Here is a 71,198-nt window from a genome sequence, read left to right as displayed (position 1 = left end):
ACGAAACAGATGACATGGCATAAAGAAGGTGTACAGTACAAGCCATGGACGATGGTGCATCCGTCCGATGCCAAAGCATGGACGTACTTTAATGACAAACATCCTAACAAAGTAGCTGAGGCTCGTAATGTACATGTCGCGCTGGCAACAGATGGGTTCAATCCTTATGGACAGATGTCTGCCCTATACACATGTTGGCCCATGTTTGTTATCCCCCTGAATCTCCCCCCCCCCCCCCCGCATCTCCTTTCAACAGCATAACGTCTTCTTGTCGTTGATAATTTCTGGACGCCCGGAGAGTAATATGGGTGTGTACATGGAGCCTATGATTGATGAATTGATCAATGCTTAGGAGAAGGGGGTATGGACATACGACCGAGCTACAAAATCATCCTTCAAGATGCATGTTTGGTACCACTACTCCCTGCATGACTTCCTAGCGTATGGGTTATTCGCTGCCTGGTGTGTCCATAGGAAGTTCCCGTGCCCAATATGCAAGGAAGTTGTGAGGTTCATTTGGTTGAAGAAGGGTGGCAAGTATTCGTCGTTCGACAGGCATCGTCAATTCCTCCCTTCTAACCATCCATTCAGACAAGACATCAAGAACTTTACGAAAGGTGTTGCAGTGATAGACCCTAAACCACGCATGAAGAGTGGTGTTGAGGTGCATGCTTAGATAGATGCTCTCGTGCCCAATGAAGGAGGTGGTTTTGTGGGATATGGTGAGGAACATATGTGGACTCATAAGTCCGGCTTGATGAGGCTCCCCTATTTCGATGACCTTCTTCTGCCACATAATATTGATGTAATGCACATCGAAAAGAATATCGCCGAGGCACTTTGGGGAACTCTCATGAACACTGACAAGTCTAAGGTCAACGTTAAGGCTAGAGTGGACCTAGCGACGTTGTGTGATAGATTGAAGCAAGAGATGCGGCCTCCTAGTGGCCGAAACAAACAATGGAAAAGACCTAAGGTTGATTTCGTCTTGGAACCCAATCAAAGGAGGGAAGTACTAAAATGGATCAAGACGTTAATGTTCCCAGATGGATATACAGTGAATCTGAGCAGGGGAGTGAACTTAGGCACTTTACGAGTCAACGGGATGAAGAGTCATGACTACCACATATGGATTGAGCGGCTTCTTCCGGCGATGGTCCGAGGCTATGTCCCTGACCATATCTGGCAAGTGCTGGCAGAGTTAAGCTTTTTCTTCCATTAGCTTTGTGCTAAGGAGATATCTTGGACCGTCGCTCAGGACTTAGAAAAAGCGGCACCTGTGTTGCTCTGTAAGCTGGAGAAGATCTTTCCACCCGGCTTCTTCTTGCCCATGCAGCATCTGATTGTGCACCTCCCGTCCGAGGCACGTTTGGGGGGGGCCTGCAAGCCCGGTGGTGCTATCTAATCGAGAGATGTCTAAAGACTCTTCGCAAGAAATGTACAAATAAAGCCAGAATTGAGGCTTCCATTGCAGAGGCAAGTCTACGGGAGGAGGTGGCAAACTTCACAACACTATACTACAAGCCGAAATGAAGGAGGTGCTATCCAATTGAAGTTTGTATTGCAGGCCGAGCTGCAGGCCTAGAAGCTCGTGGTCGAGGCTCAGAGCGTGCAGCTACAGGCCCAGAGGGAAGTGTTCGCGGCCTAGGAGAGGAGGATGCAAGAAATGGAGGCCTTCATGCGGAGTGTCCAGCAAGGGGGTGTACCTTTACCGTTGGCAGCTCCTCAACCGCCTACTCCTACAGCCACTCCTGTAAGTATGAAAGTTCACTCTTACTAGATGCTTCCTTGACATACAACCATGGTTGACATACAAACTTACTAGATGCTTGACATAGAAACTTACTAGATGCATGACATAGAAACTTACTACATGCTTGCACTAGCTATGACATACAACCATGCTTGACATTCTCAATTTACTAGATGCTTGACATAGAAACTTACTAGATGCTTGCACTAGCTATGACATACACCAATGCTTCACATAGAAACTTACTAGATGAATCTCACACATGCAACCTCTTATCCTTTTTGCAGCTTCCGTTGGTGGGTTTGAATAACCGCGCTCATGCGTCACCGAATGATGGTGCCTTTGCTTCACCATCATGTCATAGGCCGCCTTTTTGAGGAGTTGTGCTTCATCATGTGCTTGGACTTGAGCTTCACTTGTGGTTGTGAATTTGTGACTTGTGGTTGTGATATTTGACTTGTGGTTGCGATATGTTGTTATTTGAGTTGTGATTGTGATATAATGTGTGAAAATGGTTTCATTGTGATATATATGTGATTATTGTGATGTTTGTGATATATATATATGACATGTGATATATATTTGAACTGTTTGTGTTAGTAGAATGCAAAAAACAAAAAAAAAATGCAATTTCGGTTGATTTGCCGACTGCAATGGTCATGGCACTCGGCAAAGCTGGGAAACTTTGCCGAGTGCCAGGACATTGCACTCGACAAAGATTTTTTTTAAAAAAAGCAAAAAATCTTTGCCGAGTGCCAAGCTGGGGAGGCACTCGGCAAAGAGCTTTTTTAAAAAATTAAAAAATGGTTTTGCCGAGTGCGCGCCACCGTGGCACTCGGGAAAGAGTTTTTTTTTAAAAAAAATAAAAGATATCTTTGCCGAGTGCCTTGCCGCCGCGGCACTCGGCAAAGAGTTTTTGAAAAAAAATGTCTTTTCCGAGTGCCCTAACTATCGGCACTCGGCAAAGGCGCCGTCAATGGAGCAGCGCCGTTGACGGCTGCTTTTCTTTGCCGAGTGCCGCCGTTGGCACTCGAAAAAGGCTTTGCCGAGTGCCTGACAAATGACCTTCGGCAAAGAGCCTCTTTGCCGTTAATTTTTTTTTCGAGGGCTCTTTGCCGAGGGCGGCACTCGACAAAGCCTTTGCCGAGGGCTTTTGGGCCTTTGCCGAGTGCCCTGGGCCCTCGACAAAGAGGGTGCCTCCAGTAGTGTCTTATAAAGTTAATCATCAGTACGAGTTCTATCTTAACATGTAAACCATCTTCGGACCAATCACTAACTATCCACATCACAAGTTGAATGAAAAAGCTTTCACATGTACCTCAAGCATGCAAAAATTGAATTTTTGTGTCGGGTTCATAAATCTGGGGTCCCTAATGGGCCCGCTTCCCAGCAAAAGCTTGGCCCAGCAGATGACATTACAAACAACGCGCAACTCTTGGGCCGGCCGAGATACCTAACGACAGGCCGGAAGAGCGATCCAGTCTCCGACCGGAAGGCCTGGCCGAGGAGGGGGCGATGCTCGCTTCCTACTCCGACCCACTTTTCTGACTGGAAGGCCTGGCCAAGCGACGTTCGCTTCCGACTTCGACCCGCTTCTCCGATCGGAAGGCCTGTCCAAGGAGGGGACGACGCTCGCTTCCGACTTCGACCCGCTTTTCCGACCGGGAATACACCGAACCTCTGCTTATGGCTCTTCTCCGACAGGCGCGGTCGAAGCCGACTGGGAACGACCGGCCGGGGACGCCCGCTCGGTGAGGACCCAAGAAATCAGGCGGAGCAAATAAGGTAAAGTGCTTAAGTCAACCGCAATACCGAGGACTGTCAGGCCATGTCAGAAGGGTACTTTGCAGCCTTCGAGACATGTCAGAACACAAACAGTGTTGTAGGCGTCGATATTTGTCCTACAGTATGGTAGGCGTCGACATTTGCCATACTAGAAGAACACGATAGAGCCTGCCACATGCACTTGGGCATCAACAGTATTGTGGGCACCGACAAATTGTCTTGTACCCGACGCCATGGGTAATAATACTAGGGCACACACACTCTCTCTCTCTTGAACTTGTAAGACCGTCCCCTTCATCTATAAAAATAGATGTGCTCTCTCCCAACAAGGACGATCATTTCGACTCTCTCTCTCTCTGCTAGCTTTAGACATTCTAAGCACTAGAACAGTTTCACTGCTCTAGAACTCTAAAAGCTACACAGAGCATATGTTTCAATACTTAGCGCACGTAGGAGTTCCCGTCACTCTTGGCCATTCGGTCCAGAGTCCGACCGGACCTCTAATACCCCCATCTTATTCCCACTCGTTTGTAACCCCACAACAAACTTCGAGCACCTAGGTTCAGGAATAAAGTCACCGACCGACTCAAACTGGACGTAGGGCACGTTGCCTGATCCAGTATAAACACTGTGTCATTAAGTGCTAGGCCACATCCGATCACAACGTACGGTAAAACGATAAATATTTACTTGTTGGTCAGTCTTCGCACCAACATTTTGACTTGGGAAATTAACTATTCAAGGTTTGCTTTCAGAGAATAGTTTCCCAAGTCAAGACAAGATTAAATGAAAAGTCTTGCTTTTTTATGTGGCTGATAAGCTGAACCATGCAAAAGCAAAAGCGTATATAGGTAGGACGTCAGTTTAATTGTACATACACGTCACGTGTGTACAGTGTAGTTATCCCTGCACTGCTGAGTGCTAGTGCACCTACGGCAACGACGACAGATACTGGTGCAGTGCACTGCAGGCCACTTTAATTAGTTGTCTCTTTTGACCTGCCGATCGAGCTATGCGATAGTGGTTTATGCGTAGTCCTAGCACTTTGGACTTAGTCATTTCGCTTTTCGAATGAAAATAGAGATATTTTTTATTGCAGGTAAAAGGAGAAAAAGAAAAAAAAATATTAGTCATTGAAGAAGGAAAAAGAAAAAGAGAAGGGGAAAGGGAAAGGGAAAGGGAAAAGCTCACACCTATCGTTTTTTTTTACAACAACACACCTATCGTTGTTGTGAAGAAGAAGTAGAAAAAGGAGGAGGAGGATATGCATGCTTGCATGGAGTGCTTAGCAGCTCAAAGAAACTAAAATTGCACTAGTCCTGAGTAATTCCATTTACTCCAGTAGTACATGCGCAGTATATCTTCCTCCTATCCATTTTATAATAAGACGATATGTTTAATATGACAGTCTCTATATACTTTGACCATTCATTTATTCTATATTATATTTTGTAAGACTATAAACTTATATGATAATTGTTAGACACTACATTTGGACTACGTAGCTGATATCGCTAAAGAAATCACTAGACCAGCGAGCGCTCATGGTCATGGGTTGGTATTTGGGTGGGTGCGCAACTAGCTAGGGAGGACAAAATGATGGAAAACCCAAATATGAAAAATGTATGCAGAGATTGCGAGAAATCGCTGTGACGGCGACGCACAACCTCAGCTGAGGCAGCAGCGGCAGGGCACGAGAATGAGTGAGAACAATTACTGGCTGGCTGGCTGCCGCCTGAGACTGACTGACAGCAACGTGTGCCGACCCATATACTGGTATGCGACATCGATGCAGCCTGCTGCATATGCTGCCTTCTGGAAGCTAGCTAAGCCTGCATCAGGATGTGAAATTAGCCCTGTAGTGTGTACCTGGTCAAAGGGGTACATACCAGTACTTGTACACGTACGAGTGGTGTCGGTGTATACAGGATTGAGACCGGCCGAGTACGTACTTGTCTAGAAGAAGAAGAATTTTGGGCGTAGTACGTCTGGCAGTGCAGCCAGCCACCGATGCTGCGCTGTGACACTGACACCGTGAGTGATGCCAATCGAGTGCGTGTGACTGACAGACAGGTGTAGTAGAGTCTCCGAGCGCGGAAAGAAACTGCCAAGGAAGGGAATCGGAAGATGCTGTGGTCAGTGTACGCACGTGTGGCATAGGAGTGTGTCTACTGGTACACTGTTTTGGCTGCGCTCTCTTGGATTGGATATGCTGACCGTGCTGAGCTTTCCTGGCCACACAGCTGATCCTGTCTGTCCTGTGGACACAACACGGGGTGAAATGAAAAGAGAAGGGTCCGCGAATCCAGCGAGCGAGGCCAAAGATACTGCTATATTGCCAAGGACACACACGGAAGTATCAGTTTGCTTGTCTTCAAGTCCCGTTTGGATCCTAATAATGGATTTTAAGAAACCAGATTAAAAAATCTGATGAGTTTCATTGAATTCTATGCATGTATGTTAAAATCTACTAGTATTCTAGCCTGTTTGAACGAGATTTTAAGATTCTGAGTTTTTTTATCTGGATTCTTGAAATCCCGTGGTAACCAAATGGTACCTAAATTTCAGTTTTAGGGCCTGTTTTGGAGCGTATGAATTTTACATGAATGATGCAGAAATTTCAAACAAGTTAGTTCAATTTCACAAGAAAAACGTAGGAATATAAATTTTTGCAACGTTCCAAACATGCCCTTAGAGAGGATTGTTCCTACTGCCATTTTTTTATACGGCTTCAACCGTTTCTAGCTCCTTGTCGCCATACGTGGGAGGAGCTCCCTTGAAGCCTAAGGTCCTCCTTGGCAAGGCTTCTCTAGAGGCTTCAGCTCTGGCTTTTTAGATGAAGTTCTACTAAACATTATCTCATGAAAACGGCTCTGTAAAAGAAGCTGCAAAGGGTAGAAGCCCTTTTTCCTACTAAAAGGGGTGAAGCCACCAAACATGGTTTCTTTGTCGTCTTCTTAGTTGAACTCATTTGCAAAGAATCCATGCCAAAGAGGGCCTAAAATACTAGTTTCACCGAGGTTTAGCTCATTTTAAGATGAGAGATGAAAATGGTTCATCACTATGGTGTAATTACAGTACACCGAGTAGCCTAAGCCGTAGCTAGACGGAGCACTACCAACCGAGGCCTACTAATAACAAGAGTAAAAAGTTCGATTTAATCTATGGACTTCGGGACTGGTCGTTGAATTTGGGAAAAGCACCCTCTAACTGCCAGCCTCCCTTCACGTACAAAAACGGGATAAATTACCGCCGATGAAATAGTTCCAATATGGTCGTTTTGGCTCATGTAGCATGTGGGCCCAACATGTATTCGGTTTTCTCAGTCATGTCTTTGGTCTTTTCAGTCATGTGATCTCGTATTGAATATTTATGCTCCTAAATAGTTAGAAGGAAAAAAATCAACTAGAAAGATGTAGACGGCATTGAGAGTTATTATAGTTGGTATATATAGATCATGTGAACTTTCGAGTTAGTTCATTTTTTCGTTAGAAAGGAAAGAATTTTCAATATTTGATACCTCAAAACGAGTTTTTGAGCCTCCATGGGATCTCCCATGAAAAAAAATTATCAACTGTAAAGTGTGTATCATTTGAGACATAAATGCTGACGTCATTTTTTTCTAAAAACTTAGACGGTTTTGCTTGCAAATAATCTGGATTTTTTTTTTCGATGGAGGAAGCAACGGTGGTATGCTCCTGCCTCCTGGCTACTATTCCCTTCATTGTAGATGTTCTGGCTTTTATAAATACATGTTATGTATGATGTACATAAATATAATATGCTTATATATATATATATATATATATATATATATATATATATATATATATATATATAGCCAGCTACAAAATAAGTTATTCTGTAGCCACCTCCATTTACTATAATTTTATATACTAATTTACCATAATGTCAATACATATTTACGATAGTTGGGTTACTATAACACATGGGGATATTTACCATAACGTTATATTAAACCACTTAGTAAGGAGTTACTATAATCTCGTAAATTAACATAGTAATTATCGTAACTCAAAGTGGCTACAGAATAAGTTATTCTGTAGCCGGCTACAGGACAGTAGTTCTATATATATATATATATATATATATATATATATATATATATATATATATATATATATATATATATAGGAAAATAACATATTTAGAAGGAAAAAAACTAAAACACCTTATAATTAGGAACGTATCGAGGACATAAGCACACATGAATCATGATGATGGCTTTGAGTTGGCACCTACCCCACCCCCACCTCGATGGAAGCGAAGCAAATAAGGGCAAAAAGGATAGATGAATCCTAGAAGTAGTAGCAGTATCATTATCATAATAAGATGAGATCAGAGGCTGGCGGTGGCGTTGCCTGTTGGCGCGTGGAAGCGCAGGCGACGAACGGAGACGCGGCAAGTCAAATACGGCGGCCGCTGGATGGATGCACCGATCGATCGGTGACAGGTGCATGCCTTTCTTTGTTCTCATTCTGCCGCCGCTGCTGTCACCGATCGATCGGCATCGATGCCGCCGGTCTACTGCGGTGCGACGTCGTCCGATCGCCACCCGCCACTGCTGCGGCCGAGCCGAGAGACAGCTGTCCTGGCCATATACGTTTTAGAAATCGATTTTGGATCTATCTAGTTCTAATTTAGAAATCGAATTTTGGAGCTGGGGCCACTTCTCACCGTCTTTAAAACCATTTTTTTTAAATTTCTAGAGACGGTTGGTATATCCAGTCCACCTCTGAAAGTTCATTTTACGAGATAGATCAAATTCCACGCTTTTAGAAATTTTATAAAAAGTAGAGGCGTTATTATTACAAATCGTTTGTGAAGTGGTAGTGCACCCATCCACCAAAACGGACGAGCGAGTGCGGTGGATCGTGGATCAAGTTCGAGAGTGACCAAAGCAAGCTAATGGAGACCTGCGGGCGGGCAGCAGCAGAGTCACCTTTGGTTTGGTTGTTTTGCTCGTGTGCACGCGCGGCCGCATCGATGGCTACCGTTATCATTACTTTTTTTTTTCTTTTTGTCTCCACTAGTTTGTGGCAAATCACGCACTCATCAGTACTCCTGCCTCTTTCCTTCCTTCCCCATCGACCGTGCGTCATCACCTTTCTTTTATATATCTTTATTTATTTATATTACATTAATTGATTTCCATCACAAAGGATATTATATTATATTATTATATAGTACATACTAGAACACGACTAGCAATCAATTATTAGGACACATGCTTGATAAATACACAGAATTGTATTATATTATTACTATTACTACTTCCTCCACCCCTTAGATAATAATGCAATTCTCACCTTTCTATAAGTCAATCAATTTTAGGCCCCGTTCGGCTGACCTTAAAAGTCGGCTTGTTCGGCTTTTTTTTTAAGTCGGAACAGTGTTTTTCTCTCACAACAATTCAGCCGGAACAGTGTTTTCCAGCCAAATTCAGCCAAGCGAACGGGTATATATTAGGGTTTGTTTGGATGATATTAAATAAACTAATATTTATGATATTAAATCTATACATGAATACACTAATATTTATACATGAATACACTAGTATTTATGATATTGAATAAATACCATTAAATTAATATAGCTATTTAAAGTCGATCAAAACTTAAAAAAGTCTGATCAAATCTATTCATAGATCGAACAGTGGGGATTGAGATACTACTAGCTACAACGATGAGGCAATGCGTATATATTAGGGTTTGTTTGGATGAAGAGACAGTGCCTAGCTAGCGCTGGATCTACATACCCGCCTGCATGAGCCTTCGGAGGCTAGGCCACAAAACAAACAGACCCTTATTGTTAGCTCCTTAACACAAGTCCATGCATGCATGGTTTTATTTTCTTCATCACTCTCCCCATCTGCAAGTAACAACCCTGTATCATCACCTATACTTGTGCTAAATCATTAATTCAGCACGTGTTAATTTGTATATAATAGCAGCCAGCACAGGGACTAATTCGCCAGGCGGCCCTGCGTTCGATCGGCTCCTCCTTTGCTAGCCACACTCTCCTCCAGTGCAGTCCAAGCCACCCCACTTTGCATATATAATTGCGAAATGGATGATCGAGCTACTGCTTGCTAGTCAAGTATCAGTCCAAGGTCCAAGTGACCAACAGCCCAATATATTTGCAGGCATGTCGTCGAGCGTTGCTTCTTCATTCTCACCCATCTTTTGACCGCACCACCATCCTCATCATCACACGCGACGACCGCTCAGCATGCAGCTAGTGCCAAATGACATTACTTACACCCACACTCCACTGCTCATCTTCCAATTAAGCAGATAAATGCCTTGTTTCATCCTCTACCTTGTTTCCATGCACCTCCAGTCAGTGGCGGAGCCGGCAAAAATCCATGCCTAGAGCCACTATCTAAATGCCTTAGTAGTCTATAGTGAGCCAACGAATTTTTTCAAATCCACAGCCCGGTACTGAACGAAAACGTAGAATTCCAGTAAAATGGCAACTCTTCGCGTTCAACCGCTGCTTTCTCATTTGGCCACGCGTGGCCTCCTCGATTCCAGGAACGGCCTCTTGCCTTCCATTAACTGCTCTTTATTTTGACACGGCTCAATGAACCTACCCCATGCCATTTTCTGTTATAAATATACTTCAGGGGATAATTGGGAGGTCATATCTACGGTCGCCTTCGCTCTCGCCATTGCACAACTTGTCTTCTTCCATCCTTAGATCAACAAAACCAAGTTCTTTCGCTCTCGCCATTGCACAACTTGTCTTCTTCCATCCTTAGATCAACAAAACCAAGTTCTTAGTAGAAAGTAATGGTGGATGGGAAGCACCCAGCTGACGACGTCCTAGAGGAGGATCTTCCTCCGCGCCAGCGCCTCCGCATCCTAGGGTATGCTAGAACTGTGTTCCTAATTTTCTGATGACCATCTAATCTTGTTAATTTCGTCTTGCAGGAACGTCACTTGGGCTAGCGTCCAGAATCTGCTGGCACGGTTCGAGGCCCAACCGGCGGCGTCTGCGGCCTCCTCCACCGACTCCTCCGATAAGTACAACGGAGATGATGCCCGGCGTTATCTTCATGAACGGGACGAGACGTTGGGTTGTCACTAGGGGGCGACCTAGGAAACTGAGCGCTTGGAGGCTACTTTGGTCGCCTCCCAAACCGCTCTCACTGCCGTGGAGGAGGAGAGCAGCATCGCCTGGGCACGACTGGTAGATTCCGATGCTAGGGTCGCAGGTAGGATTCATAAGAGAAATCATGTCTCTCTATCATTTTTTCTGTTGTGCTTATCTTGATGATTCTTTCCTTCCCCTATCTCAGCCCTGATAGAGGAATTGGAAGTCCTCCAACCAGCGGCGAATGATGCCACCGAGGCTCTGAATGCCTAGGGCGATCAGCTAGAGAACCACCTCCAGGACGTCTTGTTGGCGGTCCTTGATGACCATATTCGATCGCTAGTTAAGACACAAATAAAGGATAAACTAGCATGATTACTCACATATGTTATTTATATTGACCTATTTCATCATGTATTGGAGAATCATTTTTTTACCGGGCATATACATGAAACCCATGGAAATGGAGTCAAATGTGCAACCTAGAAAGCGTAAAAGCATAATCCACGCAAAAGAATGAAGAGGAGGCCCATGTACCTTGCAAATCCGGGCCAACCACCGATGTAGTAGTGGCCCAGACCAACTAAGGAACCGACTGAACGAAGACGGCGGCGAGAGGAGCTAGCCCTGGTGCGGCCATACTAGGGTGCACCCCTGCTGCACCGCCTTGCCTCCCCATCCACGTGGCGCTTCCCAATGGTCTGCCCTACGACGGTTGCATGGGCACATGCAGAGAAACCGACCATAGCTTTGCTATAAATAGAGGGGAGGAGCTCTCACATAAACACACACCACACAAGAGCCTCTCTCCCACACTTGTATCTTTTTACTATTCTTAGTAGTTCTATTTAGAGCAAGGCAAGAAGCTTTATTGGAGAGCTTGTACTTTGGAGAATTCTTGGTATGAATAATATGAAGATTTCTCTTATGTTCTTGCTCTTATCATATCATTATAGCTATGTTATGAAATTAGAGCTAAGTTCTTGTGTTATTCATTTAGCATATAGAACTTTATGCTTAATCTTTCATACATACATGTTTAGACCAAGACCTAAATTGAGGTAGTAGGTTCTACTTTAAGATTAGTTTTGGTCATTATATTCTTGCGGGATCGTCATCCGTCCCCATGGCGGATGCTCTAGTAGAGGACTCCTGATAAAAATGGATGCTCCTGGCCAACGCTAGAGTAGTAGTTGATAGCATAGACTTGGTGTCTAGGCTAGAGGCTACATTCGTTTGCCTCATTTCCCATGGTTGAGAGGTAGGCGGCAGGTGGTGACATCCCTGTCCGTCCATCGTAATCCATCATGTTCGGATACGGCGTAGAGCTGTAGGCCGGCGACGCTTGGCAGACCAGTGTTGACCGGTGCCTGAAGTATGTTTATAGTGACCAAAGCTCTTAACTTAGGATCTCTACCATTAGAAATTCATGTATTCATATGATATGTTAATATTAGCATAGCTATACAAGATAAGCCTGCTCTAGTTTAGGTTTATTCTTTATTCTTTCTTTTATCTTTATCCTTGAGATTATCTTGAGTGTGTGTGTCACACAATCCAACATTTATCATGGTTTACCCCTGCTATGAACTTTGGTCTATTATACAATCATGTTATCTTGACCATGTCCCTACTAGAGACTTTTATACCATGCCTTCCTTTAGGAAAATATAAATGAACGATACCCCAATACTTTCGGGTGAAATGCTACAATGATATATCCGTGCGCTTGCAGAATATTTCTGCATATGTTCAGAAATATCGTCATGGTGTTTTTTGGTGCCATTGCTAGGAAACACCAATCCTAGTGGTGACGCTAAGAAACGCCAACATGTCCCCGCGCGCACTGGGGAGATCGCCCTCCATGGTGTTCGCCAAGGGGCCACTGTTGCGTTGATGATCGCCTAGGTGAACTCTGGGCATGAACTCCGGGGGCTCTAGCCTAGCTTTGCCAGTGGTGATGACCACCATGAGCTGGTGGAGGCCTTCGCTGGGCACGCAGATGCCGCCGCAGATGCTTCTTCGGCCGAAGGAATTGTAAACAAAGTTTTCTTCGGTCAGTAGTTTGTATCTAGGGATCCAACTATGAATAAAACAGTTGACTTCCCTTATGTTGATCTCCTATTTGTCTCTGTGAATGTCATCGATGTTTTTCCATATGACTTGTATTTTTCTTCTTCATTTTTTGCACTATAGGCGATGTGTACTGCACCGGCTTTTGCCTTCTTAGGCTAAATTAGGATTTTCATTTTTTGTTCTAAAGACGATACTCTATTAGTACTGACTATCAATCCTGGTGGTAACCCGAATTCTGAGCAATACTCTTAATCACCAGGGCTCAAATTTTATAACAAAAAATAACTTTCAAAAATAGTTGACGATGATTCAAGCATCAAATCACTTATGAAACCCCAAAATCGTCGGCTGTCAAGCTCTTCCAAAGTGCTATGCAATTAAATCTGAATCCGACTCTCTAAAATAGAACAGCTATATTCTGGCAAATTAATTTACTAGAGCAATTTTTAGCTGTTCCATAGCAACCAACTAGGGGAGTCGTCAAAATAAACTCTCAGAGCAGATTGCTTGGATCGGCTGTCAACGTTCACCATTGATCTTGATGATACCTCCTTCCCGGATTCTGCTAGAGAAGCATTCATAGTCTTCGAATTCCCAATAGGATGGGTCAGCTATTGCCACGCTTACAGACATGTTAGCCAGAGCCACTTCGATGTTATCTCCTTGCCACTGGATGAGATATTGGTGCATTGTCGAAGTGATGCAACAATTAGCGTGGATCTAGTCATGACCAAGGAGCAGACTGTATGTTCCCTTGCCATCGATGACGAAAAAAGTAGTAGGTAGAGTCTTGCTCCCAATCGTCAATTCGACGTTGACTGCCTCCGGTGTCTTAGATGCATTACCACTGAAGTCTTTCAACATCATATCGATCTCAAGCAAATCTCCATGGCCCTTTCCAAGTTTGTGTAATGTAGTATAGGGCATCAGATTAACAGCAGCACCTCCATCGACTAACATCTTAGTTATCGGCTTCCCATCGATAAATCATTTCATGTATAAGGCTTTTAAGTGCCGATGCTGAGATGGTTTGTCAAATATAGCTTGTTGGGACTGGAGGGTTAGCTAAGCCACTGCTTCTCCTAATTCTTCTCCATCACTCCCTTCTTCATCGGATTCTTCTTGCTCATACTTGGAAGAAGCTCTAAATTCTACAGGTAGGATGAAGACCATATCAATATTAGTCGATGGCTTACCCTTGTTAGCATTTGCTTGATGCGCCATGTCTAAGATCTATTATACTTCTGAGCTTCTAGTTCCCTGTTCCTTAAGCGTTGAACCCTTCTCTTTTGGCTCCTTGTCAGACCTCTTGGACATCATTGGTCTTCTTGCCAAACATACTCTTCCTCTCCATCATGACCGGCCCAACTCTGATCATATGCACACTTACCTAGCCGATCATGAACTCCTTTATTTTTTATGCATCGATCCATGTCGTTGGATTGATAAATCAAACGTTCATAGATGGACCGGCGGTTGGCTTGAGATTACCTGAACTCTACATATTGATTACTGCACTCTGGGCAGTTATGTCTTGTAGGCAATTTCAAACCTTCATTCTAGCAGTGTCTGAAAAAAGGATAGCTCCAATGTAGCTTAGCTTGCTCTCTCTCATACCTTTCTTCTTCCCACCGACGATCATATTCTTCTTCTTCAAGCCGGCACTGGTAGTCCTTCTTCTATCATTGCCACTTGTTCAACAAGATCCTAGATGTCACTCGAGGATGCATAGCACCAGCTCTAGAGGTTTCACCTTGATCATACCGACTCTTTTGTTGATTATGCTGCTTCTTAGCTTCTTCATACTCATTAGCCATTATTTGAACTTTGGGGTCAATCAACCCATCTTCTTTGGCCGTAGCCGACATCAAGACCTTTGTCTTTCTCTTAGCCAACTAGAACTCTACCATATGCACCCCTAGGAGAGGATGCTTATCTATGTCCATCATCGGTTTCTTAGCTGGCTCAAACTTGATCTTTCCTTGCTCGATGGCCTTCTGAATGTGAAAGTGGAAGATTTTGCATTCATTGGTACTGTGGTTGGTAACATTATGGAACTTGTAGTATTTCTTCCCTTTGAGTTCTTTAGCCAAAGGGATCACATGATTTGCAGGTAATCTCAACTGCTTTTTTTCCAACAGCAAGTCGAAGATCCTGTCGGCTTTCTTAACATCGAAGTCATAGGTATTCTCTATTTCCTTAACCCATGGACAAGATACAGGAGCCTTGCCCCATGTCCATTTGGCGATCGTGACTTCTAGATCATCTCCATCAGAGTCCGCATCATAGGGATCGGTCATAACAGCAGTACCCTTCAAATACTTCTCTTTGCACAGGGCTCAATGCTGATTCTCAAAGGCAGACACTCTTTGAACTAAATTGTCCAAGCTTTAAAATTCCTGGCCATCAAACTTCTCTTTAATTAATGGAGATATCCCTTGAAGGGTCAATTCAGCTAATTGGCCATCAGACAGATTCAGCGAGTAGCAACGGCTCCTTACTTCTCTAAATCTTTGAATGAATTCAGAGCCTAACTCATTGTTCCTCTGCCCCATGCTTGTCAAGTCTATAATCCTCTTCTCTCTTGTCCCACTATAGAAATATGCATGGAGCTTGTTCTCTAGATCAGCCCACCCAGTGATTGAGTTTGGTTCTAGCGATGAAAACCAGCTGAAGGCCGGTCCAGACAGAAACAAGGGGAAGAATGTAACTTTATGTGCCTCCTCAACAGATGCTTCTCCAAGCTAGATGAGATAGCGGCTGATATGTTCCATGGTTGTCATCTCAACTACCCTCGGTGAATTTGAAAAAAATCTAGGACTATAGCGTGGTGGGAGTTGCACAATATCATACCAGGCTGGGTATGGGCGCTGGTAAGAGCCAACCTGTCCTTTAGGTTTAGACCAAACTAGCTTTGCATCATGACAGTTATTCGATTGACAAACTCATCAGCATCCATGCCGACAACTTCCTATCTCGGTTGCCCTTAAGCCTAAGTTTGAGATCTTTGTACTTGAACTTGTTTATTCTGAGCCAAAGACATCTGCCCTTGGGCTTGAAGCTGCTGAAGTTGCTGAGCATTATAACTGCAAGGATTCTAATACCCCGGATGCGGCATGAGCTCATATGTGCTTGCATTAGAAACCAGGTGATATCCCTCTGGATAATCGATCTGAGCATTATGAGATGCATATCCTTGCAATCGACTATTGAAGTAATTAGAATCAACATTCTTAATGATCCTCTGCACTGATGGAGCAATTTTATGGGCCGATTGAGGCGTTTGATAGGAAGTATTGAATCTTCCCTGAGCTGGCCATTGCACAACTTGCTGAGCGGCTGGAGAGGTTGGCTGTTGGACTGAATAAACTTGATTTTGTCCAGTAGGCTGCTGAACTGCCTGTGTGACGGGGGCACTTGATGATTGCTGTGCTGGTGGTTGCCCCCCTGTCATCTGAGCTTGCCCCCTGCCATCGGTAGGACTTGACCTTGTCCCCCTACGGCTGGTAGAACTTGATTTTGCCCCCCTGCTATTTCCAGGGTCTTATCTTGAGTCTGTTCTCCTGGAAGCTATTGTATTGGTGGGTGTTGGAAATGCCCATCATTCAGCTGCTGACTAAAGCCAGGCATGTTTCTTCCCACAGCCGAAGGATTAAAGTCATTAGAGTATGCTGGCCTAACTTGATCAGTTGGTGCTCCAAAGAAGACTTCTTTCAAAACATTATCAATCGTGTTGGCCAACACCTTATTGTGGTTTGTAAAGGCTTCATAAACAGTCTTGTTGACCAAATGAGCAATAGTCCTTACTTCAACATCTTCACTTTGTCCATGCAGGAGGATGCTTGGCAGGGGAGTCTTCAGAATGACTGAATCGCATGTCCTGTTGTAAGACAACAGGCACTTCTCTCTGAATTCTTCCATCGCCTGCTCAATGAGTGCCTTCTGGTCATCAGGTAGGTCTTTAAGGTTGACCTTGAGGATCGTCTGATTATCCATGTCGATGATTATGGTCCCACTGGGCGTGCCAAGATCGTGTGGACGGCGAAAAAGCGATGGGTGCCGCACATACGAAGCAAGCCAAGAGAAATCACGCGGAGCAGATCCCGAGCTCTCCGGACTTAGGAGTGGACTCTAGACCGGATGGTCGTAACAGAGGGCGTGCCAGTCAATTTAACCTTGTAATTTATGACAATGAGAGAAAGTTGATCAGTAATTTATGGCGGAACATACCGGTGTTTGTCTAGACAATTCCAATTGTACGGCCAAGTGGCTAGCAAGATAAGGCTATCGACTAAAGAGTCGATATACATCATGTTCATGAGGTAATGTAAACAAAATAAGCATATTGACAATTATTATTTACTCGGTTACATGGATCTAACATAGCCGATGATGATGAAAACATGCAAGAGGTGTAAGGGTAGACGTGTAAGCATACATGTAAGAAACATACTAGCTTTAAACTAGGATAAGAACAAGTAAAAGCATGTAAATAGCTAGTACATCCTCGACATACATGGCTATTGGCTAAAACAGCCGGTTCTGGTGATCTTATCGTATAGCATACGATCACTCATCTGTTGAATGCAAACAAATCTACAAACATCTAGGCTCAATCTATGGTACCGTCAATAGGTCGAGTCGTCGGATACATCATTGACAGTAGGACCCTAGATCAGAGACCAACAATCGATAGATCTACTTACATAGCAAAGAAATCAAGAAGGCATGTTATGTGCGTGGAAAGTCAGGCCATCGGCTAAATTAGCCGATGGAGACATAGCGGGTGGCTAACGCCATGCTCTTCTTAATAGATAGATCTATTAACCGACAATGTCTAATCTGACATGCTATCAACAGATCAAGTCAGCTAATACAACATTGATAGCGGAGTCATACCTAATACTGGCGATCAATGAATATGTCTCTTAACAAAACATGACTTCAAGCACCCGCCATGTACGATCAAGATCAAGATAGATTAGTCATCAAACATGATCTAACATCAAGAATTGAATTTAGTTGTGATAATAATCAGCAGACGATAGATCAAAATAATAAGACCAATAAATCTTAATCTAGATCGGCCAATTGGTGATATTATATTAAACAGTAAACTATTTAACACAATATCGATAACTTTGACCAATACCAATGTTTACAAGGGATCAGTCGTCTGTTGCAGCCTTGTAAAGGTTGATACGAATCGATAACTAATCTATACCGTGATTTGTAAGAGATCAGTCATCTGTTGCAGTCTTACAAATAATAATATAGATCGATAACTAACTTATACCGCGACTTGCAAGAGATCAGTCGTCTGTTGCAGTCTCACAAGTAACAATATAAGTCGTGACAGATACTCACAAACAAGCCGGAGGTCAGGTCGTCCAATGCAGCCCTGCTTGCCCAAAGAACTCATCGAAATCTACTCTACTCCTACTCCTAAGAGGTGGCATGAGCCGAAAAGTAAATGTACTTGTTTGATTGATTGATGAGAGATGTCTATTACAACTGCGGGGGTTCACTATTTATACCAGAGGCTTGACTACGAGTCCAGGTCGAACAAGACCGGTTACGAAAACTTAGAAAAGAAAACAAAACTTCCTAATTTAAGATAACTTAGACTCCAATCTTTTCTTTCTATGGAGCCCGACACGTCTTCTTGCTTCATATCTTGCTGATCCTTGCGATAGGGCCCATTCCTTTGGAATGATGATGCCATCTTATTTATTTGATGGCGACCTGGTCAGCCGATCCTTGTTGAGTATCTCGGCCTTTTTTTGACGAATTTAGACCTCGGAGTCCTTTCTTCTTGAACCAAATTTTGGTGTCAACAAATGTCACATGCATCATTTTTTTTAGAATTACACAATATAGCGCAGACACTCACAACGCACGCACACACCCCTATGAATACACGTACGTAAATCCTACACCAACTATGAGCACCTCCGAAAAATTGAGCCGGCACATCACGAGATTCATAAAGTCACCACAGGCGTCTCGCTGTCGACGGGGACGTCGCCTACCACTACCTAAAATATATTCTAAAATTTCTAACATACACACTGTTTGTGGATGGATTGAGTATCCTTCCAAAACATGTGCACTTTTGTGTTGCTCCTACATATGGCACCAGATTAAGCAAAGCACGTGTTGATTACAATTCGCAGAGTATCATGCTTCCTTTTCAGCAGTGGCTTTCTCTCCCCACTAATTAACCCCATATAATCCAAACCATTGCTGCCTACTCCTAATCCGGTCCAGAACATCTATCATTAACACTTTGCCTTGCCTAGTAGCTGCATCTGCAGAGACCAGAGAGAGGGCCCCTAGTGAGGACGTCGAGTACTGCCACCTTAAAACCAGTCAAACATCCGCACACTGACACCGAGGAACCAACGAACCACGCGTCATCCTTCGCTCCCCGACGCCCGGCGCCATGCCGCCCGCCTCCCCCCTCCTCTCCCTCTTCCTCGCCGCCGCCATCGTCATCCTGTGCCACCGCAGCGACCTCCTCCTCGTCGTCGTCCCAGGTAGACGCGCTCCTGGCCTTCAAGGCCGCCCTCACCGTCCCGCCCGAGGCCGCGCCCATCTTCGCCACGTGGAACGCCACCACCGCATCCCCGTGCGGCTTCACCGGCGTCAGGTGCGCCGGCGGCAACGTCACGTCGCTCTCCCTGCCGGCCCTGAAGCTGTCCGCCGCGACGGTCCCGTTCGCCGACCTCTGCGCGTCCCTGCCGTCCCTCGCTACGCTCTCCCTCCTGGAGAACTCCCTGGCGGGCGGCATCGACGGCGTCGCCGCAGTGCACCGCGCTCGAGGACCTCAACCTCGCGTTCAACAGCTTCACGGGCGCGGTGCCGGACCTCTCGCCGCTGACCGGGCTGCGCAGGCTCAACGTCTCCTCCAACTGCTTCGACGGCGCGTTCCCGTGGCGCTCGCTCGCCGCGACGCCGGGCCTCACCGTGCTCGCGCTCGGCGACAACCCGTTCCTGGCCCCCACGCTCGCGTTCCCGGCCGAGGTCACGAGGCTCACCAACCTCACCGTGCTCTACATGTCCGCGGTCAAGCTCGGCGGCGCCATCCCGCCGGAGATCGGCGATCTCGTCAACCTCGAAGACCTCGAGCTCTCCGACAACGACCTCACCGGCGAGATCCCGTCGGAGATCGCCAGGCTCACCAACCTCACCCAGCTCGAGCTCTACAACAACTCGCTCCGCGGCCCGCTGCCCGCCGGCTTCGGAAACCTCACCAAGCTGCAGTACTTCGACGCGTCGCAGAACAACCTCACAGGCACCCTCGCCGAGCTCCGGTCCCTCACGCGGCTCGTGTCGCTGCAGCTGTTCTTCAACGGCTTCACCGGCGAGGTACCCCCGGAGTTCGGCGACTTCAAGGAGCTCGTGAACCTGTCCCTCTACAATAACAACCTCACCGGTGAGCTGCCGCGGAGCCTCGGCAGCTGGGCGCCGTTCAACTTCATCGACGTGTCCACCAACGCGCTCTCGGGGCCCATCCCGCCGGACATGTGCAAGCAGGGCACCATGCTGAAGCTGCTCATGCTCGAGAACAACTTCTCCGGCGGGATCCCGGAGACGTACGCCAGCTGCAAGACGCTGGTGAGGTTCCGGGTCAGCAAGAACAGCCTCTCTGGCGAGGTGCCCGAGGGGTTGTGGGCGCTACCCAACGTCAACGTGATCGACCTTGCCGGGAACCAGTTCACCGGCAGCATCGGTGACGGAATTGGGAACGCCACCGCGATGACCATCCTCTACCTGGCAGGGAATCGGTTCACCGGCGCGATACCGCCGTCGATCGGCGACGCGGCGAGCCTCGAGACCATGGACCTGTCGTGGAACCAGCTCTCCGGCGAGATACCGGACAGCATCGGGAGGCTGTCCCGTCTCGGCAGCCTCGACATTGAGGGGCAACGCGATCGGCGGGCCGATTCCCGGAGAGCCTGGGCTCCTGCTCGGCGCTTAGCACGGTCAATTTCGCCGGGAACAAGGCTCTCCAGTGCGATCCCCGCGGAGCTGGGCAACCTGCAGCGGCTGAATTCCCTCGACGTTTCCAGGAACGAATCTCTCCGGCGCCGTGCCGGCGAGCCTCGCCGCGCTGAAGCTGAGCAGCCTGAACATGTCCGATAACCATCTCACCGGACCCGTTCCGGATGCGCTAGGCGATCTCGGCCTACGGCGAGAGCTTCGTCGGGAACCCGGGGCTGTGCGCCACCAACGGCGCTGGCTTCCTCCAGCCGCTGCGGTCCGAGCTCCGGGAGCCGGTCAGGCGAACGCGACGCGCCTGGCCGTCACGTGCATCCTCAGCGTCACGGCGGTGCTGCTGGCGGTGCTCGGCGTGGCAATATACCTGCAGAAGCGGCGGCGCGCGGCGGAGGCCGCCGCAGGCCTGGGGCCCGCGGGGAAACTGTTCGCCAAGAAGGGGTCCTGGGACCTCAAGTCGTTCCGGATCCTGGCGTTCGACGAGCGGGAGATCATCGATGGCGTCCGCGACGAGAACCTGATCGGCAGCGGCGGATCCGGGAACGTGTACCGCGTGAAGCTGGGCAACGGCGCGGTGGTGGCGGTGAAGCACATCACGCGAAGGGGCGACGGCGGCGGGGAGCACGGCGCCGTCGGCGGCCATGCTGGGCGGAGCGGCGCGGCGGACGGTGTCGGTGCGGTGCCGCGAGTTCGACTCGGAGGTGGGGACGCTGAGCGCGATCCGGCACGTGAACGTGGTGAAGCTGCTGTGCAGCATCACGAGCTCGGACGGCGCGGCGAGCCTGCTGGTGTACGAGCACCTCCCGAACGGCAGCCTATACGAGCGGCTGCACGGGACCGGGGCGGCGTCGGCGGGGCGGAAGCTGGGCGGCGGGCTCGGGTGGGCGGAGCGGCACGACGTGGCGGTGGGCGCGGCGAGGGGGCTCGGAGTACCTCCACCACGGCTGCGACCGCCCCATCCTCCACCGCGACGTCAAGTCCAGCAACATCCTCCTGGACGAGTCCTTCAAGCCGCGGCCTCGCCGACTTCGGGCTCGCCAAGATCCTCAGCTCGTCCGGCGGTGCCGGCGACTCGTCCGCCGGCGTCGTGGCCGGGCACGCTGGGGTACATGGCGCCGGAGTACGCGTACACGTGGAAGGTGACGGAGAAGAGCGACGTGTACAGCTTCGGCGTGGTGCTGCCTGGAGCTGGTGACGGGGCGGCCGGCGGTGGCTGCAGGGCGGAGGGAGGCGAGAGCCGGGACCTGGTGGACTGGGTGTCGCGGCGGCTGGAGAGCCGGGAGAAGGTGATGTCCCTGGTGGACCCGGCGATCGTGGAAGGGTGGGCCAGGGAGGAGGCCGTCCGCGTGCTCCGCGTCGCCGTGCTGTGCACCAGCCGCACGCCGTCGATGCGCCCGTCCATGCGCTCCGTCGTGCAGATGCTGGAGGACGCCGCCGCCGCAAGGGAGGACGACGACGCCAAGGTCCTGGAGGTCAAGGTGGTCTGAAATTGAATTGCATGACGCCGTAGGATTTCGCCGTGTCCGTCGCCGGCGGTGACCGGCGTCCAACCGGAGTAGTTGCTGTCCGTAGATAGGAGGACGCGCTCGGTCAGAGGAGGCAGGAGAGAATGAGATGCTGTCACTGTCAGCTGAGGTGAACAGAGTCAGCAGCAGAGCATGAGCATGTGTAGTGTAGCAGTAAGATTAGTAGATTATTTTGCCTGAAATAACCGGCCAAGAAATGTCCATCTTCTGCAGTTGTAAGTTGTAACAGTAAGATAATACTACAGTAAGCAGGCAAGTCATTTTGTATTTTGTAAGGCCTTGTTTAGATGCAAAATTTTTTGCAAAATGGGTACGGTAGCGTTTTCGTTGTTATTTGGCAAATAGTGTCTAATCATAGTCTAATTAGGCTTAAAAAATTCGTCTCGTGGATTTCGTCCAAACTGTGTAATTAGTTTTATTTTTTATTTATATTTAATGCTTCATGCATGCGTCCAAAGATTCGATGTGACGGGGAATATGAAAAATTTTGCAAAATTTTTTGCAAACTAAACTGGACCTAAGTACGGTTTGGCTGAGAGGTCCGTCAATGGAGTAAAGATTGTTTGGCGCCTGTTTCCATGACAAACCAAACATTCTCTTGGACTCCTCCTCCAGCAGTCCATTCATTCTCTTACTGCAGAAAACATAAAACGTGTCCAGCTCACATGCATGCTCCAAATCACACACATCTGAGTGACAGCAGTGAGCAGGAGGAAGGTTCAGTTTGGGAATTAGTAGCTTCAGGCATTCCGTCCGCCGTGTGGTGTGGTTGTGTTGCGTAAAGAATAATAAGTTAATAACGCAGTCGTCGTCGGCGTCGCTGTCGCGGCGGCGGAGCTTTCACCGGCCCGGGAATCGCTGCCGGAACGAGGCCGTGGTTTAATACAAGGCAGAGACTTTGAGGAGGGATGATGGGCAGGCGTGCTCCAATAAAACTCTGAATTGAATACCACCCAACGGTGTGCAGGTGCAGGTGTGCCTGCCGGGAGACCCGCGGCATTGTCTTTGTTTGTCTGTCTGACCATCCGGACTCCATCTGAATTCTGAATGATGAGCCACCACCAATGATAAGGCCATCGGCCCCGTTGGGTTTACCTGGTTTGTTCGGCTTCTTTTTTCAGTCAGTTTTTCTTTCACAACAATTCAACTTTAGCTTGTTTTTTTTGTCAATTTCAGTCAAGCGAACAGGGCCGATATCATCTGTTCATCACACAGACAACTACCCAAAAAAAAACCCTTCAGGTGGACTAGGAACTTCACTTTTTTTTAAAAACAAACTTCGCTTTCTTCTTGGATTCGATGCAGAGGTACAGGTGGCATGCAATTCACTTTCTAGTTTCTTCTGTGCGGTTTTTCTGCTGCATGCTGACTTCCAACTTTCCAAGCAAACTAGTAAAACTGAATGTATTCAGAGAAAATGGATTGCTCAGCTCAGGTGTTTCAAACTGAGTACAGTACGTGTGTTGGGGTTAACTTCTTACAGATTTTTCAGAACTGTTGGCCGGAGCACAAAATTGGTCAGTTCGGAGTACTCCTATATGGCACTTACAAGTTACACAAGAATATCTTTTTCTCTCTCTTTTGGATCAACATATGGGTCAGGCCAACATGTTCGCCAAGTAGGCTTTTCTGGGCCGCCTTCCATCTGATGGCCTTTCCTGGGTGGAACAGCAACCTGAGTAGATGCAATTTATTGACAGGTTCATAGCTGATCTTGGGCAAGAAAAGCCAAGGCCGGCGTCTCCTTCGTGTATACCCCACAGGAGCCTGGCGTGGATTGCTCCCCCTGCCGGGGTGGTTAAGATAAATGTTGATGCTGCACTCTCCAAGAACGATCTCAAAGCGTCGGCTGCGGCAAATGTTAGAGATGAGAATGGTCGTTTCCTGGGAGTGTTGGCTCTGGTGCTAAGGGGGATATCAGATCCGGAGGTGATGGAGTCTATTGCCTGTAGGGAAGGTATGTCCCTCGCTCTGGATATTCAAGTAGCAAACTTCAGATTGGCGAGGGACAACCAAAACGTCGTGAAGAATATTCTTCAAGGCAGTCGGGGAGTCTATGGGCAAATTGTTCAAGAAATTAACGCGAGAAGATCAGCTTTCGCTAGCGTTGAGTTCGTGCATGAGAAGAGGGACTCCAATGTTGATGCTCATAATATTGCTCGTAGTGCTATCTATAATGTCTTGTTCTTTTGGATCAACTGATTGGGGTTTGAGTACGCCCAGCAGCTATTCGCAGAATGTTTTTTTTAGGGGAAGCTATTCGCAGAATGTTTGTGCGCAGGCCTCAGGTCTCCCGTTTCATTTATCATTAAGCGGCCCACGGCCCAATACTAGAACGTTTAGTTACGTGAGCTTGTGTACCTCCGCAACCACATATGGCCCACCAGGCCAACATGTTCGCCACGTAGGCTTTTCTCGGCCGCCATCTATCTCATTTCGACAAGCCTAGCGCCCGAACGTCCGGCCCTAAGCCTGTGTCCGAACGCGGCTCCGTTCAACGCACCCGCCGCGCCCCTCACGTAAAATAGAATCGCATCCGCGCAACAGGAGAGAGCGCTCGCCGCGCCCACGTCACCACACGCCTGTGGCCCCCTACTCCCAATCGCGACGTAAGTAGCCCCCTCCACCCTAGCGCTCATCCTGCTCCGGAGGCAACGTCCGTCCGTACGAAGCTCCCTCGTTCCGCGCCCATCGCCCATCCCTCGTTCGTATGGATGCCCTGCCGGCTCTAGGAGAGACGATGCAGTAGAAGGTGGGAGGAGAGATGCAACACCCGATCTACTTTTGAAAATCTAAAAACAACGGTTGCAACATACGTCTGAAAGGCAGTTGAAACACTTAAAACATACTTCTGAGAACACTTAAAAAACACACCTCAAACACACTTGAAAACCATTGCAACCATACGCAACATCTGAATGAAACACATGCAACATATGTATGAAACATATGCAACATCCAGATAAACACAACTACAACATGCGTCAGGAAACACACAGATGAAACATACCTCTGAAACACTCGAAACATACTATTGCAACATGCCTCTGAAAACAAATGCAACATGTGCAACATCCCCGATCTACTTTTGCAACATCCATATGATTCAAATGCAGCATACCTCTGAAACACCAGAAACAATTGCAACACAGGGGGGGAGAGCCTGGCGCGGGGCGCGCCATGGCCGCTGGATCTGAGGGCATTGGGAGCTCCCTGTGAGGGAGGATGCCGGTGTCAGGGGAGGGGCACCGCCAGGGTGGGGGAGGAGGACGCCGGGGTAGGGAAGGAGACGCCGGTGAAGGGGAGGAGGACGCCGCAGTGGGAGAGAAGGACGCCAGAGTGGGGAGGAGGACGGTAGGGATGGAGCAGGGTTGTGGAGAAGACAGGCGGGAGGCGTGAAGGAGAGCGGTCGTTGGCTCGCGGTCGCCACCGGCTGGTGGAGACGAGTAGGGCAGTGGGAGCAGGCTGCGCGGTGGAGGCGGATGAGAGGGAGCAAGCGTAGCGAGTGGGGAGACATGTCCGGCCGCACGGACGCCCGGGTGGAATCATTATCAATCTCATTTCGGCCTTGCCTGGGTGGAACGGCAAGTTGGCCCAATGGGCTAGCCAGGCTTGTCCTCATTTGGTATGGTTGTATTGCATGTAAACAAGTGTGGGCTTTATTTGGGCCATAACTAAGTCTTATTATCACGATATATTGGCAAATGAGATTGATCTGTTCTTTTTTTTTTTTGGTTGGGCCAGCTTCATTCTACTCCTAGCATGGACCGTTTGGGCTTGCCTCCGACACATTGCTTGTTTGGGCCTTTTGCACCTTCTCTTGCAACCGTTGAGAACCAGAATGTCACATTGCCACTGCTCAGTCTGCACAAGAACAAACAGGGCCTATAGAATTTTAATGAAACAATCTCAAATTCGAGCTGACCATGTTAAGCTAGCCACCTTGAATCTTGTGGATGACCATATTTTTCGTCCAATATCGTCCCACGGTATCAAAGGAAACCTATATACATATGAGCAATTTAATATATAGTTCAGCTTATGTCTTTGTGAGAGAAGGAGAAAAACAGCTTTACCCATTAAGTTGTTTTGGAAATGGGTGTTTGGTAAAAAAAACAGCTCACAACAGCTCATAAAACTATTGTGAGATATGTCAAACAGGCCCATAATCTTTTATCCTAATATAAATAAAGAAGAGATTCAATGCAAGTTTGTTATATCTGCAACATTTGACTGACTGGTGATTGAAATATTGATGTAGCTTTGTGGCGAGCATGCACCGTTGTTCAAAAGGAGTATTCATTCCCCGCCCACTATACAAAGCTAATGCCATATGACAGTGTTTTCACCTTATGATTGTTAATGGCCGTAATCATTTCTTCTTTTACTAAAAAATTATTCATATCTTTTAAACTGATCCTCCTGTTCTTATTTCACGAGGAAGGTAAAAGTGGAGTTACCATGCATGCCGTACCATACCTAACTCTTCCATTGCATAATGTCCTGCCATCTTCACACACGTGCGCACACCATCAAGACTCATCGCTAATACATACCTTCGGTTCACAACACCTTGTTGGGCATAGGAATTAGGCCATGTTCCCCCCAAAAAAAACTAGATTATAACAATCTAGATAATATATTATGATAATCTACACTGTTTAGATTCCTAGATTATAGTAGGTAATCTTCAATTAGAAGGTTTCGAGCAGATTATATAGGATTATTATAATTTGGTGCGTGGATTAAAATAATTTGCACCATAATCTCTCCTATCTATTGGATCGTTTTAGCTGATTAGGTCTAACAATGATCAGACATGACCTTAATGAGATAGATAAAATGACCATCTCACCCTCATTTATTATTCACTATAGTGATCATGCATGGGCAAAGAAGTTAGTTAATTAGTTAGTGGTGCAATTAAGAGGAGTAGGACTAGAAAACGTAGTATAAATTGCCTAGAAGCCATTAAACAATAATTACTCACTCCATCCCAGAAAGAATACAATTATAGATATAGTACAAAATCAAATCATATTCAGTTTGACCAAATTTTCTATAAGGACTAATATTTAGATATCAAGTAAGCATCATATAAATTTGTCATGAAATATATTTGAAATCATAACTGATGATGGAATTTTCTATATATTTAGTTAAAATGAAAATAATTTGACTTAGACTAGATCTAGAATCGCATTCTTTTTTAGATGGCAGCAATAGCATTTGGAGTAATAAAAGAGGCTATTTTGATCCTGAAGAAGTATAAATTATCATATTTCAGATTGCTACAAGACTAAACTCTTTACACCATATACTTCAGATTCATGATCTGAAGGAAATGTAAACTGTCAACTATAGCAATAGCAATGTAGCATATGCTGCTATTAATTTAGGCCCCATGGATAATGATGCATGGTTTAACCCATGATGTTTTTTTTTATGAAGTCACTGAGGATTTTTATCCGGTCAAGCCACTGAAGATGGGGTTAATAACTGAGTGAGGAAAATCAGCCCTGCTCTTTTCCACATATATGTGGCTAACCGTACGTTAATATGCACTATTTTTTACAACGATTGGCCTGATGTGGTTCTAAACCTAATAATGCTTCTGGCCAATCAGGAGACGCGAGAAACACATGATGATGAACAAGGGGATTTTTTTTTATAAAAATGGACTTGTCATTGTCTCCTTTTTCATGTCCACCACGGTGAATTACATTTTATTTTTATCTAATGGCAAGTGCATGGCACCTTTTGAGTGAGCATCTATGTATCACCACCTTCCCGCCACAACTCCTTATCCGCCATGGATTCCTCCACGTGGACCCACCACCACCTCCACCAATATTATATTGTTCTTAAAAAATATTCATTCCCTTTTTTGAGAAATTCAGAAAAAGAAATTAATAAATTTGACTTTTCCGATATTCATGCTGTTCTTCCTAGGACAATTTTTTTCAGTATAAATGAGGATGGAAGTTTTATTCGGTGCTATCCAAACGACGCTTGTGGAAATTAAAGAGGAAAATATTGGAGCACACGTGTGCATTCCATTCTAGTGGAATTTCATTTTTTTTAAGGAATTGTTCTCTTGACGAAATAGCAGTAAAGAATTTGTGCCGAATGTCTACAGTTACTGTAGCTAGTGGCACTAATGGTGAAGTGCCTAAATTCCATTTGAAAGTTCTTAATTATTCCAGGTTGAGACTGGATAATGTTGACTGATGGAGTCTTCAGCCAAATCCAAGCTCAAAGCTTGCATAACAATTATCAGCAGGCGTGCCGCTAGGCTTTTTACTCCATTAATCGAGTACAGTATAATATAATACAGCAAACTAAAGTTCTAATTCGGTTACTAAACTGTTAAGCACTGCTGCTGAAAAGGAAAAAGATGCAGATTGGCGTATGCACACATTGCAAACAAACTACTAGCAAATAAAGCATGGCATCATTCAGGCCACTACTGAAGAAGCATCAGTAGCGCGTACTTGCTGTTTTTTTTTTTAAAAAAAAAAATTGCTGCTACTTTCTGGTGCAGCCTACACTACACTCCTCTAGTAACTCACTGTTTGTGAGGGCTATAAAGAATTGTTTTTTAGGAGATGGAAGAGGCTTTACATTTGTCAGCATGCTGCTGATCCTCCTAAAGTGTGAGCAATGATTGGGATTGGCACCCACTAGAGGCAGGCTTTGTCCTTGTTCCCCATGGAGATTGCAGGATTAGCAGCTGCACTGTGTTTGCTTGCTGGTTGCTGCAAGTTGATCTGCAGTTTTGCACTGTGCTTTATGCCTTCAGTGTTTTCAGTTCACAGTAGGGGCTGTGACTGACTGACTGACTGCGAGTGATGCCTCTCCACCTCAACACAGTGCCCTCCAATTAAGGTTTCACCAGGATAATATGCTAGCATGATGGTGTTGGTAATGTATCATTGACTTTATGTCAACTCTAAACAGAAACACTGATTTACCGTGGCCTTATTTAAATCTAGGGTGTAAAGTTTTGGGGTGTCACATCGGATGTTATATGGGGTATCGTATGGAGTGTTCGGATACTAATAAAAAATAAATTACAGAATCCGTTAGTAAACCGTGAGACGAATTTATTAAGCCTAATTAATCTGTCATTAGCACATGTGTTATTGCAGCACCATATTATCAAATCATTGATTAATTAGGCTTAAAAGATTCGTCTCGCAAAGTAGTCGTAATCTATGTAATTAATTATTTTTTAGTCTATATTTAATACTCTATGCATGTATCAAATATTTGATTAGACATGGTGTAAACTTTTGAGTGAGGAGCTAAACAAAGCCTATGTCAACTCTCAACAGAGAACTGATGAAACTGACATGGCTTGCCGGCCGGTACATGTCAATCTATTGACAACAATTGGTGAGCTAATATGGTTTACTGATTCATCTCTAAAAAAAGCATGGTTTGCCTGGAAGAAGTGTGAAACGCATTTGGGTTCAGTTAGATTGTCTCCAACAACTATTACCTAAAATACAAGACCCATTTCACGTTTAGATAGTGCTAAGACAAATAATTTAATACCTATTTTTTATTTTCTCCAACAACAAGACCCAAAAGAGAACACTTTCTGCAAATGGGTCTATAGGAGAGAGGATACTCAGATTTGGGTTATACCTCTCCTGACACCCAAAATGGGTCTTCTATATAGGTACTCCTGTTGGAGGCTGTGTTGTAGATCCATTTTGGGTTGGGGTCTCCTGATAGGTCTTCTGTTGGAGACAGCCTAGTGCTCAGCCCGGCCGGACCGGGTCGAGCCGAGCAGGCGGGGCAGTGTCAACTGTGGGCTCAAGAGTCGGCAGGCCCATTTGAGGCCCTGTCTCTCTCAGCACTTGATTCTGAACAGCTAGTGGACATGCTGGGCTTGACTGGGCTAGACCTGACCAGCTGTCTGACTGCATGTCAATTTTTGACCAGCAGCACTGGACAAGGAAAATTCCTGCACAAGTGACAAGAGGGAGGTGAAGAGAGAGCACAAGAAGAGGCTGGAGAATGTTGCTCACTGGAGGAGTGCACTGCACTGAGGTATAGTTGGCCAAACGGGCCGCACGACACGGCACTAGCACGGGCACGGCCAGGCACGGTAGACTAGCCGTGCCGTGCCTGTTAGTGCCGCCGTGCTGAGGTGCCGGCCCAGGCACGGCACTATCAGGTCTTAGCCGTGTCGTGCCGTGTCACTGGGCACGACGGCCCAGCAGTGCCCGTGCCGGCACTGGCACTATAAGTGCCCAACACCTCAAACTGATCGGAATCATAAAGTCTGAATGTTCAGAATCAAAGAACTTATCAAAGACGCAAAGTCACAAACTGATCAGAATCACAAAGTCACACAAACTGATCAGAATCAAAAAACTTATCAAAGAGTCAAAGTCACACAAAGTTACATGTTCAGAGAACTTATCAAAGACTCAAAAGTCACATAATCACACAAACACAGCTCTCGTCATCGGATCCAGCCATCGCCACTCGTCGGCGCCCCGGTCTCTCAACAGCTTTAGACAAAATAGAGAAAGGGTTAGTAGAGATTGAGGGTTAGGGTTAGGGTTATGGATTGACGGCGACTTACCTTCAAAGCCGGAGCACCAGAGTCGTCGACGAGGTCGATGAGGCACGGATCCGGTAAGCACAGACGATGAGGGATGGATCCGACGAGGAAACCGACAGATCCGATGAGGAAACCGACGGATCCGACGAGGTCGACGATGGATCTGGTGAGGACGAAGCGAGATCAAGGGTTAGGGTTAGGGATTGTGCCAGTGCCGGCCAACGGTGGCTCCAGAGGCCACCGGAGAGCGAGAAGAAGAGAGGAAGTCGGAGGCCGGAGATCCGACGGTCCGATGGGAGCGAGGCCGGAGATCCGACGGATCCGACGAGGAAACCGACGGATCCGACGAGGTCGACGACGGATCCGGCGAGGTCGACGACAGATCCGACGAGGTCGACGACGGATCCAGCGAGGTCGACGACGGATCCAGCGAGGACGAAGCGAGATCAAGGGTTAGGGTTAGGGATTGAGCAAGGATTAGGGTTAGGGATTGTGCCAGTGCCGGCTAGCAGTGGCTCCAGAGGCCACCGGAGAGCGAGAAGAAGAGAGGAAGTCGGAGGCGAGAGAGGAGAGCGAGTCGCCGACTCGCCGAGAGAGGAGAGCGAGGCGAGAGAGGAGTGGGTGAGATGGCGCTGCGGGGGAGAGCCGAGAGCGAGGCGACTGACTGACTGAGAGCAAATGAATTAGGGCAACGGAGATCCAACGGCGGATCCAACGGTCCGATGGGAGCGAGGCCGGGGATCCAACGGCCACCTGCGGCCGAGCCGTGCCGCTGCCGAGCCGGCCCATATAGCGTGCCGTGCCCGGGCCGGCACTACAGGCCAGAATGGTGGCCTAGGCACGGCACTAAGGCCGGACCGTGCCAGGCACTGGCACGAAGGCCGTCGGGCCGGGCCGTTCCTGGGCCGTGCTGATTCGTGTCGTGCTTAGGCCGGCCCATAGTGCCCGGGCCAAATGGCCAACTATACACTGAGGTACCAATCAGTTTTGTTGTGATTGGCAATGAGCAGGACAGCTGGGGCCTGGCAGGGCAGTGCATATATCCCCAACAGAAGAAGCCATGCATCTCTCCCTCCTCCCTTCTCCTTTATATCATCACCATCACCATTCAGCAATTCCAATTCCCTCCACAGATTCCCACTCCACTTATGTACTCCCTCCCTTCCTGATAGCTTCTCCTCACCATTCCAATCCCATTTGCAACAAAGCTCCTTTCAACAACAGCGGCACAAGCTTGCAGGCACACGTACGATCGAGCCAGCACAAGAAAAGCTTGCTTCTTCTTCTTCTAGATTCTATCTCCTACCTGCTGGTCAGCTGGTGCTATGGTGTCCACTCTCTGGTCACCTCCACCCTCGCTCTGGTACGTTCTCTTCGTCATCTTCTTCTTCGCGTCCGGCGATGGCGGTCCGGCGGCGGCATTGGAGCTGGACACGCAGGCTGCCTACCTCGCCAAGATGAAGGAGCAGTTCCCGGGGCCAGGCATGTCAAGGTGGTGGGACTTCACGTCGCCGGCGCCGGACTACTGCAGCTTCCACGGCGTCACCTGCGACCGGTCCGGCAACGTCACGGGCATCGACGTCACGTCGTGGCGCCTCGTCGGCAGGCTCCCGCCGGGCGTCTGCGCTGCGCTCCCCGCGCTCCGGGAGCTCCGGATGGCGTACAACGACGTCCGCGGCGGGTTCCCTCTCGGCGTGCTCAACTGCACCTCCCTGGAGGTGCTGAACCTCAGCTTCTCCGGCGTGTCGGGCGCCGTGCCCCCCGACCTGTCCCCGCTGCGCGCGCTGCGGGTGCTGGACCTGTCCAACAACCTCTTCACCGGCGCGTTCCCGACATCCATCGCCAACGTCACCAGCCTGGAGGTGGTGAACCTCAACCAGAACCCCGGCTTCGACGTGTGGCGGCCGGCCGAGTCGCTGTTCGTGCCGCTGCGGCGCATCCGCGTGCTCATCCTCTCCACCACCTCCATGCGTGGCGGTATCCCCGCGTGGTTCGGCAACATGACGTCGCTCACCGACCTGGAGCTCAGCGGCAACTACCTCACCGGCACCATCCCCGTGTCGCTGGCGCGCCTCCCGAGGCTGCAGTTCCTGGAGCTCTACTACAACGAGCTGGAGGGCGGCGTCCCCGCCGAGCTCGGCAACCTCACGCAGCTCACCGACATCGACCTCTCCGAGAACCGCCTCACGGGGGGCATCCCGGAGTCGCTGTGCGCGCTGCGCAACCTGCGCGTGCTCCAGATCTACACCAACCGCCTCACGGGCCCCATCCCGGCCGTGCTCGGCAACTCCACGCAGCTGCGCATCCTCTCCGTGTACCGCAACCAGCTCACCGGCGAGATCCCCGCCGACCTCGGCCGGTACTCGGACCTCAACGTGATCGAGGTGTCGGAGAACCAGCTGACAGGCCCGCTGCCGCCGTACGCCTGCGTCAACCGGAAACTCCAATACATCCTGGTGCTGAGCAACCTCCTGACGGGGCCCATCCCGCCGGCGTACGCCGAGTGCACGCCGCTGCTCCGGTTCCGGGTGAGCAACAACCACCTGGAGGGCGACGTGCCGCCGGGCATCTTCGGCCTCCCGCACGCCTCTATCGTCGACCTCAACTACAACCACTTCACTGGCCCCGTGGCGGCCACGGTGGCGGGCGCCACGAACCTGACGTCGCTGTTCGGGTCCAACAACCAGATGTCCGGCGTGCTCCCGCCGGAGATCGCCGGCGCGTCGGGGCTGGTGAAGATCGACCTGAGCAACAACCTCATCTCCGGCCCCATCCCCGAGTCCGTGGTCCGGCTGTCGAAGCTGAACCAGCTGTCCCTGCAGGGGAACCGGCTGAACGGGTCCATCCCGGAGACGCTCGCCGGACTCAAGACGCTGAACGTGCTGAACCTGTCGGACAACGCGCTGTCCGGCGAGATCCCGGATTCGCTGTGCAAGCTGCTTCCAAACTCGCTGGACTTCTCCAACAACAACCTGTCGGGGCCGGTGCCGCTGCAGCTCATCAAGGAAGGCCTGCTGGAGAGCGTGGCGGGGAACCCGGGGCTGTGCGTGGCGTTCCGGCTGAACCTGACGGACCCGGCGCTGCCGCTGTGCCCGCGGCCGAGCCTGCGGCGCGGGCTGGCCGGGGACGTGTGGGTGGTGGGCGTGTGCGCGCTGGTGTGCGCGGTGGCGATGCTGGCGCTGGCGCGACGGTGGGTGCTGCGGGCGCGGTGGCTCGCGGAGCAGGACGGGGCGCTGGCGTCGTCGCCGGGGTGGAGCGCGTCGTACGACGTGACGAGCTTCCACAAGCTGACCTTTGACCAGTACGAGATCCTGGAGGCGCTGATCGACACGAACATCGTGGGCCGCGGCGGCTCCGGGACCGTGTACAAGATCGAGCTCAGCAGCGGCGAGCTGGTGGCGGTGAAGAAGCTGTGGGTGTCGACGCGGCGGCTGCGGCCGCCGAGCAGCAAGCAGGTGGACTGGGCGGCGGCGGTGGCGATGACCAACACCACCACCGCCAACAGCAGAGACAGCAGCAACAGCGACCGCGGCGGGTGGCTCGGCGACCGCGAGCTCCGCACGGAGGTGGAGACGCTGGGCAGCATCCGGCACAAGAACATCGTGAAGCTCTACTGCTGCTACTCCGGCGCCGACTGCAACCTGCTGGTGTACGAGTACATGCCCAACGGCAACCTGTGGGAGGCGCTGCACGGCTGCTACCTGCTGCTGGACTGGCCGACGCGCCACCGCATGGCGCTCGGCGTCGCGCAGGGGCTCGCCTACCTCCACCACGACCTCCCCTTCCCCATCGTCCACCGCGACATCAAGTCCTACAACATCCTCCTCGACGCCGACTTCGAGCCCAAGGTCGCCGACTTCGGCATCGCCAAGGTGCTCCAGGCGCGCGGCGGCGGCGGCGCTGACCGCGACGCCTCCACCACCACCATCGCCGGCACCTACGGCTACCTCGCGCCAGGTAGGATCAACGGGACTACATGCATATATGCATGCATGATTTCTTTTCTCCTTTTTTAATTAACATTATTAATCAATATATGGATGCATGACAGAGTACGCCTACTCGTCCAAGGCGACGACCAAGTGCGACGTGTACAGCTTCGGCGTGGTGCTCTTGGAGCTGGCCACGGGGAGGAAACCCATCGAGCCGGAGTTCGGGGACACGAGGGACATCGTGCACTGGGTGTCCGGCAAGGTGGCCGCCGGCGCCGGAGCCGAGGCGGACGCGCTGGACAAGCGCCTCGCGTGGAGCCCCTACAAGGAGGAGATGGTGCAGGCGCTGCGCATCGCCGTGCGATGCACCTGCAGCATGCCGGCACTCCGCCCCACCATGGCCGACGTCGTGCAGATGCTCGCCGAGGCGGGGCCACCCGCCGGCCGGACGACAAAGGACACCAAGGACGACAAAGACCATCATCATGCTACTCCTTAGAAGTGAATTGAATCGAAGCACGGAAGCAGCAACAACGTACGGAGTACACGTGCCATGCCCATGCAAGTGACCGGTCGACTTTTAACACATTAGCCGTACTACTAAGCAACCGATATATATATATATATATATATATATATATATATATATATATTAGAACTACTATCCTGTAGCTGGCTACAGAATAACTTATTCTGTAGCCACTTTGAGTTATGATAATTACTATGTTAATTTATGAGATTATAGTAACTCCTTACTAAGTGGTTTAATATAATGTTATGGTAAATATCCCCATGTGTTATAGTAACCCAACTATCGTAAATATGTATTGACATTATGGTAAATTAGTATATAAAATTATAGTAAATGGAGGTGGCTACAGAATAACTTATTTTGTAGCCGGCTATTGAATAGCCTCTCCCTATATATATATATATATATATATATATATATATATATATATATATATATATATATATATATATATAGAGAGAGAGAGAGAGAGAGAGAGAGAGAGAGAGAGAGAGATGAGGCGACGATGATTTACATAAGGGATGATTCGATCATACAAGCATGCAAGTTGCAAAGATTGTTCGCTCTTGCACTAGGGGATATATATATGTCGGGTATTTTAGAATGGGGTACCCCAAGCAGAACATCAAACGGGTTGCCAAGGTCTCATCCAAAAATAATAAAAGCAAGAAGGTAAGATGTGGGCCCCTCCTCCACCGTGACCGAGCCCACTGGGTCCTCCCCCTCCTCACTCCGAGCCTCGAGCAGGAGGCCTCGGCATCCTGACGCCAACTCCGCTTCGCGCGAGGCCCCCCCAGGGAAGGCCTCGGTAGGGAACGCCGTCTCCGCCCCGCCTGAGGCTCTCCACGAAAGGCCTCGGCAGGAGGCGCATTCTCCGTCTCGCGCTAGGCCTCGGCAAGGAGCCTAATCTTCGTCTCGCGCGAGACCGCGTTCTCCGTATCGCGCGAGGCCTCTCGCGCGAGGCCTCGGCAAGGAGCATTCTCCGTATCGCTCGAGGCCGGCTCGTCCGCGGTCCCTCGCCCCCCGCCTCGGTCGACCCTCCCGACAGCGCGTCACGTCTCATTAATACTTTCAACCACTCCCGCAATCTCAGCCGGACAACAGCTCAACGTCACAGAATGGCCGACGCGACCCGAAGTCGCATCAGCGCCGTACCGACCAGGACAGGGCACGGCGGGGATTACCGGCCACTGTGTCCCAACACTATGCCCACGATCAGCGCCTGGGACAGGGTATGACGGGGGTTACCGGCCACTGTGTCCTACCACTGTGCCCACGACCTGCCGCCCGCTCGAGGCCTCGGCACTGTACACCAGGGCCTCGGCAGTCTCAGGGTTCGTGCCTGCCGAGACCCCCCACCGCAGTACAAGCCTCGGCACCGACCAGGCCTCAGCCTCGCGCACAATCTGTCCACCGTGGCTTGCACGTTCACCGCCACATCTGCTCTGAGACACTCCCTGGGCTCCCACGACGCACAGGACCTGATGTGACGACCACGCCGCCCCTTTACTCCCAGGACGGACTACTCCGATGGCCACGCCGCCATAGGAACAGGCCACAGGGTTCGGACATGCCGCCCCTGTTGGCACGATGCCGCACAGTAATACATGTACTGTCTCTGCCCTCCCTTCAACTATAAAAGGAGAGGACTAGGGCCACTTAGGAGGCGACCGAAAAAACACACACGCACACATTCCAGCCGCTTGAGAGCAACGTCTCAGACGGTCTACACGACACCCTGCCAAGACCTGGGACTAGTTCCCTCTCTCCCTTAGCTTATAACCCCCTACTACGAGCACTTCGGTGCAAGGAATACAAGTTCGATCTCTCAGACTGGACGTAGGGCACCGATTGCCTGAACCAGTATAAACCTTGTGTCTCTTTGCATCACCATCCGGAATCGGGAGCACGCAGAACAAATTCACTAGTCGGTTGAGGACCCCCCGGTCTGAAACACCGACAGTTGGCGCGCCAGGTAGGGGATCTCTGCGTGCCGATTTCGTCATCCCAGCAGGTTCCGGATGGCAGACCCCGTACGACCATTACGTCTCGGCACCGTAGTTTGGTTCGGGAGCCTAGAGTTCATGTCTCTAGGGCATGAGTACGACATGGTACTCCTCACTCCCCGAGCCCCACCGTCCGACGATGAAGTTACGCATCGGCAGCCCAGGCGCAGGCGGCGCCCGGGCGGCCGCTCTCGCCGCGCTCGCCAGGCACGACGCGAGCAAGGCCACCCCGACACTATGAGAACCCGGGGCGGCACGCCACTCCCCGCCGATACCCTACGACCAGCTGTTGGTACGGGGTCCCTGGCTGGGGACCTGTCTGGCCTGAGCCTGGACAAAGGGAAAACACCGGTGGCTTGCGATGGTGCCCAGTCATCAAGCTCCACTCCACCACTCCCTGGAGAACTGACCCCGGCGGAGCAAAATCCGGCGACGGCACCATCCCCATACCCCTTTGGGTTGAGAAATGCCGCCGTTTCTTACGCCTACACCTATGCTACCGCTCGTGAGGATCCCTCAGAGCGCTGCCAGCGCTTCGGTCTCGACCTAAGCACCCATGCCGACTCCTCGGATGAGGACAAGGCATGGCCCGGAGTGGATTTCTCCAGGCTCCATGACCCTGGGACTTTGCACCAGTTCTTGGCCACAAGCGATTACTGCTTTGGTCACTTCGACTCCAACGACGAAGGCACTTACGACCCTACTCGCGAGTGTTTTCACGTCGGGCTCGGGATGCCGAGGGCAGGCGAAGAGGATGAGGGAACAGGTAGCCGCTCCCCACTTCGTCCAGGGGCAGGCGCCATCACGCCCCCACGCAATGTCCTGCCGACCGCATGAAATGAGAACATCGCTCTTGCATGACCTCAGCGCCCAGACCTAGAGCAGCTCCGTGAGCTCCAGGCCAAGGTCGAGCAAGACCAGCTCCTTCTGCAGCAGCTTCGAGACTCTCTCGAACAGGAACAGTGAGGCCGCGGCAAAGGCGGGGGAGCCCGACGAAGAGCCCGCGATGTGCATCACCGCATCCGTGACGACAAAGGGAGTGAGCAACCCCCAGTCTTCAATTGCGCCAGCCAGAATGTCGCGGTTGCGGCAATGCTGGTCCGCGCAATGCCCGAGCCTTCTACCACAGAGGGGCGGTGGGTCCGCGGCGAGCTCCGCGATCTCCTAGAGACCGCTACAGTTCAGCAGGCCGAGAGTTCTGGCTCCCGACGGCGCGGGGGCGCCTTGAACCTTCTCACGGCACCGCCTCGGTAGGACAGGGAAGCCCCGGCTCGTCCTGAGCCTGACCGAGCGCCAAAAGCCCACAGGGTCCCCGTGCTTCTAGACCGCCTCGGCAATCGACGCGAGGTGCAGGGAGACCATGAGGTGGTCAGCAGGCGACGATGCCACGACAACGAGGGGCCCGCTCGGGGCTACCACCCACACCGAGGTGGTCGCTACGACAACGGTGAAGACCGCAGTCCTTCCCCTGAGCCGCCAGGCCCTTGGGTCTTCAGCAGGGCCATCCGCGCTGCTCCTTTCCCCGCTCGGTTCCGACAGCCGGCCAATCTCGCAAAGTACAGCGGCGAGACCAACCCGGAGCTCTGGCTCGCCGATTACCGCCTAGCCTGCCAACTAGGTGGCGTGGACGATGACCTGCTCATCATCCACAATCTCCCTTTGCTCTTGTCAGACTTGGCGCGAGGCTGGCTCGAGCATCTCCCTCCCTCGCAAATCCATGACTAGCGCGACTTGGATAGGATCTTCGTCGGGAACTTCTAGGGCACATACGTGCGCCCTGGGAATTCCTGGGATCTCAAGAGCTGTCGCCAGAAGCTGGACGAGTCTCTCCGAGACTTCATTCGGCGCTTCTCCAAACAATGCACCGAGCTACCTAGCGTCGGCGACTCGGAGATCGTCCAGGCTTTCCTCTCCAGCACCACTTGTCGGGACTTGGTCCGAGAGTTAGGTCGCAACGTCCCGCGCTCTGCTGCCGCGCTCCTCGACATCGCCACCAGCTTCGCCTCAGGGGAAGAGGCCGTCGGAGCCATCTTCCCCGACGCCGACACCAAGGGTAAGCGGAGGGAAGAGGCCCCTGAGGCCTCAGCCTCCCACCTCCCTAAGAAAAAGAAAAAGGGGCGCCTAGGGAGGTAGGAGGTACTGGAAGCTGATCTGGTCGTGACCACAGAGCGCAAGAATCCCCGAGGCCCCAAAGGCCCTAGGCCCTTCGACGACATGATCAAGAAACCCTACCCTTACCACCAGGGCCCCGTCAGGCACGCTCTCGAGGATTGCACCATGCTGCGGCGCTACTACACCAGGCTCGGGCTCCCCGACGATGACGCCAAGCAGAAGGGTGCCGGCGGTCGGGACGAAGACAAGGACGACGGGTTCCCCAAGGTACGCAACGCTTTCATGATCTTCGGTGGGCCCTCGGCATGCCTTACGGCGCGGCAGCGCAAGAGGGAACGCCGAGAAGTCTTCTCGGTCAAGGTGGCCACCCCCCAGTACCTCGACTGGTCTCGAGAGGCGATCACCTTCGATCGAGGTGACCACCCCGACCGTATTCTGAACCCCGGGCAGTACCCACTGGTCGTCGACCCGATCATCGGCAACACCCGACTCTCCAAGGTGTTGATGGACGGAGGCAGCGGCCTCAACATCCTCTATGCCAACACCATGGAGCTCTTGGAGATCGACCGGTCGAAACTACGAGGCGACGTCGCACCCTTCCACGGCATCGTGCCAGGGAAGCGCACGCAACCCCTTGGGCGCATCGACCTTCCTGTCTGCTTTGGCACCCCTTCCAACTATCGCAAGGAAGTCCTCACCTTTGAGGTAGTCGGGTTTGGGGGAGCCTACCATGCCATTCTGGGGCGACCGTGCTACGCCAAGTTCATGGTAGTGCCCAACTATACCTATCTCAAGCTCAAGATGCCAGGCCCTAATGGTGTCATCACAATCGAGTCCACGTACGAACATGCGTACGACTGTGACGTCGAGTGCATCGAGTATGCCGAGGCTCTTGCAGAGGCCGAGACCCTCATCGCCCACCTCGACCAACTCAGTGGCGAGGTGCCTGACTCCAAGCGTCGCGCAGGGGCGTTCGAGCCCGCTGAAACCATCAAACTCATCCTGGTCGACCCCGCCTGCCCCGACGACCGGGCGCTGAGGATCAGCACCACCCTCGACATCAAATAGGAAGCCGTGCTCGTCGACTTTCTCTGTGCGAACACCGACATATTCGCATGGAGTCCCTCGGACATGCCGGGCATACCAAGGGAAGTCGCCGAGCACACCCTAGACATCCAGGCTGGATCTAGACCGGCGAGGCAATGCCTGCGCCGCTTCGACGAAGAAAAGCGCAGGGCCATAGGAGAGGAGGTACAGAAACTCTTGGCGGCCGGATTCATTAAGGAAGTATCCCACCTAGAGTGGTTGGCTAACCCCGTTTTAGTCAAGAAGAAAAATGGGAAATGGAGAATGTGTGTAGACTACACCGGTCTGAACAAAGCCTATCCAAAGGTCCCCTTCCCATTACCTCGAATCGATCAAATCATTGATTCCACCGCAGGGTGCGAGACCCTGTCTTTCCTCGATGCGTACTCTGGTTACCATCAGATCAAGATGAAAGAGTCCGACCAGCTCGCGACTTCTTTCATCACACCGTTTGGCATGTACTGCTACGTGACGATGCCCTTCGGCCTCAGAAATGTAGGAGCCACGTACCAGCGGTGCATGACCCAGGTCTTTGGCGACAACATCGGGTAGACCGTCGAGGCCTACGTAGATGACATCGTGGTCAAAACCAGAAAGGCTGAGAATCTCGTGAATGACTTGAGGGTAACCTTCAAATGCCTTAGAGAGAAGGGCATCAAGCTCAACCCCGAGAAGTGTGTGTTCGGGGTCCCCCGAGGCATGCTCTTGGGATTCATAGTCTCGAAACGCGGCATTGAGGCCAACCCAGAGAAGGTCTCGGCTATAACTAGCATGGGACCAATCAGAGACCTCAAGGGAGTGCAGAGGGTCATGGGATGCCTCGCGGCCCTAAGCCGCTTCATCTCGCGCCTCGGCGAGAAAGGTTTGCCTCTGTACCGACTCTTGAGAAAGTCCGAGCGTTTTTCTTGGACCCTCGAGGTCGAGGAAGCCCTCGACAGACTCAAAAGGCTGCTCACCAATCCTCCCGTTCTGATACCCCCAGCCATGGATGAGGCCCTCTTACTCTACGTTGCCGCAACAACCCAAGTGGTCAGCGCCACCGTAGTAGTAGAGAGGCAGGAAGAAGGGCATACTCTGCCTACCCAGCGACCTGTCTATTTCATCAGCGAGGTGCTCTCCGAGACCAAAGCGTGCTACCCCCACATCCAGAAGCTAGTCTACGCCGTGGTCCTGGCCCGGCGCAAACTGCACCACTACTTCGAGTCACACCCAGTGACTGTGGTATCATCCTTCCCCCTAGGCGAGATAGTTCATAACCGGGAGGCCTCGGGCAGGATAGCCAAGTGGGCTGTCGAGCTTATGGGGGGAACCTTGACCTTTGCGCCTCAAAAAGCGATCAAGTCTCAGGTCTTGGCCGATTTCGTGGCTGAATGGACAGATACTCAACTGCCACCTGCTCAGATTTAGACGGAGTGCTGGACCCTGTACTTCGATGGATCCCTAATGAAGACCGGGGCAGGCGTGGGTCTGCTCTTCATTTCGCCCCTCGGAGTACACATGCGCTACATGGTGCGGCTCCACTTCGCCGCCTCCAACAACGTGGCCGAATACGAGGGCCTCATCAATGGCTTACAGGTCGCCATCGAGCTTGGAGCACGGCGCCTCGACATCCGAGGCAACTCACGGCTTGTCATAGACCAAGTGATGAAGGAGTCAAACTGCCTCGACCCTAAAATGGAGGCTTACTGCAAGATGGTGCGACGCCTAGAAGACAAGTTCGACGGTCTCGAACTAAATCACGTCACGCGAAAGTACAACGAGGCCGCCGACGAGCTGGCAAAGATGGCCTCGGCACGGGCCCCGGTCCCCCCAAACGTCTTCGCCAGAGACCTCCACAAACCTTCCATCGGCTGCACCTCGACAGCAGAGGAGGGCCCACCTGGGGAACCCATGGCAAAGCCCGACGCCCCCTCTGCTGCCGAGACACCCTCGACCGAGCCCGAGGTCATGGAAGTCAGCACCAAGCCTCCGCAGACTGATCAGGACGTAGATTGGCGAGTCCCGTTCCTCGATTGGCTTGATCGGGGGGAGCTTCCCGACGACCGAACTGAAGCACGACGGCTTGCGCGCCGAGCCAAGACCTACGCCCTCTACAATGGTGAATTATACAGGCGAAGTCCCTCAGGTGTCCTTCAACGATGCATCAGTTCTGAGGCTGGCCAAGCCCTGCTTTGGGACTTACACGCAGGCGCCTGCGGGCACCATGCGGCGCCTTAGACGCTCGTAGGGAACGCTTTCCACCAAGGGTTCTACTGGCCGACGGCGGTCGCCGACGCTACCAAGCTAGTACGCTCCTGCGAAGGATGCCAGTACTACGCTCGGCAGACACATCTCCCGACCCTGGCCTTGGAAACCATCCCCATCACATGGCCGTTCACCGTGTGGGGGCTCGACATGGTCGGGCCTCTGCAAAAGGCCCCCAGGGGCTACACCCACCTACTGGTATCAATCGACAAGTTCTCCAAATGGATCGAGGCCCGTCCGATCAATCGAATCAAATCCGAGCAGGCAGTGCTATTCTTCACTGACATTATCCACCGGTTTGGGATCCCCAACACCATCATCACTGACAACGGGACGCAGTTCACCGGCAAAAAGTTCCTAACATTTTGCGACGACCACCACATCCGTGTGGCCTAGTCGGCCGTAGGACACCTAAGGACCAATGGCCAAGTAGAGCGTGCCAACGGCATGATCCTATAAGGCCTCAAGCCAAGAATTCACAACCGGTTGAAAAAGTTTGGCAAGAAATGGCTCGCCGAGCTCCCATCGGTCATCTGGAGCCTGAGGAACACTCCGAGCTGAGCCACGGGGTTCACGCCTTTCTTCCTAGTCTATGGGGCCGAGGCCATCCTCCCCACCGACCTGGAATATAGTTCCCCGAGGCTGCAAGCCTATAACGAACAAAGCAACCGCACAACCTGAGAGGACGCCCTCGATCAGCTAGAGGAAGCCCGAGATGTCGCGCTACTACACTCGGCCAAGTATCAGCAGAGCCTGCGGCGCTATCAGGCCCGACGTGTACGAGGCCGAGACCTGAAGGTAGGCGACCTGGTGCTGAGGCTAGCACAGAGCAACAAGGGTCGCCACAAGCTGACCCCGCCATGGGAAGGACCGTACATCATCGCCCAAGTCCTGAAGCCTAGGACCTACAAGCTGGCCAACGAGAAGGGCGAAATCTTCACCAACGCTTGGAACATAGAACAACTACGTCGCTTTTATCCCTAAATTTCCAAGCATTGTATATGTCGTTTCTCGAAATGCAATTAAAAAGCGTTCTTTAGTTGGTCTTTATTTTTCGAGAAACCCCTCGAGCCCACCGTAGGTCTCGGCAGTACAATAAACACAATAAGGGAGACTCGGCTCTGCCTCGGTAGAACCAAGCCTCCCTCGGGGGCTAGATGGGGGACTTCCCCTAGGTCCCACGCACTATTTTTTAGTTGCTTTTCGAAAAAATTCCTACGCCAAGTCTCTAGCAGGCTCTGACAAATCATTTGTAGAGACTCCTTGGACCAAGGTCTGTTTCCTAAGCAAGAGGCCGGTTGAGTCACGAGACGGCCTACGCCCCCGGGCTACGACACTCCCTCAATACCTCTCGCTCAAGGGACGACTTAGGCCCCAAAGGGGTGTTTTGCAAACGAAATCTGATCAGGAGCAGCAGAGGGCAAAGGCTCGGAAACATGAGAAAAACAACTAAGAAACACAAATACGTCAGAAATAAAGGCCTCGACGGCCACAAACGTTATGGTACAAAAATAACCCCTATTCTATCTTTACATAGCCCCCGGGGCCCAGATCAAGGCTCAGGGCCTCCAGCGCCAGCAGATGGTAGGGGAGGAACCACCTCCTCTTCAAAGAGCGTCGCCAGTGCCGTGCCAGGGCCTTCTACCGCCTCCAGCAGCTTCGCGACCACCGCGTGGGCCTCCTCGTCATCATCAGGCAGAACATAGCCATCACTAATGGCCAGGAGGTCGACGCCAAGGTAGTGAGAGGAGAAGACGGCCATCGCCCGCTTGACACCCGTGTGCAGCACCCCTCGGAGCCGCTCGCGCATCTTGCTGCTCAGCGCAATCAAGCGGCTCCCAAGGGAGCTGCTTGACTGAACCCCCTCGACTTCCAGGGCCTCGCAGGTGGAAAGGGCAGCACACTTTAGCGCCTCATGCTCCCCGATCTCGGTCTCGAGCACCGTCTGCACCGCGCTGGAAGCCTCGGCAGCCCGAATGATCTCCGCCTCTGACTCTGCACCACAGAAAATGGAATGAGGTCAAGCCAGAGAAAAAACAACCTAAGTTAGGGACGGAAGCCCACGGAGCTCACCCTTGGCCTTCAGCTCCCAGCGTCGGGTCTCGGCCTGACAGGCCTCGGCTTTCTCCTTCAACCGCTGGGCCTCGACTCGAGAGGCCTCGGCCGCCCTGGAAGCTTCACTCCCCAGCTCTGCGTCATACAAGGAAGTTAGGGAGCAAGCATAAGGGAAAGAAAACAAAACAAGGGGACTCAAACTCACCCTCGACCATCCCCCTCAAAACCACAGCCTCGATTCGTGAGGCCTCAACCACAGCAAGGGCCTCGTTTAGAGCGCCTTTGGTTAGCCGGTGCGCACTCTCCTCTACCCCCAGCTGCCCGGCGAGGGCCTTGCTCGAGGCCGTTGCTTCTTCAGCCCGGGATCTAAAGGCATCCCAATCACTGATGGCGTGGGTAAGCTCCTCCTCTAGCTCCTTGATCCGCGCCGCCAAGGGGGCGAGCTACGTTTGGGCGGTGGCCGCCTCGACCTTCGCATCGGCACAGCGAAGGCGGAGGTCTTCCACCTCCACGCTTCGAGCCGACAGAAGCTCATTAGCATCGGCAAGAAGGCCCCTCTGCCTCTGAAGCTGGTCCCAGATTCCCCTCTCCCGCTGAAGGAAGACTGACTTCCCAAGGGATCGGGTCTCGAGCTCCTGAGGAAGCAGAGCAAAGGTCGTCGATTGCAACAAAACCAAGGAAAGAACAACGTTGCGCGAGAAAGGGAAAACACGAACCTGGGCGACTCCGGGCAGTTCGTCGGCCACCACGGACAGCGCCGTCCGTAGCGACCGCTCCTCTAGCTCGCGGTACTGCTCGAAGGTACTCCAGCGCCCGCCCTCAGCCGTGTCCTCGAGGGTGAACAGAGGCTCCCCCTCAGGGTCGTCCCGGCTCCGCCACAGTACCCGCGGGTGATCCCACCCACGGGGCTCGGGTCATACCCGCACGAGGGCCGAGCTTCCCTCATCTAAGAGCGGCGCCGGCTGCTCCACAACATCGGCCTCCTCGGCGCCGACCACCTCCCGCGCCTAGGAAGTATCGTCGGAGGAGATCGGATAGACCTCCGTCTCCTGGGCACTCTCCCACAACAACAGCGGGCCCTGAGCCAAGGGCACGGCCGAGGCCTCCGCCGCCGACATCTCCGCCTCCTGCACAGACGGCCTCGCTGCCGTCACGACGGCCGTGGTGACCTTGGGGGCTCCGGCCTCTGCAATCACGGCCTCTGCGGTCTCGGGGGCTCCGGCCTCCGTCATTATGGCCTTGGCAGACGCAGAAGCGCCGGCCGCGGACACTGCGGTCTCGGCGGTCATGGGCGCCAGGGCCCCCATCGCCTCAGCCCCAGAGGCCCCGGGAGCCTCGGCAACAAAGGGCACGATGGCCCTATCCGGTCGTGTAGGGGCCGCCTCGGCAACCCTTCCCTGGGCAGCCAGTTCCTGTGGGTCGACCCTCGCCGACGCCGCGCCGCGCTGGATGGCGGCTTGTGCCTCCGCCACCCAGTGGGCAGAGGAGCCGGGGCTCGCCTTAAGCGCTTTAAGGGGCGCCAAGGGGAGGTCGTCCGTAGGTCGCTTCCGACTAAAGAAAATTAACCTACAGGGTCAGCACGAGACCAAAAAAGCAAATGGAAGACACCATAACCTCGCCAAAAACACACTTACTTTGAACGGGGCAGCCCCAGCTTCGCCACAGCAAACCTCCTCCGCAACGGCGGAGGCGGCGGCATTGGCGTCGCATCCGTATCCATCGGCGCCGGCCGGTCCTCGGTGGACCCCGGCGCCCCTTCGACCCTCGGCGAGGCCGCCGGCGGCGCCTCCACTGCCACTGGCTCCGCCGCGACCGCCGAGCTTACAGGGCTGACGGCGCGTTTGCCTAACGCCCGCGCCTTGGGCGTGTCGGCCTCGGCCCCGGAGGGGGCCACCGCCGGCCCCGGGTCCGCTTCCTCTCCCCTTCCCGGGGGTGCCAGGCTGCTTACCGACGCCCCGGGCGCCACCTCCTCGACATCTGGAAGGTGGTCTAGGGGGCCTCGCCCCCCCTCGCCCTTGTCATTCCCGTCCGAGGCCTCCGTCGACAACGACGTCGACGGGGATTCCTCCAACGGGAGACCATCCTTCCGTTGCTGACGGCGGCGCTTATCCAACGCCTCGCGCGCAAGGATATGCTTCGTGCGCTTCGCTGCCTTAGCATCCTTCCGCTTCTTCTGCGCGTCGGCGTGAGCGCGGTTGATCGCCTGCTGCCCCGCGTCCTCAGGAATGGGCGGCGGGGAGGAGCGCACGTCCCTCATCCCCTGAAGAAACGACAAACGTGCATAAGGAAACAAAGGATAAAGGGTGATCGAGGAGGTTCAGAGGCTACAGCGGCGCTCGACTTACCAGCGAAAGGAACCCTCGTGATGGACGCATCGCGAAGGGGGTTAGGTTGCCACCCCTCAACTTCACATCTACCGTCTTCCCCACCCGACGGTGAATTTCCTCGTCGGAGAGGGCGGAGGAAGACTTCCGAGTGCCCTCGATGGGCTCACCCGGCCTCATCTCGAACAGCCGCCGCCGCTGAGCCATCAGCGGCAGCACCCTCCGGCGGTGGAAGGCGGCCACGACCACAGCGACGGTGAGGTCATGGTTCCGCAGCCTCGCCAGCCCCTCTAGGAGCGGCTCCAGCTTGGGCAGGTCGACCTTTGGGACGCCCCACTTCCATTTCTCTGGGCAACTCCCCACAATCCACCCGGTATAAGGGGGAAGTCCTCCGTCGTCGTTGCGGAGGTAAAACCAACTCGTGTACCACCGGCGGTTGGAGGACGCGAGTTGGGCCGGGATGTAGAGATGCAGGCGGTCCTGACGCACTTGGAGGGTGCAGCCTCCGGCCCTCGATGCCTTCCTCTTGCTCGACGTGCCCGTCGGCTTGGTAGTATGCCCTGCCCGGAACAGGTGGAGCCACAAATCCCAATGGGGAGCGATCCCCAAATACCCCTCGCAGACGGCAACAAAGATAGCCGCCTGAGCGATGGAGTTAGGATTAAAATTGTGGAGCTCCACGCCATAGTAATACATGAGCGCCCGCATGAACCGGCCCACCGGAACGCCGAGGCCGCGCTCATGGAAGGAGACGAAGCTCACGACGTAGCCGTCGCGGGGCCTCGGCTCCAGCTCACCATACGGAGCAATCCACTCCGGCCTACTAGAGTCTGTCACCGGGCGGAGGAGTCCACCGTCGACAAGCGACTGGAGCATCTCCTCAGTGACATCCGACGGATCCCAAGGATCCGCCTCGACAACAACGACGTTGCCGGCCATGGATGCGATGGAGGAATTAGGCACGGCGGTGAGTTTTTCTCTCTCCCAACACGCTCTCGCTTTTTTCTCGCTTTTCCCCTAGGCTCGCTCTTCTCTCCTCTTCTTCCTGGCACCCGCGGCTCTGGCGACGGCTCGACGGAGGTGGCAGGCAAGGTAAGACAGGGAGGGGTGAGACTCTTCGGGTATTTATGCAGGGGGGACGTGAAACAAACGGGCGATGAAATCGGGGAGGTTTTCCCCATCCGGCGTGGTTAACCACGAGCCGATTTCGGCGGCCCACGCGCCCACGTCTCCCGCATTAAATGCGAGGACAGTTACGTCCCGTCCATCACGTCGCGCTTGGCCACTACGGCAGCAGGCGTCGTTTTGCCTCCCCATGAAACCGCCTCAAATGGCGTGCCCCCCCCGTGGCCGAGCCGATAGGGAAGATATTTCCCGCGGCCTGTTCCTTTCACAGGAAGGAACCGGGCTCTGAGCCTATTACGATCCAGGGGTTCGAAGGCTGGACCCCAAAGGGTTTCGACAGCCGCCCCAGGATAACAGAGTCAGGGGCGACTGTGGGCGAGCCTGTACGAGGCCGAGACCCAAACGAGCGAAACGCTTGGGACGCCCAAAGTCATGTCCGAGACTGGCAGGAAAGTATCCGAATGGGATCCCACCGTAGGGAGGCACCGAGCCACCGAGGCCCAACGAACGGCCTCGGCACCCACTAGAGAAATCCACTGGTACTCTTGGAGTGTGTCTCTGGACCGCTAGCCGTCCCCTAATGAACGAGGTTCGGACCTCCACTCGGACTACCCGATAATAGCTCACCGAAAGTGCCACCGCTCATGCCCATCGAGGGTAGCAAGGCACATTCCACCCCTCCTTCCGAGCAAAAAGGAAGCGCGAGGGTCGCATAAAAAGTCAGGGGAACCCCCGACGGCCTTCTTGCCCTATGCAGAGGCTAGGGGGCTCCTCCTACAAATATGCTAAGACCTCATGACCCGGGCTCACGCCCAAAGAGGCCTCGACAAACAAACCCTCATGCGCGAGGGGCGTATAAAAAGTCAGGAGAACTCCCGACGGCCCTCTCACGCAGAGGCTAGGGACTCTTCCTACAACCTCGCCGAGACCAGAATGGGCTCGGCAAACTAACCCTCCGTCCGAACGAAAAGGACACGTGAAGACCAGGTGAAAGGGCCAGAACACCCAAGACAAAGACAAACAGTCCAAAACCACGCTAGAAGTTTCACTACAAACACGATAAAAGGGCGCCGAGCCCGTTACGGTCCAGGGGTTCGAAGGCTGGGCCTCCAAAAGGTTTCGACAGCCGCCCCAGGGCAACAGAGTCAGGGACGACATCGGGGCGAGCCTACGAATGGCCCAGACCTGAGCGAACGGTCGCTCGAGGCGTCCTAAGTCGTGTCCAAGACCGGCGGGGAAGTATCCGAATGGGATCCCACTGTAGGGAGGCACCGAGCCACTAAGGCCCGCGAATAGCCTCAGCACCCACTAGAGAAACCCCCCGGTACTCTTGGAGTGCATCCCTGGACCACTAGCCGTCCCCCAGCGAATGGGGCTCGGGCCTCCACTCGGACTACCCGCTAACAGCTCATCGGAAGTGTCCACGCTCGTGCCCATCGAGGGTAGCCTGGCACATTCCACCCCTCCTTCCGAGCGAAAGGAAGCATGAGGATCATACCCAAAGTCAGGGGACCCCTGACGAACCTCTCGCTCCACGCAGAGGCTAGAGGCCTTTTTCCCTGCAGCCTCGCCGAGACCCCCGCAACCCGAACTTGCGCTTGGGGGCTTGGCAAATGCAATAAGAACTACTCGTTCAGACACAGAAATGAAGAAAGCCCCTAGAGGAGTAACTCCACTCCCCTAGGGGCTCGGGGGCTACACCCGGCGGGTGCGCTCGCGCGCACCCACCAGAACCTCAAAAAACAAACCCCAATTCCTACGGAGTAGGTATGAACCCAGCCTCGGCAAACCCTCAGGGGGAGTGCACGCACTCCCCCCAAGGCTCAGGGGCTATTGTTGGGTACCTTAGAATGGGGTACCCCAAGCAGAACATCAAACGGGTTGCCAAGGTCTCATCCAAAAATAATAAAAGCAAGAAGGTAAGATGTGGGCCCCTCCTCCACCGTGACCGAGCCCACTAGGTCCTCCCCCTCCTCACTCCGAGCCTCGAGCAGGAGGCCTCGGCATCCTGATGCCAACTCCACTTCACACGAGGCCCCCCCAGGGAAGGCCTCGGCAGGGAACGCCGTCTCTGCCCCGCCCGAGGCTCTCCACGAAAGGCCTTGGCAGGAGGCGCATTCTCCGTCTCGCGCGAGGCCTCTCGCGCGAGGCCTCGGTAAGGAGCCTAATCTCCATCTCGCGTGAGACCGCGTTCTCCATATCGCGTGAGGCCTCTCGCGCGAGGCCTCGGCAAGGAGCATTCTCCGTATCGCTCGAGGCCGGCTCGTCCGCGGTCCCTCGCCCCCCGCCTCGGCCGACCCTCCCGACAGCGCGTCATGTCTCATTAATACTTTCAACCACTCCCGCAATCTCAGCCGGACAACAGGTCAACGTCACAGAATGGCCGACGCGACCCGAAGTCGCATCAGCGCCGTACCGACCAGGACAGGGCACGGCGGGGATTACCGGCCACTGTGTCCCAACACTATGCCCACGATCAGTGCCTGGGACAGGGTATGATGGGGGTTACTGGCCACTGTGTCCTACCACTGTGCCCACGACCCACCGCCCGCTCAAGGCCTCGGCATTGTACACCAGGGCCTCGGTAGTCTCGGGGTTCGTGCCTGCCGAGACCCCCCACCGTAGTACAAGCCTCGGCACCAACCAGGCCTCAGCCTCGCGCACAATCTGTCCACCGTGGCTTGCACGTTCGCCGCCACGTCTGCTCCGAGACACTCCCTGGGCTCCCACGACGCACAGGACCTGATGTGACGACCACACCGCCCCTTTACTCCTAGGACAGACTACTCCGACGGCCATGCCGCCATAGGAACAGGCCACAGGGTTCGGACATGCCGCCCCTGTTGGCACGATGCCGCACAGTAATACATGTACTGTCCCTGCCCTCCCTTCAACTATAAAAGGAGAGGACTAGGGCCACTTAGGAGGCGACCGAAAAAACACACACGCACACATTCCAGCCGCTTGAGAGCAACGTCTCAGACGGTCTACACGACACCCTGCCGAGACCTGGGACTAGTTCCCTCTCTCCCTTAGCTTGTAACCCCCTACTACGAGCACTTCGGTGCAAGGAATACAAGTTCGATCTCTCAGACTGGACGTAGGGCACCAATTGCCTGAACCAGTATAAACCTTGTGTCTCTTTGCATCACCATCCGAAATTGGGAGCACGCAGAACAAATTTAGTAGTCGGTTGAGGACCCCCCGGTCCGAAACACCGACAATATATATATATATATATATATATATATATATATATATATATATATATATATATATATATATATATATATATATATATATATATATATATATATATATATAACGAGGCTAAAATGCACCTGGGTGCATTCTGTGCAGCAAATGCACCCGACCGCGAGAGCGAGCGGCGAGCGAGAGACGTACCAGCCCGGACCAGACTCCACACGTACCGCACAGCAGCTGGTCCTTGCATTAACAAACTCCACGTTCATGCATGCAAAAAATAGATGAAGACAACCAATCATGTGATGCCACATCACAGGTTAACCCACCAATCAGGAAGCATACATGCAGGGAATCTATTCTTGATTCGAAATGAAAAAATGCGATCTCATAAACGACAGATCCGATTTTAAATCCATTTGAACTAGGTTGTTGGAAAAATGTGCTTAACAAAACGAGATCCATGAAGGCTATATTTGACGAAGTTTTTTTTAAGTATGTAGTTGCATCTGTATTGTAGCGTGAGTTGCAAGCACAACTACAACATAATTGCATCTTGGCTGTAGCCTAAGTAGCACTGCTTGCAACTAGTTATACCGTGGTGTAACCCGGTTACTTCTAGTTGCAATTAGTCACTATTCTGTTGCAACACAATTACTACACTGATTGCAATCAGATACGCTTGCAACTCCTACCGAATAGTGAGCAGATGCAACCAGATATAATTGCAACTCAAAATTGCAACTTAACGTGATTATAGTGAGTAGATGCAAATAATACACCGAGTTATAACTAGTTGCAACTCGGTAGTAGACAAAGTTGCAATTGCTAGTACACAGATATGCAACTCGTTTAAAAGATAAAAAATATACACATATTGGATCTAGTTTTGTTAAGCATATTTTTTAAGTACACCACAACAAACGGTTTGTCAATCAGGGTTATGGTTTAGGAGAAAAATTGTACCAAAAATTCGAACCAACCAAAGATTCCATGCATGCATGCTGGCTATTTTTTGTTGCACGTGGCTAACCTAGTTGTTTTCTTGTTGGTACTAGTTGCAACTAGGTACTGCCCAGTTGCAACCCAAGTTAGTACTTGTTGCAACTTGTTACTACACAATTACTATCGATTGCAACTGCACAATTACTATTGGTTGCAACAACACAGTTAGCGGCTACGTTCGCCGGCCGACCGGTCTCACTATTCAGATGTATTTGTCTGCGCTGATGGTCCGCCATGCATACACACATACACCCTGCCTTCAACCTCGCTCGTCAGTCGTCAGTGCTTTTGCCCGCTACAAATTAATGGCACGACATGGACAACCGAGTACTCGTATAATAGATCCAGTGCATGCATGCATGTGGAGAGAAACCCATTTACAAGTGTGCTGGATCGTGATTGCACTTTGGCCAATCTGACAAGATCGAGGGCAACCTACAGTCTAGAACTCCATACAAGCTATGGGCTTCTCGATCATGAACCATGTGACAAGATCGAGGGAGAGCCAAACCAACAAAACAACCACAACTGTACTACATCATGCACGCAGGAAACTACATTTAAGGTGTAGTTGCAGACTTGTAGTTGATGCAAAGATCGATCAAGTTCGATCAGTTCTGTTCGCATCACGGAGTCGCATGCACAAACGAGACGAGAACGAATCCGTTGGCCACTATATCTGCCCTCGTGACCTGCAAGTACAACAAGAAGCTGCATTGCCAATTGGCCCTGCCCCCGGGTCACTAATATAGTTACAACAGTAGCAATCGCAACTAGTCAAGTTCACCAATTGCAACTAGGACAATAAACCAGTTACGACTACACTAGGAAGTCATGCACATGCCGCCGCAGTTGCAACTGGGTCACTAAACTAGTTACAACTGTAGCAATTGCAACTGGTCAAGTCCACCAATTGCAACTAGGATAATAAACCAGTTACGACTACTCAAACTTTGGCACTTTTAGATCGGAGTTGAGTTCGATGAGAGCTGTCGGGGAGAAGGCAAGGCTAATGAATTAGGTGAGTGGGTACTAGTACCAGAACTGGGTGAAGACAGGCAGTCCGACAGTCAGTCTATTCGCTTGTTGGTTTCAGTCAGGGCTTATCAGCCATGGTACAGTAATTTTCTCTCACAATAAACTAGCACCAGCCAGACTTATCAGCCCAAAAACCAACCAGCGAACAGGCTAAATGGTAGTGAGCCTGTCATGCTTTGACTTTGACTTGAGCTTGATGGTGACGTTCCTGCTGCCAGCATCAATGACGCCAGAAGCTAGTATGGTGCCCATTTTGCTCTTGGTGTCCTCGTGCTTGTCAAGAATGATCTTTTCCAACTTGTTCCTGAATGCTCCAACACGTGAATCATAAGATTCATTGGTCTGGATCATCACCATTGCCATGGCAATCAGAGCGCCCTGGCGTACAAAGTCAACGACGTCTGATGTAAGAGTCTCCAGCAAGGTGATGGCTTCACTCAATCCTGTTCCGACATAGGAGATTCCAACAACTAGAGCTGCACCATATCGGACATGAGGATTGTATGATTCTGACAACAAGGACACGATTCTGGGTGTATGCTTAGGCTCGTTGCATTCCTGTTGGGTAGGCCAGTTGCGACTGCTCTAGACGGCTAGTTGCAGCATCGTTTGTACATCAGTTGCAACTCATCCCTTGAACCGATTGCAACTTCCGTCCTATACAAATTGCAACCTTAGTGATAGGCCAATTGCATTCCGGTTGGGTAGGCCAGTTGCAACTGCCCTAGACAGCTGGTTGTAGCTCTATTTGTATAACAGTTCCAACTCAGCCCATCAGCCGATCGCAACTTTAGTCATACACAAATTGCAACTCTGGTGGTAGACCAGTTGTGACTCGTGTGATAGGCCAGTTGCATTCCATTCAACGAGTGCACAGACCCTCTCTAACCCTGCGGTCCACGCGCCAGCGCACGCCTGCAGGACCCTCCCCACATTTTCCTGCCAAACCTACGCTCGTGCATGCAAAATTAAATGGACACAACCAACCACATGATGCCACCTCACAGGTCAACCCACCCACCAGCAAGCATGCATGGATGGAATCTTTTCTTGATTCGATTCGAAAAAAAATGTGATATCTCCTAAACCACATATCCATTTTTGAATCCGTTTGAAGTAGGTTCTTCGAAAAAATGTGCTTAACAAAATAAGATCCATGAAGGCTATATTTGTTAAAAAAATAAAGTATGTAATTACATCTAAGTTGTACAATGAGTTTCAAGCACGTCTGCAACACAAGCAATAAGTTGTACAATAAGTTGTACAATTGCAACTTGGTTGTAGCCTATTTAGCAGAAACATTTTCAATGAACTCATGTATAGTAAACAAGCAAGCAAGCAGGTAGCATAAACATTTTCAATGAACTGTGTCAGGTTGGCTCAGCAGCTCACGTTCCTTCATTCCTTGTGCACCGGACGACGCTGGCACGAAATTGCTTGTAAAGTTGCTTGCTCATAGGCAGATGCTTGGGCTTGCTATGGGTGTGCTCAGAAGAAAATTTGCCACAGGGAGCAAGGAAAATGTGTCAATGGTAGTTCTATTTCCACACCACAAAGCATTCTTCACGTACTAATTATGCATAGGGTGAGAGAAAGAGAAAGAAAGAACTTCACTGAAAGGAATAAAAAGAAAAAGGAAAAAAAACTAAAACAGAGGCATGCACACACGGGAGTTGCTTGCAGCAAATAACACTACTGGGAATGCATGCGGTGAGTCTCGGTAGGTAGGTCAGGCATCACACGCATCTACATCGATCAAACATGCGAGCAGGGAATCTATCTGATCTCTATGATCAGTACAACTACAACACCAGACAACAGTTGTACATGACCGTGAATCCGTGGATGAACCGATGAACAAAACTAAATGAGAGCCAGGCCAGTGGCAAGCATCCAAGAAGCGCATGCTAGCTCTGCCTGCTACCATGCATGCATGTACCAACTGAGCTTCGTGTGTTGCGTGCCGATGGGTCCTGCATAGGCTAGTTGGAATTTGGTTGGGTAGGCCAGTTGCAACTGCCCTAGACGGCTGGTTGCAACTCCGTTTGTATACCAGTTGCAACTTAGACGTCAGCCGATTACAACTTCTGTCGTACATAAATTGCAACTCTAGTGGTAGACTAGTTGTGACTCGTGTGATAAGCCAGTTGCAGTCCGGTTGGGTAGGCCAGTTGCAACTCCACTGGACGGCTGGTTGCAGCTCCGTTGTATACCAGTTGCTACATAGTTGCAATCATTAACGCACAGAGGTGCAACGCGTTGTAAAAATAATAAAATATATCAATATTGGATCTAGTTTTGTTAAGCATATTTTTTGAGTAAGATGCTGCAAACGGTTTGTTAATCGGGGTTACGGTTTAGAAGAAAATTTATTTCAAAGAATCAAACTCACAAAAGATTCCATCCATGCATGCATGCTGGCTGCTAGTTGTATTTGTTGCACCTGGCTAACCATGAGTGGTGAGAAGTAGCAAATTAGCTATTGGATGTCTCGGGTGCATGCATACTGGTTGGTTCGCTCTGACTCACTTACCGACCTGGGTGTATTCTGTACAGAGCCGGTTACTACATAGTTGTACATATAACCAGTTACTACACAGTTGCAACCCAATTGCTACTCTAGTTACAATCAGATATGATACCAACTCTGAATTATAACTGAATCTGGTTAAGAAGACCAGATGCAAAAGGTACGCAAAGTTATAACTAGTTGTAAAAATAATAAAATATATTCATATTGGATCTAGTTTTGTTAAGCATATTTTTTTGAGTAAGATGCAACAAACGATTTGTTAATTGGGGTTACGGTTTAAGAGAAAATTTATTTCAAAGAATCTAACCCACAAAAGATTCCATCCACATATGCATGCAGTTTGGTGGGATTTGTATGCAACGTGGCTCTGCATGATAGGTGGATGATACAAATTAACTAGGATGCACGCATGATATTTTTCAGGGTGACAGTTCGCATGTGGGAGACGCGCTCGGATAGTGGGCTGATTTGGCCGGTTGCACGGACTAGGCGCACCGGTTGGCCTGGGTGAATTCCGTGCACAGAATGCATCCAGGTGCAATATAGCAAAACAGTATATATATATATACAGGCAGCTTTACTGGGTCCTGTGCTTTCTCCGGCCTAAAGTAGCCACGTGCATTGTCGTCACTCATCACATATGCACTCTGCTTGGTGTTTAAGCAGAATCTGATGCTCTGATGACTGAGTGGACGGGAAAGACAAATATATATCTTATATATACGTATATATCATATTTGGATGGAAGCAAATATATATTGGTGCATGCATTCTACTTTGAAATGTTCCTTTCTTTGGATCCATGTAGCCTTTCTTTTTCTCGACAACTTTGTCTCGTATATGCTTTTGTTATCCTGAGAGTGATGCCAAGAAATACGGCTGGACGACGAGGTTTTTTTTGGCAGCCGTGTAGCTAGGTGTTTTAAGTTGCTTATTATATTGAATTTATACGATCTAAAGTCTAGGAGATTAATTTTCAAGCAAAGATATTGGTAGCTATACTTGAAATTCTCCTATATATCAGGTGCCCAATTTTTTATTGTCATTTAGGCAACAAGCAATTTTATCATTATTTGGCTATAGAAAAAAAACACTTCTCCTATATCTCCAGTGTTTTTCTTTTAATTGTACCAGCTGAAAATTTTCTAAAAACCAAGACACCCGGAATATAACAACTCTCTTTAAAATGGGTTGGGGTCAAAAGTTAGGTTGTCCAGTAAATAAGGTGGTGATTGAGGGACGATGTAGAGCCACAATAAATACACTGGCGGTCGTGGGTGGGAGAGGAATTCTGATGGGCGGGAAAAACATGGAGGCAGGAAGCTTGTCGATGGCACTGATGGAGCACATAAACCTTACGATGAGAATACCACATGAGATGAATGGAGGTACGTCGAGAAGAAATGGTGTGTGGTGATGTGGGTACTAACCCGCCTAGGGCTTCCCTTGCGGCCAACGATTCTCCACCTCTCCGCAGCCTCTCCACCACCTTAGCCTTCAGGTCTCCATGCGCTTCCTCTCCGTGAGAGCTTCCCTTTGACGGTATAGCTGTCATCGTAGCCCCTTGTGTTGTGGCCACCATCACCCATGGAGCTCATTCTTCATCCTTCCCCCTGCCCCTTGTCGTTGTTGCATTGGTTGTCTGTGTCGATGATGTTCACCGAGCTAGCTTGGTCATTGCAGGGAGCCTTCCTAGATCTAGATTAGGGGCTCCCCCTCGATGGCCGTCGCGGTTATGCCTCTCAATGTAGCACAAAGTCACACCCTTCACACTCAGTGAACGCCTCTTTGCTACCATCTCTCAACACTTTGCTCATAGTTGTCTTCAACAAGCTAACTCGGGGAAGATGTTTCCCCATCAGCTGCTAGTTCTCCCAAATCTAGATCTAGGACCCATCACCCAACAGGCGTAGTCATCGGTTAGATCCTTTCGTGTTTAATCTTCTTCGACAATGCTGCCAACGACCGCCACCACTATGGATGATGGGATGGTTGCCCGTGACTTCACGAAGCCCTCCCCTGGCATCTCCTCATCTACATGTCACATGTCATCTCTATCAAAAGTGCTCACTACGCTTAAAATCTGCTTGGTAATCGCAATGGAGGTCATTTCTGTGACTCAAAATGGCGAGTGAGACACAATTATTGCTCTCTATGAAAATCTCACATTTCGTGAAGATCTCATGTTGTTGCCCTCTCTTGAGACGGCTTCAAGGGTGTCCATTGTTGTTGCCATGGATGCCACCTTCAGGTTGGCAAACCCATGCCCCACCAATAGTTTTCACTCACCTTGCCCTCCAATATGCTTCTAGTATCGTTGGGGGAGAGGGGGAGTGATTATGTTGACTAGCTAGTTTTGGCCTCTCATGGTTGAAGGGTCAAGATGGCGGACTAGAGAGGGGTGAATAGTCCTTTCTAAATTTAATCACGCCGGCTAACCGAAACAAATACATAATTAAAACAATCGGTCTAGCTAAGACTACACCCCTCTAGCTATGTTCTCTAGCACCTTGCAATGATCCTAATTAAGCAACTAAGGTGCCAAGCTAGCTAGAGCTCACCTATCCAATTCTAGGAGCAAGGTCACATAAACCTATGCCACTAGTATTTTGCACACCGGGGAGCTCCTACATAATTCTAGTAAGCAAAAGCACAAAGCTACTAAGCTCACTAGCAATGCTCAATAATAAGGCAACCAATGCCAAATTAGAGAGCGCAAATATTTAGCTACACAAACTAAGCAATGCGACTAACAAGGTTACACAAACCAAATTAGCCACGCAAGGGAGCTACTTCTATGCTACACAAGCAAGAAGGTAACTAGTGAGCTACACAAGCTAACAAATTGCAAGAGCAATTACACAAGCACAATGTATATGAAAATAATTACAAGCTTGTGTAAGGGGATTTCAAACCAATGAGAAGAACAATGTTGACACGGTGATTTTCTCACGAGGTTCACATGCTTGCCAACACGCTACGTCGCCGTTGAGACAAGCTCCAAGGTTGTCGTCGGTCCTCTTGCTAGTGGTGACCCGCAAGTCACACTCTTCCACGTGGAGTGCTTACCACAAGCTCTAGCACTTGATCTGGCCAGACCACTTGTCGCCCTTCGCGTCTCGCTCTACTAGAGTTGCTCTTCGTGGCTCCCGCAGGGCGAGCATAATGCCCCTCACAAAGCTCTTCTCCAGAGCACCACACAAGCTTCTTGCAGGCTTCGATAGAGACCACCACCAAGCCGTTTAGGAGGTGGCAACCTCCAAGAGTAACAAGCACCATTGGCTTGCAAGATGACCACCTAGTGCCACTTGATGCAACCTCACGATGCAATCGCACTAGAATCGCTCACTCACTCAATCAGATGAACACTATCAAGCTAGAGTGAGTTAGAGGGCTCCCAAGCACCACCACATAAGCCACCAAGGCTCTAGTGTGCTAAGCTCTACATAGCTACTGGCCAAAGGCTGACCAACACTTCTATTTATAGCCATCACGAAAATAGAGCCATTGTACCCCTTCACTGGGCATAACTCGGGGTGACCGAACGCGCCGGTTAGATCGACCGGACACACTCTGCCAGCATCCGATCAATGGATGGCTGTCATGTCATCCCTGTCTTTAAATGCTGAGCGCCCAATCTCAACAGTTAAGTTGCGACCGGACGCACCGCGACGATGACCGGACGCTGCTACGCCTGAGTCCGGTCATTTCCAGAGAGCTCCCCGAGCCTCTATTTTGTGATCGGACACGTCCGCTCCTGCATGACCTGACGTAGACCAACCAGAGTCCGATCGTTTCTAGAGAGGTCCCCAAGCCTCTGTTTTGCGACCGGACGAGTCAAGTGAGTCACAATCGGACGCAGCACTTGAGTCCGGTCCTTCACCGCCTCGGTGTTACACTGTATAATCTTTGCTAAAACATTGCATATGCATCATGTTTATATGATATTGTATGAATTATAGAATGTAAAACAATATACGGAACTTGAAACGTTCATCGGAAACACGAAACGAATGTTACATTTCATGTCGCGTTGTATCACTTAGTGTTCTAAACGAATTTTTATTGAACAAGAATGCTATAGAACGCATAGACAAAATTTTGATAAAATTGGTAGTACAAACTTTGTAGGTGGTGGTGAAATACTTGCGTTCGGGAATGGGGTTCGCTGAGTAGCATGGTTCGTAGCTTGGAAATCAAAAGTGACGCGAATCCGAACAAATAACTTAGTCGTTTCTTAAGTTAGAAAAGGGTTCGATGGAGCTAAGTTCGACAATTTTTATAGGGGAATCGGGTTAAGCGATGGAATGGTCTTAAGGTTGGTTTTAGTAGCTTGATACACCATCTCAAACATAAAATAGTTGGTTTAGCTACTAGATCATCGAGTTGGGTTTTTTAGTAGCTTTAAAAAGCGTGCAATTCACATTTTTGAATGATGCCAGTGTTTTAGTCGCAGTCACCCTACCAGTGCTCGGCGTTGCCGCGTCGACCACCGACGCGCACGCACACCCACGCACGTGGCTCCACACTGCTAGCCACGGCCACTTGCTACCATGCTCTGGCACGCAAACCGCACACACACGCGCATGGGGGTCCAGCGAGCCTGGCCACTATGCCACCGACGCGTCCGCCTGAGCCTTCTACTCGTCGTCGTGTTGTTCTGCGTCCACAACCGCGCTGTGCCCCGATCATCGCTACCGCGCGATCACTGCTACCGTTGACCCTTGTGGCTACATGCACGTGGGCCTGCCCTCGCCATCATGTCCATGCACGCTGCGTCGCCACGCTACTGCCCCCAAACCGATGTCTACCTCTGCGGCACGCTGTGCCATGCCGCCGTCGCCTTGCGGGTCATGGTGCTGTGGTCGCACGTCGCCGTGCCAGACCCATATGCGTGCCATGGAGTCTTTCCCGTCGCGCTGCCGTCCTTTCCTTAATTAGAATTTTGCGTCACGCCAAGCCACCGTCACATTGCCAGCAATGGCACCACGTCAGCCGAGCCACGCCAAGGTAGAACCTTAGGGCCTGGCCCATCTTCATAAGTGCGCATGTCTGGAGGTCGCGTTGAAGTCCAGCTTCGTGCGAAGCCTGCTGTTGTTGCAGCCATACGATGTCGGGGCCTCAATTGGATTTTTTCCTCGCCGTCGACCCCATTAAGCCGAACACTATCGTCCATCAAATTGGCCGTGTGTAGTCCACCTCTTTCCAATTCACTATGCACCCAACTAGACCTGTTAGTTAGCTTACGAGTGGAGTCGACCCGATGAGCTCTCGTGCTCTAGTGAGGTAATGCGGGATGTTTTCCCCATGGCAGTCCGCCATGGCCGGCGAGGCGAGTGCTTGGCCAGGGCGACGCTCCTTGCTCCTTTGTCTCAATTGAGCAGGGCTTTTGCGAACGCCTTCACCACGGTTGACGTGAACCAAAACAGCCCCGCACACATGGCCAACCCTATTGCTGAGCCTCGTGACTTCGTCTAGCCCATCCGTCACGTCTCTGGTGAGGCCCTCTTGCTCCTAGGGTAGGTGGTTGAACCGATTAGGGTCTAGGTCGCCTAGGTCTTGTTCGTTGCCGCCGATGAACTGGATTAGATGTCATTATCGTGGCCAGCTTGGTTGGTTGTAGTAGCGGTTCAAATAGGGGCTTATACCTTGTTGCTCGTAGTCGGTAGATGGATACCAGGTAGCAGTAGAGGCATTGAATTAGGTAAATTCACCAGCGTCGGTGTTGCCGCGGCCAGACCCCGCCATGACGCATGGCCATGCCTTTGTGCTACACCATTCGTGGTGTTTGTTACCTCGATCAGTTGCGCGTTGCACGTAGAGTGTCATGGTGGTGCAGGTTGGTGCCGAGGAGGTCCGTGATTGTCGGTGTTTGGCCGAACAGGCCGCGACCTCTGTTGGTTTTGGCCAGGGACCTTGAGAAACAGAAATTGGAATAAGGGAAGGGTGCTAGATGCAAACGCAATGACTCAGTGAAATAGTGTTCGAGTGAGCTTCGCGAATAGGATAAAGAACGGGGGCTCTTTTGCAATAGAGCCAGCACGCACGTGGGCCTCGGTTGTGCCGGCGGGCCGTGGGCATGGGCTGCGCTGGAGTGCTGAGCATGCGCGAGAGTGGGCCGCGCTGTTTGGAAGCAGGCCACGCGAGGAGGAATTCAATTTTCATTTTTCAGCGAATTATTAAAGAGTTATTCAATATAGTTTCGAACTGAACTTTGAAAAATAATAGTAAATGTTGTGGGTATCCAAAAATGGTGAAACAAAAATTATTAGGTTCACAAAAATGCTATCTACCTGTTGGTATAGTTGGTTCATAGTTAGATGTTACAATGATAGGTTCATAAATTCAAATTAGAAAGCTTAATATTTATAGGAATTTTTGTGGCAAATCGGTGATAGCTTTAGCCATGAAATTTTTACAGTAGACTCATGAGATTATTATGTGCTTACTATAATTTTTGTAACCCTAGAGTAGGTTGATAAATAGAATAGCTAGTACTACTTATTTTATTATATATAGAGTAAATCGGTATTAAGAGTAAGAATACCTTTAGTTGCTAAGATAATAGATGGCATGCTTCGTACTTGTTAGTGGTAACCGTATGTAACTTATCACCTTAGTCAGTAGAACTCACATAATAGATTGATAGATGTATTTTATTTTAAGAGCTGCTGTTGCCGTATTACTAAGTGTTGCATCATCATTTCATGCATGTAGATCATGAGTTGGTAGAGTTCGTGCCCATGGACGAATAGGATTATGAAGAGGTCATTGAGGAGTACGAGGAGGAGATCCTCGTGCAGGAAGGAGCCCTAGAGCCGTTTGGTGCTGACTTTGTTGACCCACCGCCTGCCCAAGGCAAGCCCCGGTGCATAACCCTTATTTTTAATGATCACTGATTATATATGATGTGCGTTTATGTATAGACATTTTGTGGAAACTACATGCGCAAATATATCTACCTATGAGTCCTACTAGTATAGGTCGAGTAGCTGCTATGCTCAGAATTTTGGTAGCGTGAGTAACCTATCGTTACTCACAATAGGTGATAATTATGATCACTCATGATATAATGGTGGAAAGAAAAAGTGGTGACCAGGTAGGGATATAGCTTGGGTATTGGTGGGTGTAAGAGGTTGTGTCCTAAGGCCAACAGGCATAGCTTGGTTACACTTTTTCCCTATCTGTGTCGGTTAAGGATCGGCCGTTGCATAACTCTCGAGGCAAGTCGCATATTTATTATCCCGAGCACATACTTGGGTATGAGCGTATGGAAAACTTATTGCTCTCTTGTCGTGGGTTCGGCTCTTTCCGGACCGACTAATTGAAGGTGGGGATGGTGGAGGTCCTTGCACTGCACTAAGTCTAGGACTTAGAAGCAGGGGCTTAGAGTCTAAGTTTGGACGGGGACCTGGGCCCCATGACAGGAGGATGATGGGTTGGTCCTGCTTGTGCCTGGGGTACAAGCGGGGTGTGTGTTTTTGGAGTACCCAGCTAGGGGCATTGATTCACGAATCGTCGGGCAATCCGGTACGGCTTGTTTTGGGTCTAGCACTATAGTACGAACTGAAAGATGGAAGGTGATGAAATGGAACTGATTGCTCAACTCTTGCTTGAAGGTAGAACAGGGGCTTACGTAGAATAGCTAGGTAATAAATTAATACAGCTATTAATAATAACATAAATAAGGACTCACTATTAGTATTGCTTTCTGCAAAAAGGAAACCAGCAAACCATAAAGCTTATCATATTCCTTGGAGTCAGAAAATTATTCCCACTAGTCGGATAAGTCTTGCGAGTACATTGTGTACTCAGGGTTTATTTACCCCTGTTGTAGGTAATGTTTGAAGAGCACCTTTGTATGGAGGATTCTTCTGGTGGGCACAGACGGATCCTTGTACTTTATCGCTAGATGTTTACTTTTAATTCTGCTGTTTAATATTCCGCACTCTGACTTTGGAAATGTAATAATATAGTTTTTATGAACTTTGGATGTATGGAATGGATTAAGTATTGTAACTCATTCTCATTATTGGATCCTTGGGGGAAAATATGGATCTTTTGGGTTCTCCCTTTGGGTGTGCCCGATGGATACCGCCCGCTGTAGCTTGCTTTCGGGATGCTTAGTGTTTGGTGGAAGACAAGTGCCTCCGTAAGTGTGCTATTTCGAGTGGTTCTACCACAACCTACCATGTGTCAATGCTACGCTTGCGCCACTGCATCAGCGTATGTTAGAGACGACCGGACGTGGCCCCTGTGTGTTAGGTCGCTCTTCGCGCCAGCGTCCAATCACAAGACCGAGACCACGCACTCTCTGCTGCCACTAACTGGACGCGCCAATCCTGCCGAGGCCAGCGTCCGGTCACTCATAGTGACCCCTTCTCACATCCGTTTCATCACCGAGTTGATCCACACCAACTCCAACTTCTCCTTTGTAAATGTGCCAACACCACCAAGTGTACACCACTATGTGTATGTGTGTTAGCATTTTCACAATCATTTTCCAACGGATTAGCCACTCAACTTGCCATGCCACTCGATCCTAGCAACGATAAAAAGTTAGATCACTCGAGTGGCACTAGATGACCAATATGCAAATAAGTTTGCCCCTCTTGATAGTACGGCCATCTATCCTAAACCCGGTCATTAACTTCTCTACACACCTATGCTCGATGCAACAAATGCACCAACATGATCGACAATGATGTAATTCACTCCATATCATCACGTGATCATATTGGTTCATCGATCTTGACTTTACTTGCTTTTCACCGTTGCCTTCGTCCATCGGTGCCAAGTCTTGCTCAAGCTTCACCGCCACGTGGTCCATCGCTCCAAAGCCTCCAACTTGCCCTTCACGCTTGCAACCGGTCCATCAAGCCAAGTTATGTCTTGATCTTCTCCACCTTGATCACATGACTCAATGTCATGTCCATGTGCAATGAGCTCCTTCATCATCACATGTGTGAGCTTTGCAACATCTTTGAGCCATCATCACCGTCATGGCATATGTTGCTCACACACATGTACATGTGGACTAATCACCTGTGTACCTCACTTAAACACATTGGTCCACCTAAGGTTGTCACTCAATTACCAAAACCAAACAAGGACCTTTCAATGGTCACTGGTCACTGTGGTTGGAACCCTAATGTTGGCCGAAGTAGCTCCTGGCGTGGGCAAGGGATCACCTTGCTCATTTGAGTTGGATTCATATTTGGTCCCTTTATCCATGATGTCCCATGTGTTTACTGGATTCTTGGGAATCGAGCTTTAATGAAGTTGTATTCTCTCCTAACGCGGATGCTACAAATCCTCATTTTTCATGAAGCTTCAACATCCGGCTAGGTAGAAACATGTTTGACTTCTCCTGACGCCTGCATCTCCACCTAACAAGGGGATTATGTGGGTGAAGAATGTTTGCAAAGAGTTGTGCTTGACACTATGATTAGATTGTTGCAACTCTCATCATGTCTTCAAGCATCATGGTCGTGAGAAGGTTGCTATGCTTCTTGAGCTTATTGTAGGTAGTGGACGGTATGGAGGCCTTTGTCTCTTAGGTTTGTTCACCCCTAGTCATCGCTAGCTTTGTTGCTTTGTCATTTATCTCTTTTATGACTTGGTGGTTAGCTTGCAAACTCTTTGGTAGTAGTATCATAAACTCTAAATAATCAGGGTCCTCATGAGACTCGTCTCGTAAATGTAGGTCACTCCTTTTGATTTGTGATCTTGGCGACTCTAGACTTGCTAAGATCATAGATTGTAATTGTAACCCTCTATTTCTCTTAATGAAACACATGGTTAGACTCAATCCAAAAAAATGGAGATAGGCGGGAGATGGGCAAGAGAGCACTTGCGCACGTGAATGACCAAAGGAGCAATCGAGACGAGGTTGATACAACAGTCATTCCATCCCATCGGATCAAATAGCTGGGATTGATAGACCAAGGGCCTGTTTGCATCTAAGGAAATAATAGTTAGCTGCTAATAATTATCTTCTTAGATCTAAACGGGTCTAGCTAATTGTTGGCTGAGTATCAACTAACAACTATTTCACTAGTTGGACTAAACTAGCTAATAACAGTTAATATTAGTTGTAACCTATTACTTAGATAACTATTAGCCGTTAATGGGTCCAAACAGACCCTAAATAAAATAAAATAAAAACAGGCGTACTGTATGTTTTATGCCATCTCTCTGTTTTTAAAAGAAACAATAGCCCATGAAACAAGGTTTTGGCCGCGAGTGCAGTGTACATTCCACTTGAAAAGTGAGTTGGATTCTGTTTGTGGACCCGGATGTTGACGTGGCTGAGAGTACACTGCATGATAGGAGGAAATGATAGCGTAGTGCCATTATTTTTGAAACAATATAGCGTAGTGCCATGGAAGTTGATTCAGCCCTATTAAAAGCAAGTGGGCCCAAGTCTACTTAATTAGTGCCACGGTGGCAGTGCGCCATTAACATAATATATAGTCCACGTGTACAAGCCAGTGCTGATGTGTTTACATTTAAACTTTAGGAAACACCATTTAAAAGAATTCTTCCTGTTGGCACTTGAGCATCAAAAGTTCTTTACACCCTGATGCTGGAAGCCAAGCTTATCATATACCTCATTTATATTAAGGACAGTGTAGTTACTTCACTGTCCTTAATATACAGCCTGTTCGTTTGGCTGTGGCTTGTCGTAAACAATCGTAAATTTTCAGCTGAAACAGTATTTTTCTCTCACACAAATCAGCCAACAGTACTTCTTCACGAACCAGCAACGATATGAACCAGCCAACTGAACATGCTGATAATGTGGAGATCCATTTTTTATTTTTGGGATTCAAGCAAACAAAAACTTCAATTATGCTTTTTGATCACCAGCAAGCACTTTTGTGGTCGAGTGCTGCCATTTCATGGGATATCATATCAGGTAAAGCAATAAAGTGCAAAGCAAAAAAAAAAGATATTTGCATTGTTTTTGTTCTATCTGCAAATTACAGATGTGTCATAACAATTGTAGTCACTTTCTTCTTTCAAAAAATTGTAGTCACTTTCACAATTTCGTTTTCAAGCATTTTCATATGATTCTTTGATACATTCAGTTATACAGAAAAATCACAAGTCCAGATAAGGCGACTCCTTTTATTTTTGGTAAAAAAAGTGCGAGTAAACATATTTTAGTTCATTTGGGTTATTCTAATCCTTGAAAAAAACATAAAGCATGATGGTACCTCAGTTTGAACCTTTTGTCCCAGGATGCTTAAGTTAAGACTATCATGGATTATACTTCACACGTCGCAAATATATAGCACTTAGAACAACAAAAATTTTACAAAGGAAAATGCAATATGAAATGGCAAATGGAAAAAAACATCAACACTTAGAGCAATAATTTTCGTTTTACAAATGGGGGAAAAATATGAGCTTGTGTTTTGCAAGGAAATTGTGGCATAGGTATCTTGGTGTGCTTGAGTGTTTCTTTCACGAGCCGTCGATAGTGGCCATGGTGCACACACAAGAGAGGCAGGTGTAGACGTGTAGTGTAGTGGCAATAGGAATCCACTAAAATTTACAAGTGGGAGCAGTGCATGCTTGCAGTGGTAAGTAGCAGTAGTAGCTCCCAACTAGATCTTGCAAATTTGGTGGCCGTCCTTGCTGCAACCTCACCATGTTGAGTAGGATGCCATTCACCAGCATAACATGCATGGCATTTGCATTTCTTCCATCAGTGAACAAATCCTGTTTCGATCATGACAGTGTCATCTCAGCATTCTGACTTTTGAATGATGAATGAATATGCAGGTGGTGTTGATCCATGAAAATAGGCCGAATATGTTGTAGGATACTTTATACATAGTCAGCCTACACATCCTATGACTAAAAGGTGATATGAGCCATTTCCGAGCTGTGTCAAGTATAGTGGTCAGCGTCAGCCAGCATAGATTTTTTTAGGAAAAAACAATAGCCAGCAAAGAGTTAATGCAGTGCAAAATTGACGGAAGAATGAGAAAGGGCTACATCTGACTCAAAATTAACATAAAAAGAAATTAGCAAAATGAGTAAATATACTCAGCTAATTATGAACTCGGTCCTAGTAGGCTAATGTATTATTTTTAATGGTTACAATTACATGGTAATGGTTCTGCAGCTACTGCACATTTGACTCAATTTTAAGCGACACGTGTAGAAGATAGCCCATTCTTATCATCAATAATCAACAGAGAGATTTTAACTAGCAATCACTTCACTCTCGTCCATCAAACCTTTCAATGAGCTTCTGCTCAATCTCCAACCTCTTCTTAACTAGCAATGTGTAGTTGTTCAGAAGCTCCGTGTCTCCCTCACAGTCCCCAAAAGGAACAGACAACTTCATGCCAAGTGATGTTCCATCCAATCTTCCTGAGTACACACATGAGAATGGCACGAACTCGTCTTGCTGCTTACAAAGCCACCCATGGGCTGCTCGCAGAGCAGCACCCAAAGAAGCAGAGTCTGCATTGATTGAATGAGATATAATATAGGTGTATCAGAAATAGCAAGCAAATTAAAAAGAAAATGAACATAGAGAAGAAGAATTTGCGAACATGCACAACAACTAGCTTAATTATAAGTAGAATAATCACTGTTCATCATATTGTTTGAGCAGGAATGGATACCAAGACAAGCATATGAGCACTATGTTCTTAAGGAGTATAAGCATATTAATATGTAAGCAGGCACATCAGTATATCTCATGTAAGGGCTGTGCATACCTGATCTTTGGGAAGTGTACACAGGACAACCAAAAATAGATGCCATTATCTTGAGAATTGTTGGGTTTGAGGACGCACCACCGGTTGCTATAATCCGTTTTGGAGGTACTGGCAGGCCACATTGCTCAGCATGGCCCCTCATGGACATGAACTGCCCTTCAATTATCGCACGCACCTAAATCATGGCTGTTAATTAAATGAGCATGTCAAACAGTTCGATTTACAGGTTCTGTGGTCTTCAAACCTCTGAAGGAGGATCAAACTTGTCAACTTCTTCTTCAACCATCTCGTCCAAAGGTCCACTAGTGAAGTTCTTGAGAACGTACCGGTGAAATCCAACTATGCATGTCGGTGAGCATCTAATCTAAATGAGCACCGAGATGAAGATTGAATTATGAAAGGGAAAAAAATATAAGGACAAAACTAACCTGGAAGTGGTGGGAGAATCTCATGTTCCTTGTAGTAAAATCCCAACTTCCCTCCTGCAAAAGCAGGAAAATATAAGTCCAGGAATCTTCAGGAAAGTTACTTTTGTGTGGTCAATGCAAGCATCTATTGTGAACATGAAGGAAAGGCGAGCTTTATGTAGTAACTGCATTAGCCATGTTGGGATCAAAAGGCATAACTATAAAACTGCACTGAGTTGCCAATTATTGCAAGGCTGTAAACTGAGTGGTTGAAATATGATGTTATGCCATGATTTCTTGCCAAGCAGTTGTCTCAGTTCCCCAACATATTCTCTGTTGTCCATTGTATAAACACAAACTCGCATTTAGTTATGCTTAAAGAAACTAGGCAATCAATTCTTTAGTAAATGGAATGATGAAGCAATAATAGAATGGTGTACCATTCAAGGGGGCTGTTTCCTCAAGCAACCTGTTGAACAGATCCCAAGATCTCTCAGCATAACGATTGCGGAGGTCTGAACAAAATGTATGTATTAGTAAGGGGATGGAGCGCAATAGAAGTCACTAGCAAACCATACCTTCTCGTGTTAGAGATCCATTTTTATAGCAAAGCAGAACCATGTAGGTCTTGGGATCGACTGGATTAGGAAAGATGTTTCCTTCTAGGCTTGGTTCAGGTGAATCGGTGACCCCGAAAACCTGAAAGGGGCCATAGAAGCACCACAACCAGCACCAGTGGTTAATACCGAACCATACAGAATGAAACAATGTCACATATTGAGTATATTTTCCAATATTCTTTTACTAACTGATCCAATGTAGTAGAAGTAAGGTTCAGTTTGCACGTTTTGCCAATTTCAGAACCAGATCATAATATGTACTGTTACATGTTTTCCTTCTAGTAATAACTCTTGGGAAATAAGTCAACAAAAAAATTGTAACAAAGCAAGGTGGTAGACGATTACCGTATCACTTGTCCCAAGGCTGATTGCTAGATCACCAGGATTGCTCAAAGTTAAGCCTGCACAATCACACATGTATGGAAGCCAAAAGCACTTTTTAAATTTGCAGAATGCAAGCAATCTTAACATATATATGGCACAATTAATTTGGTCATTCTTTTATCTAGACAAACAAACATCAGAACATACTAAGAATTTGAATGCAGAAGATTTGGATGAACCTAAGTACCTGCAAGGCTATTGGGGTTGTCGCCTGACCACTGAATAACTAGACAGTTGCTTGAAAACTGAAATCTGCAAGAACATATAAACAGGAGTATTCAATCTAACAAGCTGATTTCACGAGTAAACAATGATCAAAAAGTTGCTACAGCTTGTTCACATTATCTGACCTTTGAAGATGTGAAGTTGTGGACACAAACAGACACCAAGAAAGGAAAGATATTCAGTTGTATTTACCTCTGAACAAAATACGGAGCTATCTTTCCAGCCACAGCATGTGCTGGTGCTAGTTTCCCAATCCGCCCTTCCAAATTTGGAGCCATAGCCTACAAAATTGAAATGTAAAAATGTTGAACTGAGCTTAATTCTTCTTTGAGCTGATTGGGCTTAATTCTAGTATGTGCCACTTCCATCATTTTAGTTACAATTGCAATCTGCAGTGGTGAACACAATTGCAAGTCTCAAGTCTGAAACTCTGAATCAGTGAAGGGAAACATGAACAACAAGAGAACCTGAAGAGCGTCCTGGCGCAGCTGGCGCGTGTTGATGTCCATGATGTTCATCCCGGCTCCATCGGTCTCATCGATACAGGCGTACCCGCCAACGAGCAGCGACGCCATGAACGAGCTCACCAGCGAGACCCTCTCGGTGGCCTCATACACCTGCGGCCGGGTCTGGTGCATCTTCCGTATCTGCGGCCCCGTGCAGCGCCGGTGCGCGCGGCACCCTGTGAGCCTCGCCAGGCGCAGGGCCCCGCCCATGGCCGCCTCCACCTCCCGGCACTGCGCCGCGGTGCTGCTGTCCATCCACACGGGAGACTCCGGCGC

At 49.8% G+C, this 71,198-nt stretch overlaps 4 protein-coding genes and 1 pseudogene across 6 annotated transcripts in view; 3 read left to right on the top strand and 2 right to left on the bottom strand.

Moving 5' to 3' along the window:
• Nucleotides 1-17,566: 17,566 nt before the first annotated feature.
• On the top strand, nucleotides 17,567-22,525 carry LOC136507823 (receptor-like protein kinase 7; annotated as a pseudogene).
• A 1,418-nt stretch (nucleotides 22,526-23,943) lies between these two features.
• On the top strand, nucleotides 23,944-24,462 carry LOC136507821 (uncharacterized). Its single transcript, XM_066502425.1, has one exon. The coding sequence runs from the start codon at nucleotides 23,944-23,946 to the stop codon at nucleotides 24,460-24,462; it is 519 nt and encodes a 172-aa protein (XP_066358522.1).
• A 7,570-nt stretch (nucleotides 24,463-32,032) lies between these two features.
• Nucleotides 32,033-35,559, top strand: LOC136508298 (receptor protein-tyrosine kinase CEPR1-like). Its single transcript, XM_066502960.1, has 2 exons — nucleotides 32,033-34,798; nucleotides 34,893-35,559. Exons 1-2 carry the CDS (start codon nucleotides 32,167-32,169, stop codon nucleotides 35,270-35,272), a joined length of 3,012 nt encoding a protein of 1,003 aa, XP_066359057.1. The 5' UTR covers nucleotides 32,033-32,166; the 3' UTR covers nucleotides 35,273-35,559.
• Nucleotides 35,560-53,654: 18,095 nt separating this feature from the next.
• On the bottom strand, nucleotides 53,655-54,906 carry LOC136507820 (26S proteasome non-ATPase regulatory subunit 1 homolog B-like). Its single transcript, XM_066502424.1, has 3 exons — nucleotides 54,897-54,906; nucleotides 54,715-54,789; nucleotides 53,655-53,980 (listed from the first exon to the last, which is right to left on the bottom strand). The coding sequence occupies exons 1-3, from the start codon at nucleotides 54,904-54,906 to the stop codon at nucleotides 53,655-53,657; spliced, it is 411 nt and encodes a 136-aa protein (XP_066358521.1).
• Nucleotides 54,907-67,438: 12,532 nt separating this feature from the next.
• The window catches only part of LOC136508976 (xylulose kinase 2-like), a 4,396-nt gene continuing 636 nt past the window's right edge, over nucleotides 67,439-71,198 (bottom strand). Inside the window, exons 2-12 of one of the 3 annotated variants that reach the window (XM_066503756.1) lie at nucleotides 70,884-71,198; nucleotides 70,609-70,697; nucleotides 70,379-70,443; nucleotides 70,153-70,208; nucleotides 69,766-69,886; nucleotides 69,628-69,702; nucleotides 69,209-69,262; nucleotides 69,025-69,119; nucleotides 68,781-68,955; nucleotides 68,292-68,520; nucleotides 67,439-67,767 (exon numbers count right to left, since the gene is read on the bottom strand). The exon at nucleotides 70,884-71,198 is cut by the window's right edge and continues 355 nt beyond it. In XM_066503756.1, the coding sequence (XP_066359853.1) occupies nucleotides 67,716-67,767; nucleotides 68,292-68,520; nucleotides 68,781-68,955; nucleotides 69,025-69,119; nucleotides 69,209-69,262; nucleotides 69,628-69,702; nucleotides 69,766-69,886; nucleotides 70,153-70,208; nucleotides 70,379-70,443; nucleotides 70,609-70,697; nucleotides 70,884-71,198 (1,326 nt within the window). In that variant the 3' untranslated portion in view covers nucleotides 67,439-67,715. The remainder of the gene's footprint in view (nucleotides 67,768-68,291; nucleotides 68,521-68,780; nucleotides 68,956-69,024; nucleotides 69,120-69,208; nucleotides 69,263-69,627; nucleotides 69,703-69,765; nucleotides 69,887-70,152; nucleotides 70,209-70,378; nucleotides 70,444-70,608; nucleotides 70,698-70,883) is intronic. The other 2 variants (XM_066503758.1, XM_066503757.1) reach the window with 2 other exon arrangements.

This window comes from Miscanthus floridulus, chromosome 15 (genome assembly GCF_019320115.1).
Source record: "Miscanthus floridulus cultivar M001 chromosome 15, ASM1932011v1, whole genome shotgun sequence".
Lineage (NCBI taxonomy): Eukaryota > Viridiplantae > Streptophyta > Magnoliopsida > Poales > Poaceae > Miscanthus > Miscanthus floridulus.
Note: the sequence above shows the minus strand (reverse complement) of the source record. Positions and strands in the feature narration are given on the sequence as shown.

Bases quoted from the DNA above. Each gene is read 5' to 3' on its own strand.
- LOC136507821 (XM_066502425.1), top strand. From the start codon at position 23,944: ATGCAATTTATTGACAGGTTCATAGCTGATCTTGGGCAAGAAAAGCCA.
- LOC136508298 (XM_066502960.1), top strand. From the start codon at position 32,167: ATGGTGTCCACTCTCTGGTCACCTCCACCCTCGCTCTGGTACGTTCTC. The intron at 34,799-34,892 runs GTAGGATCAACG...GATGCATGACAG, and splicing joins CTACGGCTACCTCGCGCCAG to AGTACGCCTACTCGTCCAAG.
- LOC136507820 (XM_066502424.1), bottom strand. The intron at 53,981-54,714 runs GTACAACTTAGA...GATATGGTGCAG, and splicing joins AGACGTGCTTGAAACTCATT to CTCTAGTTGTTGGAATCTCC.